Raw genomic sequence first — 72,089 nt, 5'->3', positions numbered from 1 at the left:
TGCTTCAAAAAATTCTAAATGACCCTCTGATGTCTTACTGGTTTGAAACAACATGAGGGTAAGTTATTAATGACATAATTTAGCAAATTGGGCTAACTGACCCTAGTAACCGTTTTTTGTTTACAAGAAGTTACAGTCAAAGGAATTGTGATTGTCCATTAGGTTAATCATTTGAAATAGTAAAAACAATATGTTCAAACTTTTGACTACTTTCTTTAATAGCTACATAACACAATACTTGTACTTTTACTTTCAGTACTTGAGTAGTAAATTTTAAAATAGACTACTTGCAATACTTAAGTACAACAAATGTTGAATACTTCAGTACTTCTACTTAAGTGTGGTGCTTAAAGAGCACTTCAACTTCTACTCAAGTCACTTTTTTGATAGACCACTTGTACTTTTACTCAAGTATGGGTCTCTAGTACTTTATACATCTCTGTTAAATACAGAGCACGAATTCTGAGCATGGGTCATACTTGTTTTTTTAAATGAATCCATATATGATATGTTTTATAAATATTACTAGTCATGATAGTTTTTTGTAAAATTCAGTGAAATGAGCCATTGTACTTATCGGAAGCCAAAAATCATATCTTTGAGGGACATGGAAAAAGTATTGGATTATAGCAAAGTCTTAGAATAACTTTTATGTTCCATAGAAGAAATAAAATCCTGCAGGTTTGGACAGACATGAAAATGAGTAAATGATTACTCAGTGATTACTTGATTATGAAGTTCTTGATTTTGGTAAACTATCCTTTAAGTAAAATACAAATACATCCCTTTAAGTACAATCAAATGCATTACTATATGCATGAAATTATACTTAAGATATTACTTATTTTAACTTATATCACTGGATTATTGAAAAACATGTTCTCTTTCATTTTTTTACTGTTTAATACTTGGTAAAATTACACCTCCGATGATGATGTATTATTTAGAGAGTAAGTGTGATGCAGAGATGTACTTAATTAATTTTTTTTTTTTTTTGGCAGACGTCAGTTGAGGCGACGTGCTTATCATGCGTCAGTTGAGGCGATGTCAGTTGAGGCGGTGTGCTTATCATGCGTCAGTTGAGGCGACGTCAGTTGAGGCGGCTTACCCTTCTCACACGTTAAAGTCCACGACTTTCGACTTCGGCAGGTAATCCTGTCACATTCCACCCGCCATATGCAAACACCCCGAGATCATGGTTTACCAACAGTGACAGTATTTCAATTTAGGAATATTATATATAGGAAAATTTTTATTTGCCAAGTTAAAAAATAATTGTCAAACACTTGTTCCTTACAAAAAATAATAGTAGAAAATGGATTGCTCTCAATACCTCAGTAATGGTTTCCTAGCTTTTTGGTTAGATAACAGTGCTAGCATAGCCCAAGGGCATTGGTTCGATCTCAGGGATTGCACATACTTAAAACAAATGTTATTATAGTGATAAAGTAGCTTTGGATAAAAGCCAAAAGTATATGTGTATGTGTACCTGAAAATGGATGGTTGTTTTTTTTTTCCACAGACTTCATCATGCAGAACATTCTTCCGAAAATGTCGGAGAAGGGATCAGTACGAGAGACTTATGAAACAGCTATAATTAAATTTCTGCAAGACTTTCTCCAAGAAATTGAAAGCTGTGGTATGTATGAACTGACAAAGTTGATTTAGTATAAATATTGTTAAAAAAAACCGGCAGATTACACAAATTAATGTTAAAATGTAATTGATTTAATTCAGACAATACCAACCCTAGAGATAATAAGTTCTTTTGCTTGTAGAGGATAACCCTGACGGAGATATCCTGCCCTTAAAGGGGGGGTGAAATGCTATTTCATGCATACTGAGTTTTTTACACTGTTAAAGAGTTGGATTCCCATGCTAAACATGGACAAAGTTTCAAAAAGTAAGTTGTACGTTTGAAGGAGTATTTTTGTTCCAAAAATACTCCTTCCGGTTTGTCACAAGTTTCGGAACGTTTTTTTCGAGTATGGGTCTGTGTGACGTTAGATGGAGCGGAATTTCCTTATATGGGTCCTGAGGGCACGTCTGCCGGAAGAGCGCGTGCTCCCGTAGAGCAAAACACAGCAGAGACATTCACTGATCAGAGCGAGAGTGAATTGTCACAAAAGAAGTGTATTTTTGGTTGCCAGGGCAAGACAACCCTGCACAGATTACCAAAAGAGAAACAGCATTAAGGGACCAGTGGATGGAGTTTATTTTTACAGAGCATCAACGGAGTTGTGCAAGTGTTTGTGTTTGATCCCTGCATTTCGAAGATGCTTGTTTTGCAAACAAGGTCCAGTTTGACGCCGGATTTGAACATCGTTTATTTCTTAAGGATGATGCAATCCCAACGAAAAAGGGTCACGATCGTGTGTTGGAACCACATGCGGTGAGTAAAACTGCTTCAAATATCTGTGTTGTTAATTTAGCTATCAGTGCGTAAGCACATCAAATAAACAACATGCGATGTTGTCATCAAACTGCACTTTCCACATGTACAGCTTAAAAAAAAAAAAAAAAAAAAGACGACAAAGTGGAACTTTGTCATTTTCCAAAACGGCTAAGCAAATATATACAGTTTCAGTACATACCACATAGAGACATTGTTGCTGATGCTGCTCTTGTTAAATTTCAGCCTCTGGATCTGATTCTGGATCATAAATATACGCTGAATCTGCCCACATGTGACGCCTCCAGGCGCTCGTGTTTTTCCCGGGAAAAATCGGTACAGACTATCTTTCTCTTATAAATATAATAAAACTAAAGACTTTTTGGAGTTATGAAGGATGCAGTACTACTCTATAGGTACTCAAGATTAACAGGATATTGAGTGTAAACGAGCATTTCACCCCCCTTTAAAGAATTCAAAATTTATCTTCATTTTGACCATGAGTGTATGCAGAGGATGCCAGAACATAAAATATGCTTCCCAGTTGTAAGTGCCTGTGCCAGAAAAATTACATTTCCCACAGTACACATGGGTGACTACAGTTCTTTTAATTCAGTCATGTTGCAAGCCATTCAATTTGACAATGGTTTTAACTAAATTGAAAATGCTACTAAATGTATGGAATTGTACATGTTCAGGAAAAAAACTTTTATTCATTGGTAAATGTTCTTATGGTTTTGAAATTTACTGTGTATGTGTAGAGAACACAACGTGTTACATATTGTAAAATTTTATATCTTAATGCATGTGTTAAGAGAACACAAGTTGTTATACAAGCCTTTTTCTGCTTTAAATATAGCCAATACAGAAAATAAAACAAGCATGCAATGTCAATTTAAGTTTGTTTTTTATCGAATTGGATGTTAATTTGCTTGTAAATGGATCATTTGGTCACTAGTCATTTCAATGATTGATTTAGTGTCAATTAAGAATGAAGCAGCACAAAATATAAAACTTCTAAATAATGGTCTCTTCCATAGTTTTGAGAGTGTGAGGCTGGGTTAAAAAAAAGTTTGAATTTGGGCCTTAAGGCATTCGACTGGAGGAACTACAATTCCTGTCCACGGCTGGTCAGAGATACTGTCTGTGTCCCAGTCAGAGTCGCCGTCTTGTGCAATCTGTTAAAAGTTGGTAATAGTTTATGGACATTGGGGCAATATCTTGCATGAAAACTTTACATACATTAAAAGACACAAATTCTTAAAATACCTCAGATAGGACTGGAGGAGTGATAGGGTTTTGCAGAAGTCCAATTTCCCACAACTGGTCTGGGCTTCAATTACTCTCTGGTTATTCCACCCACTATTAAAGGAGTCAAGGCTGGCCTGGAGACGAGGCAGGAACACAAACTGACAACAAAAGAGGTGCAAAAAGCCTCTACAGGCCCATCTCCATCAAAAAATTTGATTATGGTGTTCAGTGAAAGCTCTCCACACATAATAGCCTATGAGTTACTTAAATTCTAAGCTTCCTATAACTGTTTATAAGTCCTGAACATTAGGTTTAAATCCATCCAAGGTTTGTCAAAATATCATTTTAAAATTACCTCAATTCTCAGAGATCCCCAAACGGTTCGCGCAAAGCTGTTCAAAAGATTCAGTTTCCTTAAACCCCACCTTTCGGTAGCATACTGTGTTTCTGATTGGTCAACTAACATAGTCAGGTTTGATTGGTTGTTCTGCACACACCTCCATGGTAAACTATGCGTTAGCATCTGTTTGGGGTGAATTATGTCTTATTCCTCTCATCGCGAAGCAAACAGTAAAATAAAAAACTTGAACAGTCTCGCTGCTTTTTCTTCTGTGTGGATGTATTCAAACCGCGCGCTTCAGTTTGAATCTGAATAGCACGTTCAACGCGAGGGCGTGGTCACGAAGGGAGACGTGAAAAACAGACATCGCGTTGTTTTCATATGGATTACTTTATCGCAGAATATCTGGTTTCGGCAGCACTTGTTTAGTTTCAAAGTAGACATGTCAATCTTTCTATAGATATCTCTCTCATATCTCTTCGTTGAGTATTCACGGAGTTACACTTCATTTTAATGACGTGTTTGTACATGACGATCAGCGCAGAGAAAGGCTGCAGACTGCACACATACTGATAAGACGCTCGGGAGAAAACAGACACATAACTTAATAATCATACTTCGCGTTTATAACCAAACGCTTTGAAAATCCCGCGTTGTACTCACCGAGATTAGAAAATCAGTCATCAGTGAAATGTTGTGAACACAACAAGGATTTGTTGTACTGCTCTTGTATTGGTTCTTCTGATCTTCATTCTTTGGCAGTGAAAATAAAACAAACTTGCCTTTACAATTAAAAACACACTGTCTCCTCGACATGATGCTATCACACCAACCAGAGCGTCTGTGCGTGGGGGGTGGGGCAGCTCAGAGTTCCGTTTCTCCCAAGACGGTAGGCGGAGATTATTATGCAAAGTGCTCCTAGTCATAGTGCGAACTACGGGGGAGCTAGGGGGAGCTCGGCTCCCCTTAATAAGACATGGGCTCCCCTGAAAACGAGAAATCTGAAATTTTGGGGGGTCTCAAAAAATACTGACAATGTGAATATTTTTAAGTGCAATTTCAGTTTTGTAATGTGATTATGATGGCAAAAATATTATTCATTCATGCATGACGGCGATTAAAACCTAATTAACTTCAATAAAGATTACAGAAGGTGTGGGGGCGCTGCGCTGCAAATTCCACATGTTAGTATGTCATAGATTCGTAGAAAAAATAAACGTTGGAGGCCATTTATCGTGCGCAAAGTCCTTCCATTATGCAGTTATAGCATCATAGCTAGGGCAAAAAGAAAACAAGGTAGTTCAATTAATTTTGGTTTTATTAAGAAATTGTGTAGTGATGACGCACGACTGATTCACCTGCTGCAAGCACTGGTAAACCTCAAGCCAAGCCCACTGTGAAAACGCATGAAGCTGAAGAAAAGTAATCTCTGGGATCCTAACCCCTCTTGCTTTCTTGCTTCGAGTCCTCTCTCGCGTTAAACTGGAACAGCCAGCAGTGGAGAGAATGGAAGAGCCATACATGGCTGTGTGTTAAGGATGGAAGCTTGGGGTGCATCACTTTGTAACGCGTTGTGTCAGGAGGGGGAAAAAATATGGGTAGCTCACAAAGTTATTAGGCCAGACAAAACTCACCGTCCCATGTTCCACCGTCCACAGCGTAACCAAAACAAAACAAACAAGATTAAAACAAAATGATTTCCAAACAGAGATTACCCGCATACATGGGGGATTCGAGTCGCGCTTGTATACATTATCATACAGAGTGCATGCCGTTTTTCAGGGAGCGCGCAGCTCTTAAAGGGGCCACATTTTTTTCCACTCGTTACAACTTGTAAGGACGCAAAAAACCTTCTTCTGTCTGAAAAGGTACCTGGCACGCACTTGTCTGAGGAGTGGATTAATGATTAATGCTCAGAATCAGTCGCGAAAAATTATATATAAATACAGGGACAGCATTGCACACAAGATGGCCATTGAAGTGGCATTGACTAAGCAAAAGGCGATTCTGCCAAATAAAGTAATTGAGGTGAATTCTAAATTAATGGAGGAGACCGCAACATCATTCAAGGCTGTCTTCCTGACCTATCAATTTGTGTCGATAAAGTATAATAGTGCATATTGTAGCTGTTATGTATCTTTGTAAGTCATTATAAGTCCTTTTTTGAAGCACTCGTGTCGATAATGTATAATAGTGCATACACTTGTAGCTGTTGTAAGTCCTTATTTGAGGCATGCGCCTGTGCACGACCTCTAACCCCCCCCCCCCCCCCCCCAAAAAAAAAAGTGGGCTCCCCCTAAGGACACGGTATAGTTCGAACACTGCTCCTAGTGACGTACATAGAGATGGGCAAAAGATTTGAAATCTATAACGACTCGTTTCAGCGATTCAGAGTCGACTCCTTACTTTAGAAGCCAGTAACTTTATAAATCGTGTACTTTTTGGTTTAATTACTTTGCACATTGTTTACACTGATGGACAGCTACATCATACACTGTAATACAGATAATTTTTGATTTCCCATCTGTGTGGCTCTTTAAATAATTTTACTTCAAAACCCCGTTATACCACCCTCTGGCCGGTCTGAAGTATCTGTTATTAATAATATAGGAGTATAATAATAAGAAGAACAAAGCGATCAATAATACATACCTGTGATTCATCACCCGCATGTCTCTGCTCCGCCATTTCGATCGATCCACTCGGTCTGGGGCTCGTGCTGATGACGTAATGAGAAGGGTGCGCCTTCGTCCCTTGTACACACCTCAACCTCTTGACCCCTCCCCCACGTCAAATCAGGGACACAAAGCGAGGCGCAAAGAAAAATGAAGCACAAAGGAAAGCTTGCGCCGCAGAGGCACGAATGACTGAAACGCGGATTTAGAGGAGCAGCGCAAAGGGAAATGTGTTGCAAAGTCAATGCTGCTGAAGTTTTACTTTGCTAAACTTTCTCTCAGTGGTAAACTTTTCTTTTGTAATTTTTTTTTACTTGCAAAAAAGCGTATTTTTTTCTCAATACTCTTTTTATTTGCAAAACATATTTTTTGTTGCAAAAAATATTTTTTGTTTGCAAAACATTGTTTTATTTTGCAGATATATATGGCCTATTTTGACTCCATACTAGTGCGCTGCTGCTGAAAACTTTGTGTTGCAATAAACAAATCGAGGAGAATTGAAACAATTAAACTGCGATGTGTGTTCATTTCTATGCTTTCAGATAAGCCATTTTTATACAATTACACTCACCGACCAATAATTTATAGATTTTTTTCTCAGCTGAATATCTGTCTAACATCCAACGTCAAACGTCGAACCAACTTTATATCGGTCGCATATCAGCACTTCAACAGCATTGAGTTTTTTTTTCAGTGCCACAGCGCGAAGCGACCATTGTGTTTAAGGTCTCGCCGCTCTCAAGCCACGCTTCAGGCCTGCACCGTGTCCTCCCTATGACTGTTGGGGTATTTATTTTATTTCATTGAGTGGCCATTTATTCATTTTGCCGTCTTAGCTTTAATTTTGGGGTTATTTAATTGTGTTTCATTTGAATTGCACTGTTGATATTTGAAGTGTATATATATGTACATACTATAATTTTTTTCAGTAAATAGTTCAAACAAATTCTGTTGAAGATTGCATTACACTGGGTTTATGATATTTTTTTTTCATACTTAAGGCAAGATATTGAGTTTAGAGTACACTGGTTTAAAGTGAAAGTATTTATCACTACTGATTAAGATAAGTGACCTGTAAATTTATGTTTATTTAACTTACAGTGCAATTTAAAAAGGGTGGAATATTAATGTAACTATAAATGTTAACTAATAATGTTTATGTAACCCAGCACTTGAGATAGCTCCATACAATTAGTGTTTTACTTTAATTTGGCTATAAAGACACTGTATAACCACTAAAGGCAGGGCTGGACTGGTAATCTGGCATACCGGGCAAATGCCCGGTGGGCCGACGCACTTGGGGGCCGGTCGATATAATATTTTTTTTTTTATTGGACAACGACTGGCCCATAAAGCAGGGACAGCAGCCCATTGTTTAATTTTCCATACTGACACTGGACTGGCCCAATTATCTCTTAACAGGCTCCACCCCTCCCCCTCCATTTCTTGTGTCAGATGCAGTCAGTGGCTCAATGCAGAAACAAAAGCGCAATGGGGGGTGCGGAGAAGTTGCTGGCCAAAAAAATAAAAATTCTAGAGGTTGATGCCTCAACATGTGCAAAAATAACCGACATGTTTAGTGCTGTAGCTTCAGTTTTCAACCCTACAGTACCTGACAACATTTTGCAAGAACAGGTGAACATAGCACATGGAGGTGACTAGCCACGGCCGTGCCGGCGGCACCCAAACAGCGGTGCAGGTGTGTGATAGTGATGTCAGGGAGGGACAGACTGAGCAGGAGAGTGTAATAGAAATGGTAAGCATGGTACTGTAGTTACATGATTAACAGGAAGGGAGTGTTAATCAGGGCGGGTGCAGGAGGATAGTGTGATGATTTAACGTTACATAAATTAATGAATATTATAATAAGATAACATAATCGTTGTCGCTATTATAAAGTCTGTCAGATTTTTACCTACTACACTAGCTACTCAGTCAGCTTAAGTCAAATAACACAGCATAAGCTATTTTGCATTGTTTTTGTAGCTAGGTTAGCAGAGTTAACTTATTCAATTGCAACTTTGACTGACTATTTTAATGTTAACCCTTTAAAACCCATAATGGACATGCAGCCCTTCTCTAGAAAACTTAAATGATGCCATTTGATTATTTTTAATTATTACTCAAAATGGCTGCGTCAAAGCGCCCACGACGAGTTACACGTCGGGAGAGAAGTAGCTAACGCATGATATTTGGGGATTAAAACCCACTTGCATTTTGAAAGCTGTATATTCAACAAAGTAGATATTTTCTCACCTTTCTAAGAATTTCCAATATCATTTATATGCAATATTAAGGGTGAGTGAGTAATTTGAATATCATATATATTATTAGGATTTTTTGTGTGAGTAATTTAGTAGTATAGTTTGTTTTTCTTTTTTATGGGAAGTATCTCAACAATGAGAGCTAAATGTTGTTTGGTGTCATATTAAAAGAGGGGTTTGTGCTCTTTAAAACAAAGTAGCCTATACTTGCAATTGTAAACTAGTTTTTCTGCTGTCTGGTTCATTGAAAAAAAAATCTTCTAAAGGATTACCTAGCTTTTATAACATGGAGCACATTGTCCATCTAGAAATCTTGCTCTTCAAGAATAGAGGACTATATAACCAAAATGGATCCTTACTAAGTGTACTTTTAATAACTCTTCCAAATAATTGTCTCTCTCTTTGTCCTTATGCATAGTCAAGCCAGGTTGAGTTAGCAGTGGAGAAGGGCACCTTTGATCACCAGGGAGTCAGTCAAGAGAGAATGAGTACACTGGTCCACTTGCTCTGGGACGCTGGTCCATGGCACTTAGTTCTCAGCTTTGTAGGGGTTTTTGGGAATGGAACGGTAGATATGAATATATACAGGGACCACAAGGATGGTGTACTGGTTGGTTATGTCGGACCGATTGTGGTGGGCCGGTCTGAGCAAAAATGCCAGAGCCCTTTTTTTGTCCCAGTCCAGCCCTGCTCACAACAGACACGAATAGAAGACAATGATGAATAAAGTCGTAGTTTTTGCTAGTTTTCGATGCTTCAAAAAATTCTAACTCACCCTCTGATGTCACATGGACTACTTTGATGATGTTTTTCTTACCTTTCTGGACATGGACAGTATACCGTACACACAGTTTCAATGGAGGGACTGAGAGCTCTAGGACTAAATCTAAAATATCTTAAACAGTGTTCCGAAGATAAACGGAGGTCTTACAGGTTTGGAACGACATGAGGGTAAGTTATTAATGACATGATTATGATTTTTGGGTGAACTAACCCTTTAAGAAACTTGTGCATTTTTTTACTTACTTGGTTTTGACATGTCCGACCAAACTACAGACTTTCCAGTGATGAAAAGCATGACGTGCGCAAGCTGATAAAGCACAATGAGTGGATTAATGTGCGGCTGGCGGAGATACCCGAGCTTATAGAGTGAATATACTATTACATACCTTTCTATCAAAGTTATCTATCATTATCAAGCTAAATTTGTTCTGTCACAGTTTAACTCTGAGTTCCCTATCTGTCGGTCAATACGAGTTATGTCGACCGACAAATGGGGTCTCACTTGGGAGGCCAATCATCTCTGATTTTAAGAGAAAACGCCAATGAAATTGGCAAGTGGATTAACACACCTGAGCCACTCCCCGTGCCAGCGGGTATAAATAGGGCGACAGGTGCATCCACTCATTAGATTTTTGCTTTGGAGCCGAGTAGTCGATGACAAGAAGTCACTACAAAGCCATCATCTTTGTGTGAAGCTGTTCCTGGTCGGTGTGACGGCGCGTTACAGCGGTTTCCCTGCGAGACGGCGATTCCCCTGGGCGCTTCGGCTAAAAGAGACAGTTTTCTAAAAGAGCAAATCATGGACGATTCGCGTCTTTTTCAAGATGCCGTTTCGTCCGTGTCCTTCTGGATGCGGTCGTTTCCTGTCTTCGGTTGACGGTCACGAGTGTTGTCTGCAGTGTCTGGGCGTCCAACACGCTGAGGCTGCGCTCGTGGATGATTCATGCGTCTACTGTGGGCGTATGAACATGGCAGCGCTGCGATCACGTCTCTCACTCCTCAAGGGGAGTGCAGCAGACCCCTCTGTCGCCACCCGTCCCGGTCTCTCTGGCTCGAGCAGAGGGCCGCCGGCTGGCGCTCTGGGAGATCTGAGGATCACAGTGAGAGCTTCTCCGCCGGGCCACGCCCCACGGACCTCTCACTCCTCACGCAGCGACTGTCCCGTGCAGCTGCCGATTGATTCTGCTGGGCCGTCTCACAGCGGTCCCAGCGTGTCTTTCGGTGCACCGCCCGAAGACCAGATGTCGATTGCTGCATCGGGGGATGGGTTATCGACCTCTGAGGATGAAGGTTCGGCGGGGCTGCCCCCCTCGGGTGTTGTCGCTGCTGCCGAATCGGACTTGGAGTTGTCGGCCATGCTTGCCCGGGCAGCCGTGAGTATCGGGCTGGAGGTGACTACACCGCCCAGTCCCGAGCCCTCGCGGCTGGATGATTGGTTTCTCGGCGCGGGACGTGGCTCTCAACCTCGTTCTGCTCCGGTGCCTTTCTTCCCGGAGGTGCATGAAGAGGTGACGAAGTCGTGGACGGCCCCTTTCACGGCCAGAAGCCGCTCCTCTCCCTCTTCCATCCTCACCACCCTCGACGGCGGGGCAGCCAGGGGGTACGTAGAGGTTCCCCAGGTGGAGAGGGCGGTTGCGGTGCACCTGTGCCCGCAAAACGCCGCCACTTGGAGGAATCGTCCGCGTCTCCCGTCCAAGGCCTGTAAGCTGTCGGCCGCACTCGCTGCCAAGGCTTACAGTGCTGCGGGCCAAGCTGCCTCTGCCCTGCATGCCATGTCCATCCTGCAGGTACACCAAGCCAAGGCACTTAAAGCAATGCACGAGGGTGGTACCGACCCGGGGTTGATGCAGGAGCTGTGCACGGTGACTGACTTCGCCTTACGGGCGACGAAGGTCACGGCGCGGTCCCTCGGGAAGGCGATGTCCACGTTGGTGGTCCAGGAGCGGCATCTCTGGCTGAACCTGGCCGAGATGAGGGACATCGACAAAGCTCGCTTTCTCGACGCTCCCATCTCCCAGGCAGGCCTGTTCGGCGACACTGTCGAGGACTTTGCCCAGCAGTTCTCGGCGGTACAGAAGCAGACTGAGGCCATCCAGCACATCCTGCCCCGACGTGTCTCTCCGGCTGCCACCGTTCCGTCGCGGGTAGCGCCTCAGCCTGCTCGTCGCCGTGGGCGCCCCCCTGCGCCCTCCACACCAGCTCCGCCCTGTGCTAAGAGTTCTTCGAGGCCGGCGCGTCGAGCCCCGCGCAGGAGAGCGGCGCCCCCCGTGTCACTCCCGGCTGCGAAGTCCTCGAAGAAGTCGACCAAGCGGCCCTGACACGGGCAACTCAGAGATGCGGAGAACTGCTCTTCAGGAGATGGCGAAGACAGCGCCACTCCTTCCCCCGGAGGAGGGCCGGGTGGAGAATCTTCAGTTTCTGTTTTTTTCTGTTCCGCCACTGGTCGAACGGCCAGTGGTACCCACATTTTCAATAAAAGACCAAATTCTCCTTCCTCCGAGTTGCAAGGCTCGTGGGTTGACAATGAGCGACGCACAGCTTCCTCACTCTCACCCACGACGCCCCCTTTCGCCAGCGGCCAAGAGGTCGCGGATCGGAGACGCAACGCCTCTCCATGCGTCTCTGGCCAGTTCCTCCGGGACCCCCGGAGATGCCCGGTCAGAGTTGTGCTTTCTTTCCTGCAAGAAAGGCTGGAGCGTGGGCTGTCACCCTCCACCCTGAAGGTGTATGTGGCTGCCATTGCAGCCCATCACGATGCAGTGGACGGCCGGTCCCTGGGGAGGCATGACCTGATCGTTAGGTTCCTGAGGGGTGCCAGAAGGTTACATCCTCCTAGGACACCCCTGATTCCCTCCTGGGACCTCTCTATTGTCCTGACGGGACTTCAGAGGGGTCCCTTTGAGCTGCTGGATTCGGTTGAGCTGAAGTTCCTGTCTCTCAAGACAGCGCTCCTGATCGCGCTCACTTCCATCAAGAGGGTCGGGGACCTCCAAGCATTTTCGGTAAGTGAAGAATGCCTTGTGTTCGGGCCGGCCTACTCTCACGTTGTCCTGAGACCCCGGCCTGGATACGTGCCCAAGGTTCCCACCACTCCCTTCCGAGACCAGGTGGTGAACCTGCAAGCGCTGCCCCTGGAGGAGGCAGATCCAGCCTTGTCGTTGCTGTGTCCCGTAAGAGTGCTTCGCATATACGTGGACCGCACCCAGAGCTTCAGAAGCTCTGAGCAGCTCCTGGTCTGCTTTGGAGGTCAGCAGAAGGGGAAGGCTGTCTCTAAGCAGAGGTTGGCCCACTGGATAGTGGACGCCATCACCATTCCCAAGGCGAGCCGTGCCCCTTGGGGGTGAGGGCCCACTCCACACGGAGTGTGGCCTCTGCCTATGCGTTGGCGCACGGCGCCTCTCTGGCAGACATCTGTCGAGCTGCGGGCTGGGCGACACCTAACACCTTTGCGAGGTTTTACAACCTCCGTGTAGAGCCAGTTTCTTCCCGTGTGTTGGGTAACAGGTAATTGGCGGGAAGGGATTGCTGGGTGTCTCGCTTGCTGCGCCATTCCCCCTAACACGGGGATATGACCGCCTTCTTCTCCCAGTAGAGTTCCCCGGTTGGCGTACCCAGGTCGAGCGTCCTCCAGCACCCTCGGCGTCAGACTTGGCGGAGCAGTCTGTCGCCAGGCCCAGTACTGGCATTAGCATGCCCGGAGCCGGTCAGCCCCTGTACTGGGCTAGGTGTCCATATGGCTGGGTTCCCTACGGGTAATCCCATATGTGTATTCTTCCACGGTAAGGTTTCCCTCTTGGCAAACCCGTGTCTTCCCTTGGCAGATCGTTCTGTCAGTCTCTTCTGGCAGCCGTTCCATCCCTACTCCAAGGTAGGACCTGCCTCAGAGACCCCTTCCATATGTAGTACTGCCCCCTGGGTCAGTCCATATCGGTATATCCACATGTCACCTCCCTACGGGTAGGATGTGGTCTCCGTAGCGGCCTTTTCTAAGGCTCGCTTCCCCATTGTCTTGCCAGCTGAAAGAACAAATAGGGAAGATTTGAAGCAATCTTTCACCGAAGGTTGAAATCCCTTCCATTTACTTATGTGGGCGGAACAGCAGCATGGCCTTCTCCAGCAGCGATGTACTCACCCTTTGGCCCCTTCGGTACCAAGGTCAGTGAATTTGCGCTGGGGCTTTGGGAAGGTTACGACCTTAATAAGCGTAGCTTTTGTGGCACGCCAAGGCTTGTCAACAATTGCAGCGCCTCAGGGTTGTGACGAGGTTCAGGTTATGGCGTTTTCCATAGGACCCCATTTGTCGGTCGACATAACTCGTAGTGACCGACAGATAGGGAACGTCTCGGTTACGTACGTAACCCTCGTTCCCTGATGGAGGGAACGGAGACGTTATGTCCCCATGCCACAACCTTGAACCATTCGCTGTTGCCGGGACACGTTCTCGGCTCCTCAGCGTAAAACCTAATGAGTGGATGCACCTGTTGCCCTATTTATACCCGCTGGCACGGGGAGTGGCTCAGGTGTGTTAATCCACTTGCCAATTTCATTGGCGTTTTCTCTTAAAATCAGAGATGATTGGCCTCCCAAGTGAGACCCCATTTGTCGGTCGACATAACGTCTCCGTTCCCTCCATCAGGGAACGAGGGTTACGTACGTAACCGAGACGTTCTTGTCATATTATATGACCATCTTCTAAACTATAGAGAATAAACTGTGATAATGGGAGAAAGGTGGAAGGTGTCTGAATAAATTAAGGTTTGACTGTATCTATTAAATAAATGAAGTTAACCAGCTAACATGATTATACATACTATACATACTATTTTTGTACCCTATATTTAAACAATTTTCAAATGCAATAAAAGTGTTGGTAACGGTACTCCGTATCAACAAGTACAAAAGTATAGGGCGAGTTCTGGAAAAAGTGGTATTGGTGCATCCCTAGTTTCTAAATATGTCTATGGAATATAAATTATTCTTTGATTAATAGAAAGTTTAAAATAACAGCATTTAATTAAGTATATAATGTAGTCTCTCAGAATATATGCATGCATAATTATAATTAAGCAAATTAGAAAAAGTATGTTTAAAACGTGGCATATTAACATGACAGCATAAATAGCTGCATGTTTTAACTTAAATTTAAAATAGTTATTTGGTGTATATGTGGACTTTGTGTTCATTACCCCTATCAGATCATACTCTGATATCATACGGAGAATGTTGTCCACTTTCAAGTAAAGCTGATGCACACTGACCAGTGTCTGATATATGTCATGCTGTCAACTCTGTTCTGTTTATGGGAGACAAGAAGGACATATGAGCAATGTGATGATTCAGATTTTTTTTTGTGGTTCAAGAACCTGTAAACAAATACAGTAGGCATCTTTAAACAAAATCATATATATTTTACAAATTTTAACAGTAGTGGAACATTAGTGAACAACTGTACAATCAAAGAGATTCAAATTTACATCCACATGATCATACACTCCCTTTTTACATTTTTTTACACAGAAATCCATTCACACTTTTTTTCAGCAGCACCGAACTGTTTCCTTTGTGCTGTACATTTGTCAAAACAAACACATACACACACTATACACAAGGAGCACATCTCTCTCTCTTTCACTTCACCCAGCAATTGTAATCACATTTACGCTAACACCTACTGCACAATACTCGTATATTACAGTGTGACTTTATGCTACATTGTTTCAGGGGTGAAATAGTCCTTTACAGGAACACTCCTGCTTTGAGAAAGGACTTGGTGGTGAGAAACTGGTTCACAGGTAAGCAGTGAACTACTATGGCCGCAGTGTACAACTGATATTTGCAAAATGCAAAAACTTTACCATTAGTGTGACTGAATAACTTACTGTAAGTATTGCATGATTCATCAATACTTTATACATCATAAAGCATACAATGCAAAATATTTTTTGCTTTGTTAATTATTTGTCTTTATTTTATTTATTTCCACTAAAAATAACATCCATAAAACAAAATACATTTACTCAAAAAGCACATTATGATTTCTTTTTTTTAAATTATTATTATTGGCCGTGTCTTGGGAAATTTTTACTTTCATACTACTTGCACCAATACCAAATAATTTAGGGTCAATAAGACTCTGGGCATGAGGCACGCCTATGAATTATTAAATTGTAAAGTGAAACTAAACAAGAGATACTGAGAGACTATCACTGTAAAAAAAACTGCTGTACAATTTACAGTAGCTTACTGGCAATTTTGGTTGCCAGTAAGCCTGTAAATTTACAAAGGTACTGTAAATCAATTAGCACAATTTTACTGTAAAAACTGAAGATATCACTGTAAAACTAAATGTTTATAAATATGGGTGAAATTGCAAGAGCTACTGTGAACTTGTAATGGTATACATACATTTTACTGTAAATTAGAACATTTGTTGTGAAATTCAATTCACTGAATTAACTACAATTAAGATTTTTCACTGCTGTGATAGTATGCAAACATTTGGTTAACTTCTTTCATTTGATTCCACTGAGGAATATTTCTTAGTATAAAACTGCAAACAATTAACGTTTAATAGTAAATAACTAAAAACATTACTTTAACTCATATCGCTGCAAAGAGATTGAAAAAATAGGGCAGCAGAGCATTAGTGTTTGTGGCTCATCATTGACTGAAGCACAGACTCTACACTCCAGCTCCATGGTGACACACAAAACTACATTTACATATCTCTCTAGAGCAAATGCACATTAATACAGTTTAGCTAAATATTTACTCTCCTTATAGGTAATTACAGTATGTTAATTATTAGGTGATGATTGTGCTTTAGAGATAAACAGCTGATGTTTATTGAAAGTGTTTTGTTTGACCCAGGGACGGACTGCTAGTAATGCAGTAATTTATTTTTCCCTCTGGAAAAAAAGAAAAAAACTAATTACTTTGCATCTAGTAAATGCATCTTGATTCAAGAATTTTTCAATATTTTGACTAAAAACAAGACAAAAATACTAAGTAAGATATGCCTCATTTGCAGTGTGACCTGCTGAATATTCAGCTTTTATTCTGAATTGTGATCATATTTTACAATATTACTGTTTTACTGTATTTCTGATCTTGGTGAGCAAAAGAGTCTTCTTTCAAAAACATTTCAATCTCACTGACCCCAAAACTTTGTTCAGTAGTGTGCATTTTCTGAAAACAATATATATATAAAAAAAAGCTTGAAAAGCTCTCAGCAAATTGTATATATTTTTACTGAAAAGCAAGACAAAATACTTATAAACATGATTTTTAGAAGTGTACTTGTGGTGTTTGTATGGGGGTTCAGTTTATTAATCAATATGTGTATCATTTGTTTGTATAGTTAAAATGAAACATCTAGTGCCCTTGACCACGCCAACAAAGATACAACAGTCAGCTATACCGTCCGTTTAAAGTGTCTGATTGTCCTTGCAGCTGATTGTGAAGGAGCTTCTTTTTGTGTTCTTAAGGCTCAAGTTCATACTGAATGCCAGTAAATAATGAACTGATAAGAAAGTGAGAGGTAGTGCAACACCGAAGGAGGGAGTAAGTGAAAGAATATGGAAGACAACAGTTCACCAAGAAAGGGTGGGACTGATGGGCAAATAATTCATAATAAAAAGTTTATTTTTCACTCAAGGCTCATCTCTATTCCAGTGTTCTTGTGGCCTGAAGCAGGCTGTGGACTAGATCTCCCAGCATGCACTGCTGTCAACACAATTTGGGAAGCATCAGACCTCCACATGTCCCTGAGTGAGGTGTGTCCTGAGCTGCTTAGCAGCATTTACGATTTTCCGCTGATGACCGAGCAGATTCACTCCTAAAGCCTGAACATCCCTGACAGAAAAGTGATGCATTATATTCACAGCACTCAAACAGAAATATGAAACTGTAAATTAATGCTTCTTCAACTGAAATAGATTTATTTTTAATGGATAGATATTATTGGTTAACTTTATGTATAACCAACAGGTAACCCAGACGTTTAGTCTTAAAATACAAATAAATTTTTTTATGATAAAAAAAAAGACTGCATACATTTTAAAACAAATCTAAACAAATAATAATTCTATATTTATTTTATATCACTACATAGATCTATACACTACTGTTTAAAAGTTTGGGATCATTCATTTTATTTATAAAAATGACTTATTTAGCAAGGATGCATTAAACTGATCAAAAGTAACAGTTATGACATTCATAACATTACAGAAGATCTATTTCAAATAATTGCTCTGTGATCAAACAAATGCAGCCTCGTGAGCATAAGAGTCTTGAGCTTTTGAAAAAGTTGATGTACTTGTTTACCAAAGAGACAGCAGTGTCAGAAATGAAATATGATCAAAATAAAGTGTGAAAATATGATTAAACTAAGTGTGCTTATAATTTATAATATGCTAGCTGTGAAATTAGCCACGGCAAGAAAAAGCTGTTTTGTTCCAAAAATATTACAGTTCCCTATTAGGGAATGATATTAAACAGATGTGGCACAAATGACAATGTGGTGAAGAATTTTTAGTTCTTTTTTTATATATTCTAACAAAAAAATAAATTCTTCTGTGATGTTTGAATTTGTTGGACAAACTAATGTGAAAAGTGTGTTTTAACTTACTCCATTGTGAGCATGCTCACTCTTTCCAGACTGTGGAACTGTGCTCTCTCAAACGCATCCTTATACCGGTCCATCTTTAGAGCTGTCAGCCAATCACCGACTGTTGTCACTGTTGAGAGGTCAGTAGGGGTGGGACTTAAGAGTGGCTGAGTGGGACTAAGAAAGAAGAGAATGTTAGAAAAGATGAAGCAAAGAATAACCTGGTAAAATAAGGTGGCAACTTGAGTAACTCACCGGCTGTGTTCAGCCTTCAGGGAGGCAGGGTGGCGTATGAGACGGTCAAGAGACGACAGGAGAGAATCGAAGCCTGGACGGTCCTGTCTGTCGGCCTGCCAGCACTGCAGCATCAGAGAGTGAAGAGCTGGAGGACAGCCGTTTGGAGCAGGTAAACGGTACTGATCAACCACTGCCTTCATCACCTAGAGAAACAGAGATGACACATCTCTCTACACACTGCAGCTAAGCGACAAACACTTTCTACAACATGGCTTAGTTACAGTTGCAGAACATATCATGGAATGATCATTTAGAGGACTCACTCCCATATTTAAATACGATTTTCACTGCTGACATTTCATGATGTGTATGTGGCCTTAGTGAAGAGTTTAATTGTATAAGACGAGAAATACAAAAGAAAGAAGTAGACAAGTGATTTGGAGGAAAAAGGAACTGAAAACCGGAAAGTTAGAAAAGAGGAATAAGATGGGAAAAAACATTTAGTAAGATAATTGCACAATGCACATGTTTTATATCACAACATTGTTTCTTGTGGTGTTGTTTATTACTGGATTGCGTCATTCACTTCACAGGGTTTATGTTAATAAAAAAACTAGGCTTGTAATGTTGTACTATTTAGTCAACATGTGAATATACACTCACTGATGTCAGTACATTTCTAGCTGTTAGCTAGACACTAAAAACGTTTCCAAAAAATACAGTAAAATCTGTTGAATGTCACAATCTCACAGTACTGCTACAAACTTTAAATCTCAAGCAGTGGTTTAAAGATGCTCAAACAAACACACACACACGTTTTTTCTTTTCTTTTTTTCTAGGGACATTCCTTAGGTGTAATGGTATTTATACTGTACAAACTATATGATATCATCGGTTTTTGTAATGGGGAACAAAAAAAATGCACTGTTATTACTACACTTCTGAGGACATTTGGTCCTCATAATGTAGGGAAAAACAGGTAAACACACACACACACACACACACACACACACACACACACACACACACACACTTTACTATTCTTTGTTTTTTATATGCAGCTGCTCATGAAACATTCTAATAGCTCCCTCTAGTGTAGATTTGGTTCATTTAACTGCTTTGTCACTGCATGGACTGTAAAACACATGTGGCTGAAATTTCTAATGCTCACTTCTTGGTTGCTCATGTCCCAGTATGGACGTTCACCATATGACATGACCTCCCACATGAGTATCCCAAAACTCCAGACGTCACTCGCTGAACTGAATTTACGATGCTGGAAAGCTTCAGGAGCTGTCCACCGCACTGGGATCTTACTGCCCTGAAAGACAGAGGGAATAATTCAATCAATGACAACACAAATTAACAAAAAAACTAAAAATGAAATGAATTTACATCCATCCATTTAAATAGTGTTCTGTACATTTGCACCATAACGCACCAGTGAAGCAGTGTAGGTGGGCATGTTGTGGTCCAGACCCCTCATTAAACGGGACAGGCCGAAATCAGACACCTTACAAACCAGGTTTGAATTCACCAGAATGTTCCGGGCCGCGAGGTCACGATGGACAAAATTCCTCTCTGACAGATAACGCATTCCAGCTCCAACACCTCTCACCATGCCTACCAGCTGCAACACGCTGAACTGATCCTCGTTTTCCTGAAAAAAGAACGAAAGAAGAAAAATTTATGAATATGCCTTTCTAATTGAATGTATTTTTCATACTTGTTTAAAGTAAAACATCTTGTAATTTTAAATAATGTAATATTATAAAGATATAATATATTTTTTATATGAACACAAATCATTTCATTTCATTTCATTTCATTTTATTTTATATATATATATATATATATATATATATATATATATATATATATATATATATATATATATATATATATATATAACAACACAGTTGATTTTACAGCCTTTTTTGAGAAAAGCATCTTGTGGACAATCTCTTAATAGAATGAAATTTCATATCTTTCCTTTTTTTTACTCTGAGATCCAAGACCATGCTGCATAAACTCTGTGATATTTTACCTTAAATTGAATTTTGTTCTTTTTAAAATAACATATAATAGTGTATAATAATTTATTTCTCTTATATAAATAAATAATTTCCTGGACTGTAACATCATGTAATTTGTTCTCACTCTGAGAAAGGCATCCAGTGGTCCATTCTCCATAAACTCTGTGATGATGCGTTCAGGAGGGGTGCGAGTGATCACACCTTCCAGTTTCAGTACATTAGGGTGGTCAAACTGACCAAGGACTCCGGCCTCACTGAGAAACACATTCTTCTCACGGTCTGTCACTCCCCAGCGCAAAGTCTTAACCGCAACCAGCCCCTCTCTACGACCTAGTGGCCTGTACCGGCCACGGGACACCTCCCCGAATTGAGCTAGAGAGAGAAATCAATTCATAAGAGTGTTCTGAGGTTTAAAAGAAAAACCCATAATGCTTGTTTTATCCGATTTATTCACTTCCTGTCAAGCTGGTGTTATCCTGTCTCTGGAAAATCAACAAACCTTCAGCAGATGTACTAACCAGCACCAATGACTTCTTCGATCTTTAGGTGAGCAGGGTCGATTTCTCGTGCAAATTCTTTAACCGCCTCACTGGGGTCTTCGTAAGTAGAGGGGTCCACGTAATATTTCACCCCACCTGAATAAATAACAACATGCATATTATGTTTAATTCAAACAGACCATCTAATGACTGGTTCTGTCACAGACATGCTTCCAGGCGGCTTGAAATGTCAGGCTGAATAAAGTAATACCACAGATATGTGCATAGTTTTACAAACAAAAAACTACTGACACGGCACATTCATCATCCTTTGACAAAATAGCAAAATTCTCACATACCCCTCTTAATTGTGGTGTAGACATAGTACTTTGCTGAATCATAGCTATTACGTAATAGCAATAATTACAAAGTAGTCTGAATGCAACCCACTTTTAGAAGATGAAGATCATGTAGATGTAGTGACTGTTGGAGAAATGTGCACTGCAATTCACAAACAAAGCTCTCACCTCTGTTACTGATGTATCTCTGAAGTCTGTCGCTATAAGGGCTTTCTCTTCTTTTACTAGCAGGAAAAAAGGCAGAATAACAAAGACACGATGTCACTGATATTATTTTAATCTTTGCAATAAACAAGCCTCTGTTTGTACTTTTTTTGTAACATCTACATATATTGCACAAAAACTGAGATGAAGAGTTTGATTTACATACCTTCGAAACACAAACACAATGATGATCGCAGTCACCACCAATAGAAACGCTGCTCCCCCCATTATCGATCCAATCATGAGAGGCAGGCGATTCTGGATCTGCTTTGACTGTTCCTCTACAAAGTGGAAAAAATGGCAATACAAAATGAAGTTGAACAAAAAGAATGTAATGAAAATATGTAAATAAAATTTCAAATAAAATTGTTTTCTATTTGAATATATTTTAAAAGGTAATTTATTCCTGTGATGAATTTAATTTCAAATTTCAAATGAATTGAATTTGAATTTTCACAGGTCACATGATCCTTCAGAAATCATTCTGATGTGCTGATTTGCTGTTCAAGAAACATTACCTATAATTATCAATGTTGAAAACATTTGTGCTGCTTAATAGTTTTTTTATTTGTCAGGATTCTTTGATAATAGAAAGTTCAATAGAAAAAGTTTAAGTTATAATGGTTTTTGTTACAATATAAGTATTTACTTTCACTTTTGACCAATTCAATGCATATACTTGAATACAATAAATGTATTAAAAAAAAATACCTTAAATTATTTTTAAAATAATGAGTTGGTAATTGTTAATTGCAATTGTTAACATTACGATGTTGTGAAAATTGTTACTTTTTTAAAATTTATTTACATAATATATCTGTGCACTGTGTAAATGTATAATGAAAATATAAATACACACACATACAGTATATATTTAGAAAATATTTATATTCATATAATTTATAAATATATTTAATAAATAAACCTAACATATTTTCCTTAAATATATACATGCATGGTTGTGTATTTATATATACATAATAAATAAACACAGTATGCTATGTAAACAAAATTAATCTTTTGACAGCACTAATATTTACATAAGCATTGGTCCTTTGCCTACTGAACAAGAAGCATTTGGTACTGAAGCATTATGATATTCTTTTATATGTGTTGGCTACAATGCTATATTCTGTGTGTCATGCTGTATTCCTGGCGTACCCATTGCTAGAGTGCTGAAGTAAATGGTGTGGCTGTAGGGTCCGAAGCCTCTCTCATTCCGGGCACGGATCTGGAAGGCGTAGATGGAGCCTGGTATCAGACCTCCAACTGTCACTGTGTTGGTTTCACTGAACACGCTCATAGCACTGTCCTCATCAGACCCCTGCCAGAGAGACAAAGCACCAGCTATTGACACAAGCATTACACAACCGTTGATACTGATGTACAGGGACAGTTCTCCTAAAAACAAAAATGATGTCCTCATTTACTCACCCTCATATCATTTCAGTGCTATTTCAGTATCATTTATAGATTATTAGAATTTTTTCTTTGCTTTTGTAATTTTGTCATTTTTATTTACATTTTATTACTATTGTTTTATATCTTTATTTAGAAGATTATTATATGACTTGTTTTCATTTTAATTTTAGTTACAATTTTAGTAATTTTATTAAGTGGTTTTGTCATTGTTGTTGTTATTATTATTATTTCTCTATTTAGCTTTTTTTTTAATTCAGTTTAATTTTAGTTTTAGTAATTTTATTACTTAAACTTGTTTTAGTTTAGTTGGAAGTGTAAGTTCTTCATCAAATATTTATATTTTATTTCAGCTTTATTTCAATAAAAATAATAACAATAAAAGTAATACCGTTTTAATAGTTAATTAGTTTGGGCTAACAATAACAGCATTAGTCATTTCAAACCCATATAACACAAAAGGATTGGACTGTTCACACTTTTCCTTGCAATCCTAAATGGAAACTCACCCAAATATGACATTTTTATCATTTACTAACCAGAATATTGGTTACGGTGTTAGTTGAGTATTGTTTATACAGTAGGCTATTATAGCATTTTTTAAGGTGTTACATTTTTTTTTCATTTTCAGTTTTCATTTTAATTTTGTACTTTTGTCATTTTTATGCGTTTAAATGTATTTTAGTTTATTTCAGTTTTATTAATTGTAGCACCTAAACTTGTTTCACTTACTTTTAAAATTTCATCTAATAATTATATTTTATTTTAATTAAGCTTAATAGTTTTAGCTTTAGTTAGCAATAACATCACTGGTGGATTTTTAGGTATGTACTGATCACAAATCCAGTCCCCCTTGTTAAAAATCAATATATTTCAAACACATTTATTTCACACTAATTAGTTAAAATCTATTAAAATATTTGCTGATATATCACTCCTTAATGATATAAAAAACATTCAACTTTATTCTCAGTGCTTCTTGTGCACACTGCACATTTTTTAATATCAAGCCTAAAATTGTCATGATTCTGCCCTCGTGTCCTTGATTTTTCCTAGTCTTGAGGCAGGATCATGACAGACCCATGTTTTGTGTACAAGCGCATGGCCTTGTCTTTGGGCCATGTGCTTGTGTTGTCTCGTTCCCTTGCCCCGCCCCCCTTGTTATCCTAGTCGTGTCGTGATTGTCCTATCTGTAACACCTGTCGTGTCTTGATTAGTCCCCCTATTTAGATCTCCTAGTGTGCTCTGTCTTGCGTCGGTTCATTGTTGTACTACTTATGTGTTCTACACTTGTACCTGTACCTCTGTGATTTGTGTGTTCCTCACCTGTGTTTGAGATATTGTATCCTGTATAACCGTGAGTGTTATTTGTAGTTAGTGTTCCCTAGTTTTGAGTCTTTGTTTATCTTGTCTGATCAGTCCTGTTTAGTATTTGTTGTATCTGCCCTAGTCCTGTTTTCCCCCTCGTGGGTTTTTGTTTTCCCCTTTTTGTAATAAACCCTTTGTTTGAGAATCCCTGTCTGCACCTGAGTTCCTCCCTTACCAAGATCCTGACAAAAATGTGATATATGTCACTATTGTTAAATGTAAAATGTCACTATTGATGAGGACTGTATGGTTTTTGAATAATATTGTTCTTTTCAATAAGTGTATCTGAAGTATCCTTCCAATAGTTCCACTTCAGCAGCGTATTTGTATAAAGTACATAAATATGTAAATATATTTGTAGTAGGCCTATACTTAGCATGAAATAAATGTTTTAGTATATTTATTTTTTCTCGTTCGTGGAGGGCCATAGCCCATAGAGTTTAGCTCCATCTCTAATTAAACAACTAAACCAGCTAATCAAGGTCTTCAGTTCTGTTTTAGATCTAAAGGTATGGTGACGTGTTGGAGCAGGACTGTGGCCCTCCATAAGCGTGGAGTTTGACAAGCCTGCTTTCGATATATTGTATAAACAACAGTACTGACCTTGTCGTAGTACCGGAGCTGGTATTCTAGGATGTCCCCGTTGGGCCGGTCAGGCTGAGGCCAGGACAGTGTGATGGAGTCGTGAACTCTGTTCAACTGGTGCAGCATGGGCACCTCAGAAGGCACTGGAATTGCACATGTAATTATAAGAGTGACCACACGGGGGCTCATCACTTCATAACAAACAGCTACTTTTCTACTGCTCTGAATGCTTTAAAATAGATGTTCTCCTCCATCCTCATTATAAATGCTTTTTATCTGTTAATAGCGATAATACACACATGGATTCACATGTAATAAGTAATTTGCATCATGCTTTGCTGCGTGTTTGATGGTTAGATAGACATGTCTGAAACCTCATCTGTGTTAATGAGGTCATGAGTTAACCATTCTCCTCTCCCTCCCTCTTGTGAAGCCCCCTGACCCCCTTCGTCTCAGCCGCTTTCTCTGTCTGTTAATCAGTCATGTGGAAGCACACGGATAGGTGACTCAATCCTGTTCGATCAGCAGCCCTCACGTCTCAAATAATGGTCAAGTTATGTATACTAGTCATATTAAAGGTCTGTAGAATCCATCTGAGCTTGAGTTACTACTAAAGATAGAAAAGAGAGAGAGCAAGAGAGGGGGAGGTCTGAATTGCGCCTTTTGTTTCCAAAGTTTCTGTGGGCTGCCACATTGATTATCCTCCCTCCATTCTTCATATCTTTCCGTCTCTCTTGTTGCTTTCTTGACCATTATATGAAATGACAGCATATCGTGACCCAAAGCCACCTGGGTCCAAAGAGCAGATGAAGAAAAATGATGAACAGAAGAGAGAGATGGATGGAAAGACTGACCGTGGGGAGAGGAAGCGGAAAGACAGGGGAGGAGGACGACTAGTCATAGTGACAGACGCAGAAAGACCTTAATACACCGAGCAGAGAGTTTGGTGCACACACATATTGTGGATAGTCCCAGCATACATTTGCTTTTCTCGTACCTGATTGGCTGGTGGTGAAGTTGATGCTGGCAAACTGAGGTGGAAAAGGGCTCAGCGCTGACACTTCATTTATTGCTTGAACCTGTAAAACCATACAAAACTCATTTTGCAGCTACGCTCTTCCATGGACATAAGCTGCATTAAGGCATAATGATGCGTATTGTGTGGTGAATATTTATCAGGTTAAGTTTATTTTTGTAGCTTAATTTCTGTGTAGGAACTTGCACTGCTGTTTAAAATTTGGGGTTGGTAGGATATTTCTGAAAATTGTCTTTAAAGCTCACCAAGATTCCAAAATACAGTAAAAATGGTAATATCAAAGAAAATAATAACAATTCAAAATAATGGTTTTCTATTTTAATATATGTTAAGATGTAATTAAAGTGAGTGCCAAGCTGAATTTTCAGCAGTCATTACACCAGTCTTCATTGCAACATGATCTTTCGAAAAAAAAATTGTTGCCGTTAATTAATGTGTTAACACGATAAAAAAACGCAATTTATAATAACGTTCCAAATCGAATGGTTATTTATGCTGTAATATTTATTGATTTATAACACAATCCTGTTATTCAATAATGTTAATCTACTATGAGGCTCTGGGTCTATATGAACCAAGTGCCTGTAGGTAATTACCTGTATGAGGTATGTGACTCTAGTAAGCAGGTTTTTGAGGGTGACCCTTGTCTGCTTTAAGCCAGTTTGAGAAGGGGAAAAAGTGACAGTATCTCCACACCAGGAACACATGCTTGGTGGTGTGCTAGTAGCAGAGGGGCAGATTCGACACACCACACCGTACCAAACTTCACTCCGTCCCCCCATGTTCACAGGCGGTCTCCAGCGTAGTGACACCCCACCCTCTGAACTCTCATACTCCCACGACAGAGACGCCGGCGCTGATGGAGGGCCTGAGAAAGAAAACAAACACCGTCATGAAATTAAACTTTGTAGGGATTTGGTTAATATTTGGGTCAATGACAAATGAGTGCCCATGGTTAAGAAAATTAAGCCTTTTAAATTATTTAATTTTTTTTCAGAAATGTTATTTGTATTCATGTCATGTCATTAAAAAACAAAAAAATTATTTTGAATATTTTTTTTTTCATTGAATGACTTATCATAAAGTAAAATTATCAAAATAGCCTTTTTTATATCTTAATCATAATCACTTCATAATCAAAATCTTCATAAAATATTTTTCATGTCTTTTTCAAGGTACAATTTTTTGTTGTTAATGTTTTATCAGTCATATTCATATTATTATTATTGTTTTACAAATGAAACAAATCAGTGAGTTTGAGGTTCTGCGGGGGTCCTTTCTATGAAATCATTTTCTGTTTTCTGTCATTAAGTCATTTTCTATTTTTTCTTCTGCATGTTGGTCACACCAAGTGTCTTGTTTTGGCAGACAATACATTTTTCAAAATTAATAAGCTGTGAAGAGGTTTTGCAGAGATATTATTTTTCCAAGAAAAATAAAAAAACTATTTTTCCATCATTATGATATCATCCTGCAATTTTTATATATATATATATATATATATATATATATATATATATATATATATATATATATATATATATATATATATATATATATATATATATTGTTCCATCACATCAAGGCAAAAAGATGCTTTCCAAAACCTACCCCTCTCTGTTCCTCTCTGATGGAACAAGCTGCCAAGCTCAATCCTAAGTGCTGAGACCATCATAACTTTAAAGCAGCTGAAGACACACCACTTTTGAAACTTTATCCCCACACAGCCTTAAACCAATGCATTTACAAAAAATAAATAAAATAAAAATCTTCTCTGCATGCCTCCTCTTCTCCAGCTTGCTACATAATTTAGATGTAAAATAATCTTGTCATTGTATACATATTGTTAAGCCACTGACAAATTGCTTTTGTTCCACTTTTGTGAGTTGCATAATAAGGTCTTCTAACTGCATAAAATTAAAAGCAAAATTGTTATTGTATTTTTGCATAAATTAATATATCAGAAAAAAAGTGTTTGATGTCATTGACCAGGGCTTTCACATCAGAGGAATGTTTTCATAGTTCCTTTAACTATTGGCAGAAGTACCTGCTTTTTCTACCTGCTATAACCCTTTTTTCATACTCAACATGATGTTTCGCATTAATTCATTTCCAACACACTGTAAAAAAAAAACATCAAAAGGTTCACTCTATGAATGCAATCATAAGCTTTTCCAGCATCTGGCCACAATGAAGTGATATTATTATTTTACGCATCCTTCAACAATCAATCATTAAAAGGAAATTTAAAAGTGTAAAAGCATTGACTAATTACTTTCAACATACCACAAATAACACCAAAAGCTTGATTATTTCCCCAACAATGTCATGCATAAATATCACTGTAGTGATATTATGTAACACACTGTAGATTGCCTTAATCGAACATGTTCATTGATATTAACATTGAGTGACAATTTTTCAAAAAGGTATTTTTTAATTATTATTTTAACAGATAACAAATATTGTATTATCTGCTTTAGAAACATTTCAGTAAATACTGCTAACAGGGATTAGAACAGAATTGCATTTTATAGCATCCACATGAAAACAAACCTGGAAAGAGACATGAGGATTTGGGCAGAAAAGTGAGAGACTCTTAGTGCATTCCAGTTAATTATTCATGGGATGCATGGTAATGAAATCGGGGGTAATTGGGAGTAAATTGAAAATAGAACATGAAGTGAAATGAAATTAAATGATTTGTTTTAGTCTTTTTGAGTGGAACATCTCCAAACCGGAAGGGCCTCCCATTTTAAAACGCAGTCACCTTGCTAGAAAAAAGGTGTATAATTACTGTACCACAACAAAATCCTCTGGGTTCTACCTTAAGGGGTACAAATGCTTGTCACTGCTTAAAAATAAAGGTTCTTTATTAGCATCGATAGTTCCATGAAGAACATCCATGGAACCTTTCAAATGTAGAAATGTTTCTTTATAGTAGAAAAAGTCTCTTTAGATTTTTAAGATGCTCTTCAAAATGGTTAATTGAAGAACTGTTCACTGTAAGGTTCTTTGGGGAACAAAAAACACCCTTTTGGGGTTTTTATTTTTAAAAGCGTTGGGCAGTACCATGAAACAAGAAATATTTGTACCTTTATTTTTTTACCCATAAACTCACAGTAGTTCTTTAAGGGTACACATTACTACATTAAGGTACCAATACCCACCTTTTAGGGGAGATAAGGTAAAAAGTTGCCCCTATAAAAAGCCAGAGACACACTGTACAATTTCCGGCTGTCCCAGACAAAAGATTGGCATCATAAAAAAAAAATGTGGTGATTACTCTGATCATGGCTTTTAATCGGTGGTCCTGTGTCGTACAGTAAGAGAGGTTCAAAGATGGCTGTTGTTATGGTCTTGCGACCAAAGACAGCCTACGATAATTTTCTGACAGTAGGTGAGTTTCCATTCTAAATTTGTGCAAAACTTTGGCGATATTTTATAAATGTTGATACAAAAAAGTATTGTGAAATGATGGTGTTTTCATTAACCAATGTTATGCGACTAAAACGTTACCTTTTGCCTCTCGTGATAAGTCATGGCAATGGGTTTTGGTGGGATTTTGATGGATTTTGGCTATATTCAAAGGAGGCTTATGCATGTATCTACAGAAGCAGCAAAGAGAGCCACTTCAGAAACATGCCTTGCATGACTGGAATAAATCATAGACTGTATAAAAACATAAAAAAGCTATCAGCTTCAGTGGCTGTATCAGAGCCACACTGCAGCGCAAACCTGTGCAGTGTAAATTGTCTAAGCAATGATGGTAGGGAAACCCCCTTTATACGGCAGCGAAGCCACTTAGGCCTATCACTGAATCACTGAAGAATGATCATCTGAGTTTTTACATAGGCCATGTGACCTGTAAATGTGAGAAAAAAAAACAAAACATTTCCATTGCAGTTTTGCGAATTATTCCTTTTTCACATTAACTGAAAACCACCTTAAGTGTAAGAACATTTTAGTAATATATGGGCGTTTTTGCGGAATTGATGCGTTTCCATTAGGGATATTTTCAATTCGCAATGAAAATTTGTGCAATTTGAAGGGAAATGGAAATGCGCGAAATTCATCACCACCCCAAGTGCCCTATTTTAACGATCTAAATGCAAAGTAAGCGCACGGCGCAGTTACACTCAGGCCGTTTCCAAATCCACTTTTGCTATTTTAACGACAGAAAAACGGTTGGTGTGCCCGGGCACATGGTCTAAACGGGTTGTCCTTATTTTTAATGAGTAATGGGTGTTTTTTGGGCATAAAGTGCAATAAACCAATCAGAGTCTCATCTTCCATTCCCTTTAAGAGCCAGTTGTGCTCGTGCCCTGATGGATTTGCTATTTACGCGGCAGAATTTGGCAAGTGCAAAGATATTAGCATCTCCAAGATGAAATGGAGATGCTCGTGTGCAAGCAAATAGATAGCCTAATTCTGAGACATGTGATAACTATCCATTATGACACGTAGGCATTAAATTCTTATGCATTGCAATCCTTTAATTTTTAATATTTGGCATGTTTGTGTGCTGCTGTGCATCCCTGCGTTTAATAAGCAGCGTGAGCGCTCTTTAAATAACAAAGAAAAAACATTGCGGCAGACTTTAGACCAGGTTTGAGTTGGTCTATGGCGCAGTCTATTTTCAGCTCCTAAAAATAGCAATGCACCTGAACACACCTCTTTTTTAGACCAGCACGCCCATGGGCGCACAAATGAGTGCAAATGCATTTGCTAATTAAACGACCTGGCGCTGGATGGGAAAATGTAGGTGAAAACGCGAGGTGTATGATAGGGCCCTAAGTGTGTTTGCAGCTACAACCCACGTTTAATGACCAGCCAATACAAATGCCATATGAAATCAACACGACATGGCGCTAAAACATAAATCTAATTACCTTAAGCTCTTATCCCTTCCTCTTTCACCACTTTTTTTTGTCACACATACAAACTACAACAGGTAAAGTGTGATTCAACTTGCTCTTATGTTTACCACTAGCGCATAATGATGACATTTTATGCTTCTAAAGTACCATGCGTCATAGCATACGAGTCAATATTTATCATCGTACAGTCTACATACATGTTTTACCCAAGTTTATTAGATCCATGTCACATGTTGTGATTTTATAAGATTGATAAATCATGCAATGTTTCTTGGGCTTAAGGGTACTGCCCCAGCCACTATGCCTAATGCAAGTTTTTTACATTTTGTATGCTAGTTTATTTACAATGCTTGTTTATCCTTTGTCTTATCTTCTTACATACATTATAGCTAGTTGCGCTCTTACTTGTGCAGGCAGTGGTGTTAGCATCGGTGGGTGCGCGGTAGTAGCCACTCCGACATTCACAAAGTTTAGACCCTTCTGAACTGGTTCTGCTGTTAGCTGGACACTCTGTGCACGAAACTGAGCCGGCCACAGGTTTATAGGACCCGACTGAGCATGCTATTGAAAAGACACAAAAGAAAAACATTATAATTATGGCACAAAATGCACTCAAGCTGTTTGGAAAGTGTCAGATTCCGGCTTGGGAATTCTATCAATTACACCAAGAACTGGATGGCGAGTACAGAAGGGCCATATAATGATCCAACTGGATGCCACGACTGGCAAGTGAAATATAAACTGTCACAAAAAGAATTGGAAAACAATTAGTTTCAGACACACTCAATTAGTGGGTGGAAATTTAATAATCAAGGTCTATTGTTCTCTAAGGCACTTGTTTTGTTTAGTCAGATGTATAATTATCAAGAAAACAAGAAGCAAAGGCATAGTCGCTCAGCTTGATTGTTGTTATTCTGACAGGGTGTAATTCAATGAGAAATCGCTTCTGGTTTTGTAACATGTCACATCTTCAGAATCACTCGCCACCCAGTGATGTAATTGCTATGACCCTGAGATCTCTGATTGGCTGTTAATGTTAAGAAAAACGCTGCTTCATTGGACTGTTTGCAATTGGATATACTCTGCAGCTGTGAAACACGTCAACCTTTTACTGGAGATCGACTGTGACCCAGCTTGAACCTCAGCAATGATCTCCATCCTTTCAATTGTGTGGCTACAGAACAAACCACAACAAACACAATATTAGGTACACTGGGGAATCAATATGTTTGCATAACCCGCACTGAAATGTCCAAGTGAATCAGGCTTATCAAACAATATAACCACTGAGTCAGAGAAGAGCATGTTTTATGACACTTGTGACAGGAATGCTGTGATATGTTCAAGTGCTTTGACACTGTAATGCTTTAACATAATTACAGTTGATAGAGTTAAGAGTTTCTGTTTCATTCTTGTCAGCCTTGAAGTTCTCACACGTCCTCTGCCCTCCAGTGAATAGACAGGTCAGGCACGTATAACACATTTAAAGCACTTCAAAGAGAGACAGAGAGAGAAGGGACGAAAGAGATTTCAGCTTGCAGGAAGCTAAAAGGATTTTTATGTTCTCACTTGTCTGTCAGGTTTGATATTCACTCCTAAACAATACTGAGAGAAGTGAGAAAGAACGAATGAAAGATGGGCATCGTGAGAGAAAAGAAAGAGAGCGTTGTCCATCTATCTTTCATGTGGTTGGATTATATTATCCTGTGACAAAAGACACGTTCTAGCTACAAAACTTCCTCACTCCTCAGACATCTCCAACACCTTTCAACATTTCTCTTTTTCTTATTCACACTCTCCGTTCGCCCACTTATCAGCCAATCGCTTTCTCATTTCCTTCTCTAGCGGCCACTATTTAGCCACAGGGCATCTAGTTTCCTCATAAAAATTATTTAACACATTTATGGCTGTTATTAATTGGCCCAGATTTCTTATCAATTAATGAGATCAATTTGATTCAAATTCAATTTGATCCGTAGAAGGCAGTCACAAAAGGTGTTTTCATGACATGCATTTCTGGCATTAGAGTATATATATATATATATATATATATATATATATATATATATATATATATATATATATATATATATATATATATATATATATATATATATATATTAATTTGTATGTGTTAAATTGAAAAAAATGATGCTATTTTTAAGGAAATCCAGTGTTGAGAATGAAGGGGTTAAATGTTTTCAAGAGGCACAGAAATCACTGGCAGTAAACATTTGAAATATTTAATCATAATGTTGTTTACAGCCTTTCTTTCTCCAACACATGACAAAGTGTGTGGCTTGGCTTATACTGCCAGATAACCCATGCTGGTTCTAGAAAGCTGATTCTATTATGAATTTATAAAATTCTATCAAATGTTCTATTTAATGAGATCATAATCTCATATTATTTCACACACACACGCACACACACACACACACACACACACACACACACACGTAACATTTGTACACACACACACACACACACACACACATATGTGATTCTTGGATGAACAGAAAGCTCAATTAAGCAGAATTAATTTAAAATAGAAATTGTTTCTAACATAATAAATGTCTTGAATTATAAATTATATATATATTATATATATAATATCATATAATATAATATCATATAATATCTAATATATATATATATATATATATATATATATATATATATATATATATATATATATATATATATATATATATATATATATATATGTCAGACACCATATAAAATTAAAAACTGATTGAAACTATTATATAACTATATCATTAATTATATTTGTTGTACAATCAAATATAACTTTATATTATATTATATTATATTATATTATATTATATTATATTATATTATATTATATTATATTATATTATATTATATTATCATTTTAGTGAAAGTGCATGTTGGTTTAAACAGGTTTATGTGTGTGTTTGACAAATCGAGAGTGAATTGAGCTAAAGGCATTGCTGGAGGAGGGGCTGTTCATGTTTAAATAGAGCTCGCCTCAAACAAAAACAAAAGTGATGAAAAATTAAATTAGGGAATGTGTTGTATTCAGAGAGGAACTGAAAGAGACATTGAAAAAGGTGCAGATGAAGGGAAACTATAAAAGCAAACGGACAGAGAGAACGAGAGACCTTAGTGGAGTGTATAATTTGCCGTTGACATCGTACTTGGTATTTAGATCGCTGACCCAATTTCTCTCTCTCTCTCTCTTTTTCTCTCTCTGTCTCTCTTCCTCTCGTGGTTGCTCTCATTCTCTTTATTTGGCTTGCAGCGTTACAACTAAAGCACACAGATGCACAAGCACACATAAACACATGAACACTCAAACAACAAACAGTGACTGACACACAACTTCAAAAACGGGACATAAAAAGGTATGCACTTGTTTAGTGCTCTCTCTCTCTCTCTCTCTCTCTCTCTCTCTCTCTCTCTTCCACTTTCTCTCTTTGGGCTGTGCATCTCAAACCGCTATGTAGAAACCACCCTAGGAAATACATTTTACTCTAATTAATCTCCATAATTATCCCATTTAATGTGAAATGATTTGCTTGTAATGCTCTGCTGACTCTTGGCATTACACAATGCATTTGTTTTCTGTTAATTAGATTGTTCAGCAGTGGCTAAAGTGGAGACTGAAAGCTCCTGGACGTCCCATCTGTAGTGGACAGCCGTTTGATAGCAGATGATTTGAGTATGATACAACTAAATCTTGCTTGCACAAAAAAAAAAAAAAAAAGAAAAGAAAAAAAAACATCAAACACAAATGGCCAACTCTTTTGGCAGGCCTTTCCTCTCACAAAACATTAAAAATAAAACATATTCACAGTTTGTTGCTCTGGAGCAGCCTGTGGAAATAAGCAAATACAGGCAATCTACTATCAACAAGCTTTGTGGATAATATGATAGTATTTATAGCAACAGTGCCAATATAATGGTTTTAATACATTCAGGAAACTCTCTGCAAATTATAAACAACCTCATGGTCACCAGAGGTTACATTATGGTTTCATTCTTTTAAGAGAATCCTGTAAAACTGCATTGTCACTGAATACCCCAGTCACTGAATGACAGGAGTCAAGAGTTGCTTTTTTGCTATTTGAATGGCATTAGCAACATAGAGGATATCAATTTTCCATCAAATTATCATCACCCCTACATTCAAAGCTGAGATTTAGTTAATTAGTAAGTCAGAAGTAGGAATGAGTCATTCCACCTAAAAAAACACTAATCTAACAAAAAACATTATCTGGAAGATTCTGTAAATGACATTTGATATTAGGCACAAGCGGATGAAAAGATGGATGCTAAGCTGTCCACTATGCAGTAAAAAGTATTCATCTGTGGATGAGCAGGTGTAATTGTTTCATCCGCTTGGTCATGCTTTAAAGACTATCGAATCTAAGGTCAAAGCAAAAGAACATTCAATATCTTTGAGGGCTATGAGACTTGATCTTTAGCAAACAACTCACTCAGACTCAATCTGTTGTCTGATATCTACACATATGTCTAGAAAATATTATACAATGTGTATCTGTATCGGTAGATGTTCACTGAACGCTCATTTAATATATATATATATATATATATATATATATATATATATATATATATATATATATATTACATTTAGATTAGATTTGCCATTGTCTAACACTCACTTAGAAAAACACAATTTTAATAACGCTATTAAATCTTTAGCAGATCTTATCCATTTTCAGAAGAGAAGGAAATCTCAACAAGTCAAGACAGAGCAGGTTACTTTAGTTATGAAACACAGTCTCAGGTTTAAAATTTTGATCAATTTAGGTCAATTCACATTCTTGTCACTTGAGTTACTAAGCTCTGATAGCAATACAGGGCAGATGGAAGTTCAAATCGGTTTGCTGCTAAATGAGACATCATCAAATTTGAATGTAAATGAAATATGGAACAGCTGCACTCAAGAATATACATCACGTATAACATGCCATAGCACTCAAAATAAAACTTGCTCCACACACGACTCCATCTGTCAATCTAGCATGTTCTGTGTGATTTCTGCTATCTCAGTGCTCTAGTCTTCAACTCATGTCCACTACTATGTCCTTCCCCCTCCTCTTCCCTGTGGTTTCTGTCACTTGTTCAGCTGAATGGCCATTACTTCACCATGACCTAAATGTGTCACATCCCTCTCTTATCCCACTCTCTCTCCATCTCCCCACCACTCTACTTTCGTCTTCAAGATATCCCAAAACTTCTTGTCTGATTTACTCGCATCGCCCCCAGAATTTAACCCCTTTCAGCTCTCCTTCACTTCGGTTGCATGTCTATCTCTCTTCCTCTCTGACCTCATATCCTCCATTTGATAGACAGAAAAAAATTGACTTGATGAAAAAGATGAGTGCGTCTTTAACATTCCAGAAATTCTCACTCTTTTTGTTTCTTCTCTGTCAGCCAACAGACAATACAAAATAAAAAAAAAGAAGAAGAGGAAGGAGAAAGACAATATAAAAAAAAAGAAAATACAAAACTTGTGTAATTCCACGTAGGCTATGTGTAATCAGATGCACATTTAAAACTGGAATATAATCTAATATCAATTACATGCATTGCATAAACATATAATCCTTTCTGCATTACAATCCGCCATCAAAATGAAAAATGTAATTATTCCAGCTGCTGTGAGAAAAGGCTATAAACGATCCGCTCCCTGCAGGAACTTCACATGCAATAGCCTAGTAGCTGGGACAACTTCTTTATGTTTACAGACGCGACGTAATGACACAGTACCACGCTCAAATTTCCAACGAAAACCTACCTTTACAACTCAAATTAAGAAAACATTATTATAAGCTTAACATTGTGAATCAGGCTAAAGTAAGAAGATGGTTGGAACACTGGCTGGTGTTGGACTGCAGCTTTAAAAATATTATTTTGTATCAATAAAGAAGTCTTTACTGTTTATCTGTTATTATTTAGACTAACATGAATTTGTACTACCCTAACATAATCCTAACAGATAACATTTAGCTTACCCTTTAAGAAATATTATTTAACTAATATTTTTCCAAATGGGGACTGTCGTTAGTTAACTCGTGGAGACAAATTTGTAACTTGCAATCACAAAAAAGTGCATGCAATACAGCACATCTTTTGTGTCTTTAATTAGATCTGTGTTTATGGGCCTTTTCCCGCTTGTCTGAATACACAGTGTGCCATTTTCTGTCCATCAAATTCCGTTGGTAATTAGCATTCTGAGTTCTGATTCAAAGATAAGTGACACAACAATGACGCATACACAATGAAATGATAAGGTGAGTGAAAGGGGGTTGCTGGTTAGAAGTATTTGTCAAACGTTAGCGAATCATCCTCAGTGTAAATGTGATGAGCTCAGGTCCAGCCCATGGGTTTGTTGGGCCCCAGACAAAATCATGTAAATGGGCCCCACCAATAGTGAGATAACATGAAATCTAAACAAAGTGTACTGAGATAAAAAAAAATCTCTTCAAATAAGCACACTGACTGTACATAGGTTGTCGACAAATAGCATTTTTAACATTAAGCTTAGGTGAATGTATAAAGAATGTATAAATTTTAGGTGCTATGTCTAATCGCTCTTAATTGTTACCTTTCAACTTTTATCAGTTCACCTGAATAGTAATGTGATAGAACAAATAAATGAAATAAAAAATAAATTGTTTGAAAAAAGTTTGAAAATATGTATATATTCTTTTTTCATTTGTTGAGTAGACACTTTTAATGCTTAAAAACTCTTTTTAGAGTATCTTTACGAATATTTTAGGAAAATAGTAATAAAGACTTCGCTTCGGTTGTGACTTTTGTTTTAACAAGTTATAAATGATTCAATGACTCACTCATAAAAAAGATTTGCTGACACCTACTGACCTTACGATGTGACCTGCAGAATAAATCACTGAATCTGAACAAATCTATTTGGTGATTTTTTTTTTTTCAAAGTTTTGAGTCGCTGAGATGAATCAAATTCCACATCATTGGACTACAAGTTTGTAAACTCACCTAAACATGCCAAGCTACTATATATAACTGGGATTTATCAAAATCCTGATCATAATACAACATGTTTTGTTTACTCAACTAAACAGTCCAAGCTATTAGGATTAGGCTCATATCCTGTCACTGAATTAACCAGTGAACAAATATTTTTTGTGATTGGATTAAAAGAATTTGAGTCACTGAGATGAATCAAAATTCCCGCCATTAGACTGCATGTTTTACTGACTCACCTAAACAGGCCGAGCCGTTATGATTGGGCTCATATCCTGCATCACACGTGCATCCTCCAACAGGCACCAGCCATTCACCTTCTGTGTTACAGTGCATTCTCGGTGCTGTCCCACCCTGTGATTGGCTGTGAGGTACACAAGTTCCAGTCACTGGAACTAGAGACGTTGGCTCCGCCCCTGAGGGCGTGGCTGGGTAGAAAGCCAGGAAGCGACTGGTTGCTGGACAGCGACGATAAAATACGGAAACACCCATGAGTGACACACATGCTCCGCTGTCTACTATAGCTAAAACAAACCTGAAAAAGACAAAAATAAGCATGATGAAAAAAGACAGATGATAACCTTAGCAGCCATCAAAACATCCGTTGAGACCATACAGACTAATAACAGTTGTTTGTTTTCATATTCAGACCATATCAAGGTAAATATTAACACTGTGGCTGATATTTACTCAGCTGAATTGCCTGATCCTGAGTGACCATATCCTCATTTCATCTGCACACAATGACTTTCATTCATCAAAAGGTTTAGTGGAGACAGAGGAAAGGTAAAAGGTCATCATCGTACCCTTTTCGTGTGAGAGGAGCAAAGCTGCGGGTTTTGATGTTAATGCGTCGGGCGTTCTCAGGTTTGTACTGGTGAGGTAGACTTGGCTCCACGCGACTGAAACTCTTGTCTGCTGCAATGGTGTCGATCTTCACCCAGCCCTCTCTTGTCTCTCCATTGGAAGGCTTGAGGAGAGAGAGAGAGAGAACCTCAGAGAGCAGTACTACTACTACTCAATATATGTCTGTCACGTTTAAAAGGAAATTTTGGCAAAATGTTGAATTCTGTTATCTAATCCACCTTATGTCGTTTCAAACCCATATGCTGTGATTTCATGCATGTCAGATCTGCGTCATGTTCAGCAGTGACAGCTCTTAGAGTAATAGCAGTTAAATTACATAAAAACCTATGAGAAATGTTTCTTGAGAACTAATTCAGCCCTGTAAAATTATTTTAATTTCAAATGTAAAAGGCTATAAAAATACTACAGTAAAAAGTGTCCTTACTGTATAAGAAAAAATATCATAGATCCAAATTTACATTTCATGTAAGCTTACAGTAAATAGTACTGTTTAAAATATGTTTGCAATAAAGTGCTGCCATATTATTAAAGCAAAATCTGTAATCTGACAATCCCAGCATTCCTTAGTTGACACTTTACATTTGATTTAATTGACAAAATTGTGGTTTCTAATTGGTTTTGTTATCAGTTATGTATATTTGGGTTTTATGTGACAACTTATGTGGTTAAATTTATGTTTATTTTAGTGTTGAGTGTTACCATGATGCTGTTATGTAGATATATGACATGACATAGATATATTAGTATTTACTTCAGTTTGTGGAGAGGCTATGGTGCTTTGTAAATTGACAGATATGTAAATTGAATTGTAATTCGGCACTGTGATTAGTTTTTATTTATTTATTTTTTTTACTGTTTGAGTGTTTACTGCAGCAGTTAACAGTGGTGAACGCCAACAGTGCAATATTCTCGTGGACACAAGCTCCAGTGTAGCCTGCTATTCATTCAAGTCAAATCTCCAAGCAAAATGCCATCAGATGTGTCCCTGGAATTTGGTCTTTCACTGAATAAATAGCAGCATATGGGTTTGGAGCAACATGAGGGTGATTAAATAATATAACAGAACCTCAGTTTTGGGACGAACTATTCCTTCTAGGAGCTATTTTTAGTGCGGCAGCATTTAACCTGTTAACTGTCACTCACGTTTTTGAAGATAGACTTGAATATGCATGATACAAACCCAAATTTTTTTAATTCATGACTGAAAACATTTTGTAACATGATTTTGATGTACCATTTACATGGTAATACAATGTCTGATTTTAAAATGGGTTTTAAAGGATGAATTTTGAGATTTTATGTTTTCAAGTGATATATAGCTTCTGATGATTTCTAAAATGATGATGGACCACATAACATTTCCAGAGATATAACAACAGCTTATATTTCTTGTTTTTAGCATGATCTTCTCCCCTGACGAATAATACGCCACACAAACCACTGAGACTCCACAGAACAGTGTCATAAAACCACTCTGTGTATCTTCCTCTAACAAACACAACCAGGAAATTGCACTCGTAGAAGTTATACATCCCTTGAGGCCATCCTTCCCAGAAAAGTCTAAAGATATATTCAGCAGTGTTGATTCACATTGTTAATTGAACAACAGGATAATAATAATTCAATTAGTATTTGATTTGATTGAAGCTATGAAAGATACATGATATTTAACATTAATATATTATTCATTGGAAGCCTGCAGGCATATGTCAGAGGTTTCAGGTTTCATCTTTTCTTCTTAGTGTGCATCTGAGGAAATGTAGTTCATACAATAAACAGACACTCAAAGAGCATGCAGGTCTTATTTTCTTTAAAAAAACGATTCCCATTGGATCCTCAGGCTGCATCATAACAAATCTTCTAAGTATGTCTTAGTTAGTCAAACAAAACGGAATGCTACAAGACTGAATGCTGCCAAAATCCTTCATATGATGTCTGTGTGTGGGTGTAGGACAAGGTATCCAACAACCCAGCATTTGGTAACAGGCTAAACACACTCATGTTAGTTTTATGATGCTAATACTGTCCTGCAGAATAACTGAGGAAGGGATCATTGGAAAGAAAGACTTGAGTTGTGAACACTTAAGTTTTTAGACATGACCTCGAGATGTCTCCTTGCCTTATAGTTACATTTGTGGGGCATAGCAGTCATAATACCGGCTACGGATCTATAATTTTGGAGATTATACTTAATGACAAGTATAATCACAAGTCCTTCCATCATGTATTATTATACATTAATATTAATTTTCTGAGCCATACAGAGTGTTGGTTTCATAGGGTTTTGATTTTTATATACCATTTAAATAAATATTTAAATATAATAAAATGCAGCCATAAAGTAAAAAAAATTACATCGTTAAATATCTATTTCAAATAAATGCTTTTTTAGCTTCCCATTCATCATAAAATTCTGAAATAATAATAATAATAATTCTAGCACGGTTTCTAATTTGACCAAATCCGTGTATTAGAATGATTTTTGAATGATGGCTGCTGAAAATTCAGCATTACCATCAGAGGAATAAATTGTATTTTAAAGTATACTGAAATAGAAAACAGTTATTTTAAATTGTAGTAATATTTCACAATATTACTGATTTAGCTGTATTTTTTTTTAGCAAAATAAATGCAGCCTTGGTGAGAGTAAATAAGATTTTATAAGAAACACTGATCCCGAACTTTTAAATGTTAGTGTAATTCATTAAAATCATTTTGTTTTTGTGTGTGTGTATGTGTTGGTAGGACTATGTGTCTTTTTGGTCAAATGACTTTTTAAATATTCATATTTTAACATTTATTTTTAATTCAGAAATAGAAAAAAAACATCCCCGTCATGGAAGATGCTTAAATCATTGTGTGTGAGTTGGATTATTCCTGTATTTTGTAATGAATGAATAGCCAAAGATAAAATTGAATATCATATCATTGACCCATGTACCATTGTGCTTAGTACAAATTTCTCAATCCTCCTTCAATCTCATTAAAGTCTCTGGCTTGGGCCTTAAATATGAGCTAATCCCTCATCGCTCACCTCAGCTACCCAGGTTCTCTCCAGCTCTCTCTGAGAGTCAGCCTGTTTGTAGTACAGTGTCAGGGTCTCCCTGCATGTCGGGGAGGGTGAGCGTAGACTGGCACAGTCTCGAACCGAGAAACGAAGTGTCACAAAGATCCGTGGAGCTGACTGCCGGTACAGGAAGGGCGTGGCCAACCAGTTGTCTTGGAGACGAGGGTTTTGATTGACATTGCAGACTTCAAAGGTACGCATGAGTCTCCCCTTGTCATCTAACACGCTCACCTCATCCCACTGAGAGGAGGAACATGAGAATGAAAATGAACCTGAGGCATGAATACGGCACAGCTACAAAATGTTTACAAAGATGTTGAAAATATAGAATGAAGTTCAGATCCCTTTTGAATTTTTCTAGTTTAGTTACATTTTTATATATTTGATAAAAAAATAAAAAATAAAAATAAATATATATATATATATATATATATATATATATATATATATATATATATATATATATATATAGTTAAAAAACATATCTTTCTCTCTCTCTCTCTCTCTCTCTCTCTCTCTCTCTCTCTCTCTCTCTATGTAATTTATTTATATTTACATATTTATAATCATTTGTGTGTGTGGTATTTTAATCCTTAGTTTATTTCCAGATTAACTTAAGATTTGAAACAAATTGTACTTTAACAAATATTTTAATACCAACGAATATATATATATATATATATATATAAAATTAAGAAAGCTATTGTCTGCATTTGGGACCCGGAGATAATAATCCACAGCTCTGTGAAAAAACAAAAGATTCTTTTTTTGTGTGTGAAATGACAGATTGGATCAAAGAAATGCCCTGCCCTTTTCCGTTTCTTCAGGTGATTTAAGCTGAAAATCCCAGACAAACCCCAAATCTCTCAAACACACAAAAGACATCACAGACACACACCCTCACTGACTCACAAAGAGGCGGAGAACAACTGCCACGCTGAGAAATGGAGAGAAACCGAGGATGAAGAAATACAATACATAAATACAAACAGACAGAATGACTTAAAGGAGATGGAGAGAAATACATCAAAAACTTAACATGAAAAGACTGCTGGAGGAATTAAAACATTCGTTTGGAGAACTAAAAGGAAACGAAACGAAGAAATGGGACTGAGCGGGAAAAAAACAAGATGGGGAGGACAGCTTGAGAGAATGAGAAGATGAGTGAAGGAGAGGGGGAGAAATTCAGAAAAGCACAGATGGATAGATTAACAAAGATATGTATGCAGACCAAGTGACAGACAGAAAAAGAGAGACAGAAACTGAGATCTGGCAAGAGAAGCTGGGACAGGAAGTATAGGACTACTAGTTCTTCTCAGTAGGTCAGAGACTCTGTGCTGCCCAGGGCCACAGAGACAGCAGATATCACGGTTGAGCAGACAGAAAATACACACACAAGAGGATGAAGGAATTGAGGGAGGGTTTAATATGCTCCATTTCCTATCCTTTTGGAAAGGTGGGATTAAAACAGGAAGTACACACCCACACATAAAAGAAGAAGACATCAATAAGCTTTCCACACACACACACACCCAATCAATCACATCAGGATATTCTAAATCTGTCGGATTCATAAAAGCACCAGGGAATGTGTGCTGTTTTTAAAATCAAGTCTGAATCTTACCCCTGTGTCAGGATACGCTGTCCAGCCTAGTTCAGCGGTGGACTCCGTAGTGTCCAGCAGCATTACTGAGGAAGACAGGAAAGGACAGAGAAGTAGAGAAAGAAAGACGGAGACAGTAATTATTTCCATAATTTCTTTATTTAGATTAAAGCGGGTCATAATCGACAGACAATAAAAGACAGGTCCCACCCCTTTAGTAATTAAAAAAGGACGAATTGTCCCCAACAATATTTGATATTAGAGCTCTGTTTGTTGTTTGGATGACAAATGGTTTAAATCTTAGCGGTCTAACAGTATTTGTCAATGTCAATGATTGAGACCAATTGAATCAAAGAAGGCAGAATTTACTGCTCACAAATAATGAACATAAATTCCAGGTTGACGCTCTTTTTATTCAATGGTAAATGAGTGCGAGGTACTGCTACTGTAGGTCTCTCATGTTTATGTGTTCGTGTCTCTTGTTTTGTAATTTAGTCATAGTCATGATCCTTGTCCCTGTGATATGACTCTGTCATGTGGGTCCTTTAGTTCTTGTATCTAAGTCTCTTTAAGGCAAGTCATGTCACTCTGCGGCCATCTTTGAAACGCCTCTTGGGCAGCTCCTATCTCTTTGAATGGGGAAACATCCAATTCTCCAAAACTGTTCACTAAGCTTACAATTAAATTTCATCTTTTGAAATCGTCAATGAAATCTACCTCACATATAACAATAAACCTCACAATAAACATCACACAAACACACACACACAACTGGCACATATACTGAGAATGAGAGTGTTTTCAATTCAGCCTCCCCCTTAATGTTGAATGTACATTAATATTTGACAACTGTTTTTAAGACAGAAATGTTACATGAGCAGCAGTAATATACAGTGACCAGTGTTGGGGGTTATGCATTACAAGTCATGCAAGTTACATAATCAGCTTACTTTTTTCAAGTAACTAGTAAAGTAACGCATTACTTTTTAATTTACAAAATAATATCTGAGTAACTTTTTCAAATAAGTAACGTAAAGTTTATTGATTAACATTAATTTATTGATTGACAGCTCTCCTGTCCCCATGTTGAGAGAAATCTGTAACTGTAGTTCTAAAATAAATATTAATATGCATTAATTAATCTCACTCAAATAGAAAAAGAAAGAAAAAACACAGATTCAGTATTCCTCAAAATGAATAAAAATTATGCACCTCAGAATATGACGCATACCTCCAATAATTAAATGTTAAACAACACAAATATTTTATGCATTTAATCCCATTCTAAACCAATGTCTTTGCTTCTGATCCAGTTCAACAATACTAATAAGCAAAAATTAGTCTAGACAAACATTTGTGTGTCTTTTTTTTTTATAACTGAAATGTGCATTCTACTGTACGGACGTAAATTTACCTGAGGCGTATTCATTTCACTTTTGGTGTGAAAAGGTTTTTATATTTGCCAAAACTTTTTTATTTTAAAAACAAACAAGCAAGCCCTGTCCATTTAAAAAAAAAGTAACCCAAAAGTAACATAACACATTACTCTCCATAAAATATACCTAAGTAACATAATTAGTTACTTTTTTTATGGAGTAACGAAATATTGTAATGCATTACTTTTAAAAGTAACTTTCCCCAACACTGACAGTGACACAAACTATTCAATTTCTTAATTTAAATGTAATAATTTTGAATTGAAAATATAGGTGAGATTATATGCTATTTTTGTGTTATCTGAGTGAAGTGGCTTTTGTGAGGCAGGACTTGATTTTATAGATCAGGAACTGATTGGGTCATTGTCATACTAAAATCTCATGCGAGGGACAGGTTGCTGAAGGGAAGACACACATAATCAGAGATGTTGTTGTAAAGGCAAGGCAAAGTTCATGTTTTTGATTAGAGATTAAGAAATGTTAGGACATAAAATAAATCAGGTAGGATCTTTGTCATTTAAGTGCTTCACGTCACAAAAAGGCCATAATCCTGGGTCATCATAACACGTTTTTATTTTTTTTATTTTTTTGTATGTTTCACAAAGTTATAAAGTTATAAAAAATAATTCCGGATATTCAGGTTTTGAAGTTTCACAATGTACATATTTATTTCCAGTTCAGTTTAATCGGTTAGGAGTTCATACACTCCTAATCTAGTTTGTCCAATTAATGCATTTTCTGTCACTATTTATGCAACAAAATGCTCAAACTAAATATAATGTCTTTGTTCAATTTATGATTGTTTGTGATTAAGTGGTACAAACTAAATAAAATTGTTGATAACATGAACATCAGGTTTTATTATCATCATATCGAAAATCACTCGATTCCTGATGCCATTAAAACAGCAACATACCAAAGTTGATGCTTAAAATATAATTTGATATAATCAGTAAAATATCTTCTTTTTTTATGAAAAAGAGAAGCATTTCACTTTTGTCTCAGACTTTGCTACTCTACTGTGTGTCAGCAAGGAAATTCAAGAGTGTCACCAGGAATGCACTGCTAAAATGTGCACAACACTGGATTGCGCCTGTCAACATCCCATATGAAAAATGTGCCACAGGCAGAACTTAAATGCTCTTCATAATAGAGGTTGTTATGACCAGAATTGGGCAGCTAAGCTGTCCTACCTCATCAAATCATGTTTTCCCTGACATTCATCTAATGAACTGTTTATCACCGAAAGAGGATGAGAAAGTAAAAAGAAGCCAGTGAATTATTATCTGAAATCCATCGTACTGTTTACAACTGAATTATTTCTGAAAAGTTTCATGTTTTTTTAATACCACATATTTTTCCAGATGAGGGGAGGTTGAGCTCTGGCTCCTCTGGGGCAGAGTGAAATAGGCCAAGCCCTCATGTAAAGTCTCTTAAATTGATCAAACTAAACTGAGCAAACAAAAAACAAATGCAGTCATATAAAGCACATTCACAGAACGCTTAAACCTCACACAAACACACACACAGCTGGCATATATACTGAGGACAAGAGTGTTTTTAATTCAGCTTCCCCCTCCCTCCTCTATTTGCCCTTAAAACCACGCAACTGATATAATTCTGTGGCTTACATTAAATCCCCCCTTCCATCTCTCTCTTGCTAGCAAATAAACAGATTTTTTTAGATTATGTTCACAGATGGGGACCCTGCAAATCTCTCCGCCAATCTATCATTTCCCTGTCTGTCTCTCTCCATTTGGTTCTTATCCATCACTTCTCTTCCTCCAGAAGACAGTGATGCCTTGGAGCGTGCAGGGGTGGGATTTTGGAAAGCTTTAGTGTCTTTTCCTTCTGTAAACAGCGAACATGAAAAGAGGGCACTTCTATAACAGTGTGTTTGGCGATGTTGTGCTTTTAAGGGATTATGTATTCCTTAATATTAAGCATTAGTACCGGGACAGTGAGACTGTCGAGCATATAATTAGAATAAATCCAGACTGGAAACAAATGTAATTGCTATTCAAACTGTGCCTATGAACTGGCATATTAATGTCTTGAGCATTAATGTCAAAAAAAGTTTCATGATAATTATGTCAATTATCTTGAAATCTTTCTCTAAAATAAATTTAATTTTGTTTAGGAGATTAGAAATGATAGAATGTCCTAAATGCTATTTTCCTAAAAGCAATACTATAAAATGTATGATAAGGAATGTTTATAGTTTTAGTGATTCTTGATTGATAAACAGTTGCTCTTTGCGCGTTTCTTACATCCTTTCAAACACATTTAATTACTGTTGAAGATTTTTTTTTTTTTTTAAACTGATTAAGTTTGTGTTTGTAACTGGTCAGTCGAATAGTGTTAAGTCACATACCCACAAGGAAAAGAGTATGAACGCGTCTCCAATTAATGTAATGACTGTCATGGCATTCTTGTAATGTTCTTTTATCACAGCAAGGGGAAAAACAACAATTAAAGAAAATAATGAAATGCATTCATCTATAGTTGGGATAGCAACAAAAATGGCCAACCTTTAAAAGGGAGGAGAATATTATTTAAAAGTTTTAATCCAGTAAGTTTTATGTATCAGTTTTCACAAAAATATTGAACAGCACAGCTGTTTTCATCATTGATAATAATAAATATTAGTTCAATCATGACAACTCTCGGAAGGATTGACATGGTAATGTACATGACAGTGTTAAAGTGTTTGGTCTTGGCAGAATAGATCTGATACGCTGTTGCAACATTCAACTGCTGCTATGAGCATGTAAGAAATACAGCTGCTGCACATATAACATATATATGAAATAACCCCTATATATTGCATACCTGATCACCCCGTAGCAGATTTTTACAGGTGGAGCCATGTGCGCCATGTGATGATCCCATGTGATGATGCCATTATGTTATATTGAGTTTGACCTATTGGACTGCAGCATCTAAAGTTTCATGACAGAACTTTGGAATGTTGCTTGTCAGACTGGATGAACATGAAGATCATGTCACACTGTAGAGGCAGGAGGTAGAGCTTTTTCACATTTGGCTCCCAAACTCTGGAATAGCCTTCCTGATAATGTCCGGGGTTCAGACACACTCTCTCTGTTTAAATCTAGATTAAAAAAGCATCTCTTTCGCCAAGCATTTGAATAATGTATCTTAAATTGTGAGTGTAGTTTCATCTGATCAAATGCACATTTCTATTCTTTAGCTTGGGTTAAACTAATTAATTTTACTTTGTTAGATCAGCAGCTATGCTAATGATGTCTCTATTTGTTTTTATGTTTTGCCACGACTAGGATTTACACAAGCTCCAGTCTGGATCCAGAACACCTGAGAAGAGATGATGCTGACCATCAGAGGACCTCAGATGATGCTAACCCTGAATCAGTGATACAGTTTGATTTTTGGCATAAGTCACACTGTAGGACTGTGCACCACTGCCAGAATTTCGTTGGAGGAATTTATTATAGGAATCTTTTAGGATTTTAAAAATGTATTCCAGACGACAAAATCTTGGTCAAAATCGCAAAGAATGAGCTAGACTAGAATGATTTCTGAAGGATCATGTTACTGGAATAAGGGCCACTCCACAGGAATAATGTAATACAATATATTAAAATAGTTTTACTTCATTTTTGACCAGATAAATGCAGCCTTAGTGAGCATGAGATATTACTTTTAAAATCAACAACAAATCTTAGTAGCTTATCTTCTATTGCTGCCATCACTGGCCAAGTATCCAATCATGTTTATTTATTTATTTGTATTAATATTTACGATATTTGTCCCAGTGTTTGTTCCGTACAGCATGTTTGGTAAGCTTCTTCTGCTCTTTGAGTGTTTACAAGACTGTCAAATGTTCTACTCAGTCATGTTAATAATGTCAAGGATACTTTTGGCCAAATGCTTTACATGAATATATTTTAATATTTGTTTGGACTGTTTTGGATCACCATTTGATGTCCAATGTCAATGTGTACTAAAGATCTTACATAAAAATGCATGCACAAGTCTTTCTCACAAAGTCCTGAACACAGACTTATAAATACATTATTAATCTTTGACCCTAAACAGTCACTTCTAATTATCATACTGTATTTTTTTTTTATTTGACACACATTCAAGCACATACTCACACACACACTTGCATTTGTGGTTTATGGGGACTCTCCATTTTTTTGTATGTTTTTTAAGCCGTTTGTTTTATGGGGACACAGGAAGTTTATTTGGTAGTTACTATGTCATTATACACATTTGTGTCCCCATAAACTGTATGTAACAGTGTACACACACACACACACACACACACACAGTATTTAACAGTCTCTGCAGGGAGTTCATCCTTTTGACCCCATTATACACAGGATGATTTATAATAATTCACATTCTCTTATATGTGCCTTTGCAAGCCAAGTACGTATTGAATGTTTTTTTTCTTCTTTTTTTTTTATTTATTAAAATATGCATGCTGTGAATCATTATACACAATCTACCTTGAAATATCTTAGAAGCATCTCGGTTTGTTATTTATTTATGCAAGCGAATGTGATTTTTTTTTCTGGGCAGTCCAACATGATCAAACCAGTTATAAATGCGTCACATATTGACATCAGGGTCCAATATAACTTTGGCTTCTAAAGGTATTAAACCTTTATTTATATTATTAGCAGATGTAAAGTGGAAAATAAGGATCTAAAATTGTCTCCAAAAACTCAAAATTGTCATTTACAGATGGCCTATTCATCTGTTAGTGTGGAATGAACAGAGGGATGATTCTGGGTCAGGGCTGTTGCAGAAATTCACAGCGCCTAATACAACATTTTTATATGCCCAAGAGAAGGCTTTACCACAAACCTACAATGCTCCCCCTTCACCAGCTCTGACAAAGACTCTGCTCTGGGGCAAGAAGAGTGACAGCAAATCTTGTCACTTCACTGACAACATTTATCCTCAGATGGGTAGTTGACAAATTCACATAAACATGAGCTTTAGTTCATCAAGAATTTAGGTTAAAATTAACATATGGATACAGGAAAAGGTATGATATAACTGTATTGAATTCACACATCAGACTGCACACTGCAGGACAGTTTGAGTAGCATGTTAAAAATTATACAGCAAACAGTTATCATCGACATTCCATTTGATGAATAAATACAATAAAAAGCAGATTTTTTTTACCCCCAGTATTATGAGCGGCACATCATTTTTCTTTACAGGATTGTCCTGGACATCTTGGCTTATGTCCTAGGTCAAATTCAGTAAGTGTGTCAAAAATATTGCCCATCTAAAAAAAGCTTTTTAGACATTCTGTTTAATACACTTTGGGGAGAACTGATGAACGAACTACCATATTTCTTCTAATCATATTCAGACAAGTGCAATTATTATTTACCTTACATTTTTATTATTATTATTATTATTATTATTATTTTACAGAAAGGGTTTCTATATAACTGATTATAAATGGTTTAAACTATGTTCTTTCTGCAAGTTTTTTTTATTTATTTTATTAGTTTTTTTTAGATATCTTAGGGCAAGTTGTCACATTGTTTCATATAAATGGATATTATGCAACTTCTTTATTCCAAATTATATTTGCCAAAGAACATTTACAGTCCTCAAATTTGCAAAAAAATATGAGGATTATGAGCAAGTGACACTTGAGTGAGTCTTCATCCGATTCATTCAAAGATTCATTAAAAAAGTCTTTACGAGTGAGTCAATGAATCATTCACTCGACTGATTTGTTTGTACACTGATTCATTCAGGAATTAAACAAGTCACTGTCTTTACAATCGTTGTGAAGTGATTCACAATCATTGACTCAGTCTTGACATGGTTTGGAACTATTTTCATTGGCAGAACAAAATAAAGTAATTGGCGGTATGGCATCTCAAATTTAAACTGTTCAATATTAACTTTGTTAATTTAGATTGTTTATTTTATGGTAACAGATATTTCGCAATATGACATGATGAAATATATTGAAAAAGACATATAGGTGATTTTTTTTAATGCTGGACTCAACAAGATTAGCTTTGCTCTGTTTTAGTCTGTATTTACTAATCTGTGTTAAGGTCAGTTTAACATGGATTTATCCAGGGTTTCCCCTAAATGACTAGTTTTAAGTTCCTAACTTTACCCTACCCTAACCGTAATTAAAAGTGTATGACCCAAACCCTAAATAGATTCTCAGGTAGGCCGTAACCCTGAGCGTGGACATGTATGAAGTGCCGGACTGCACTCAGTGGGTCCATTGTGATGCAGAGAGATGGGGCTGTTTGCACACTGATGGAAGGAAAAACTGCTGTGTGGGCCAAACCAAGTAAGTGCATGCTAGAGTAATGCACTCCACTGGCATATCATTCTCATTCCTGTGTTACACAAACACGCTGTCCCCTTCACTCTGTCTCTCTGTCCCCCTCTTTTTGTGTTTATTATTAAACAGGAAAGTGACAGAAGGGCCCTGTCAAGGCCTAAACACAGAGATAGATTTAGTTACATTATTGATGTGAGAGAGAGAGGGAGAGAGACAATGTTTGTTTAAAAAACTGTGACACAGGAGCACTGAGATAAAAAAGACACACAGAAAGAGACGGAAACAGAGTGACAGACAGTGTGAGAGGGTAAAGAGATAAGATGAAGCAGTGATTTTTGACCTATAGAGGAGAGCTGGCAGACTGTCATACGGAGAAGTTGTCACAGTGCTTTTGTCTGGTTTTGAGGCCAATTAAACAAATAGCAGTGGTTTGGGATGTTGGATTCAAAGTAAAAATCCCTAAAATAATTTTTTGTTAATTCTATCTTCCAAGCTAAGTTGGCAAATTGTGTCACATTTTTTATTTTATATTTTTTTAACAAATTTGATATTGGGGCAAGTTTTCACATGTGTTTCATATGAATGGATATTATGCCATGTCTTAATTAAAATGTATATTTGCCTAGGAAAATGAAATTTTTGCCATTGGTGATTGGGGATTTTCACTTTCTCTGTTATTCCAGTAGGTGGCAGCAAAGTGACTCTAGTGTGAATCTTCATTTGATTCATTCAAAGATCCATTCAAGAAAAAGTGACTGTGGCCCTGTCCCAAACGGTGCAATTCATGTGGACTTTCGGTCTTGTGCACTTAAATTGTGCGTGCTCGCCGAGTCCGTAGGCCATCCCATTCTTCCGCGAAGCACGCATAGATGCAGGCTCCGCTCACTTTAACTACCCATCCTTGCGAAATGCCAATCAGACAATGGATGGGAGGAGATTTCGCTCAAGAGCAATTGATGACATGGCTGACCTACATTTTACCAGTTGTTACCTTTTATACAAACATTATGGTCATCGACCAGTGGTTGATATCTCAACCATAATAATAGCACGTTGAATAATATGTTTGCATTATGATTCATTAAATAAATAGAACTGAATATCAGGGCTTTACTGCATCACATGTAAACCTAGTATTTTTATTTAAAACCTGTAAATTCATCTGTAACTCACGCACATGTTTATTAACATGTTACAAATCTACCTCTCAATGCGCTCTCGTGGACTCGTGCAAAGGGCCCTATAGGTCTGCACTACATGACATCACCAAAGTGTGGACTTCCAAGGAGTGCCCCATTTTGGACAGGGCTTCTCTTTATTGAGGGAGTCCTTGAAGCGTTCACTCAACTGATTTGTTTAAACACACTGATTCATTTAGGAATGAAACAAATGACTGCCTTTATGAGTGAGTAAATGAATCATTCACTCAATAGATTTGTTTAAAAACACTGTTTCGTTCAGGAATGAAGCACAACTACTGTGTTTTGCTTCGAGGTGCACAATGTTTGACTCTGCTTTGACATAGTTTGGAATTATTTTCATTTGCAGAACAAAAGTAGACAAAGTAACTGCCAGTTATTGCATCAAAATTGCAAGTTGTTCAATATGACCTGTATTACCCGTTACATTGTTGCTTGTCTTATTTCCTATTACATAGACCTATGTTTTAATTTAGCCGGGTTGATAAAAGGATGTTGTTTGTGTTTAAACATAAACTGACATAAAGAATAAAGCCACCATAAGTAATATTTTTTGTTGCAAAAACTGTGACAAAGCCAGCTTGAGTCTATCCATGGTGTTCAGCAGGCAGGCATATCATATATAATCTGTAGTTTGTCCTTTATTGTCATTGCCTTTCTCGGCTGTGCATTAATATGATGTGTGGGTGTCCTGCATTAGCAGTGGTGTGCCTCTTTGAGTTGTTCACTTGAGTGCTCTCACTCTGGTATATGCGCATGCTTATGAAAGGGTAATGCTTTCTGTCCTTAATAGAGAGAGAGTATGTGTGTGTTTGGCTTCCTTGGTTCTCAGATGTGTTAACGCGCTGTGCCAGTTCACGCTTGATTAGTCAGTCTCACTCAAGACAACTCTCTACCATGTTAATCCTCCTGTAGAAGTGAAGTGTGAGTGTTTTATTGCAACACTTTTCTAGGATAGCCTCTCACACGCATACGCACACATACGGCTAAACTTGAACTCACATGGTGTTATCAAATGCAAGCAAAATACATGGGTTGTTTAAATATACACAGCAATACACATGTTTCTTCAACTACAGGTGATTTTATGGCTGATTTTGATTTGACCCTTGTATGGTGTTTGGGTCAGAGGGACCCATTTTCACTTTATATTAATAGAAAAATTATAATATTAATTGTTTTTTCAAACTCAGACTCATTGGCCTTGGCTCATTTTCTCTGAAGAACATATATCAGAGTATCCTATAGGATCTGGGCCTGCTATCAGTATGTGTGTTTGTGTGTGTGTGTGTGTGTGTGTGTGTGTGTGTGTGTGTGTGTGTGTGTGTGTGTGTGTGTGTGTGAGAGAGAGAGAGAGAGAGAGTCTGTAAGAGTGTGAGTGTAAATGTGAGTTTTGTGTTTCCGCAAGGTTGTAGCACTTTATTTCATAAATGTGATGAAGGTAAAGGGCAAATTTTGACCATGTATGCTGTTTATATTGCTTGTAATTAGGATGAAGTCAACATCTGTTGAAGTATTTTAACATAACAATTTTGACTGTGTTGAATTAAAAACCCAAAACTGCAGCAGATCCACCAGACCCGAACACTGGCTGAGTAACAAAAATATGAACACCACACAAGGGTTAAATAAACAGATTTCACCTTAGTTTTGTTATTTGAAGGTCACATGAAGGTTGTGGTGTAATTTCCACCATGACAAACAAGAAGACAACAGTGTCAGAGAAGGTCAGGTTTGAGATGAAAAATCAGACCATAAGTGTAAAGAAAACAAAGAAGGATCTCTAGGTAAATATCACTTCAACTTGTGAACAATATTTTTTTATGGTGTGCTTTTTCCAATCAGATTGTAAATTAAATGTGTATAAATTAATTATTTATATTTCATATTTTATTGATTTATTAATAATAAAAAAAATGAATTTTGAGACATAAAAAGCTGGCTATGAAATCAGCCTTAAGCAAGACAGAGGAGGTGGACTTTTTATTCTAAAATGTTTAAAAATGTCATTACCATCATCAAAATTGGGTGGAGGGGGGAGATCATGTGTATTTGTATAAAGTTAACTGCCATTCAAAAGTTCAGAATCAATAAGATTTGTGACATTTTTTAAAAGATGTTCTTTCTGCTCATCAAGGATGCATGACCAAAAATACAGACCAAAAAAAAAAAATTACAAAATATAAATATTTTCTAACAATACAAGTCTATTATTATAATTTTTTAAATCGAACAACAAAAATATATTCTAAAAAAATATATATAATTTAAAAAAGAAAATAATGTACCGACCCCAAACATTTGAATGGTATAGTGTATATCATTACAAAATAAAATTTTTTAGTATTAGTATCACAGGTTCCCCCCCAAAAAATGTCCAATATTGATAATGAATTAGCGTATTAGAATGATTTCTGAAGGATCATGTGACACTGAAGACTGGAGTAATGATGCTGAAAATTCAGCTTTGATCATAGGTATAAATTATGTTTTAAAGTATTATAAATTAATATTATTTTAAATTGCAATAAAATGTCATTATATTACAGGGTTTTTTTTCCCCCAGCATTGTTGTTAAAATAAATGCAACTTTGATGAGCATTAAAAACAAAAATCTTTCTTAGCCCAAACATTTGAATGGTAGTGTATATTTATATTTCTATGTTTAGCTATTTATTTTCTCTTTGCATCAATCTGATTATTGTAAAGTCCTACACTTTGGAAATTTACCATATAAATGTTTATTATATATTTTTTTATTATTATAAAATTCTTCTGCGATGCATGTATGTATAATATACTATATTTGCTTCATATATGTCATTTCCACCACTATTATTTCCTCTGTTTGAATTTTGTTGTTTAGGGGTGACATTTTTATTTATAGGCTTTAAGTATTTATTTGTTTACTCATTAATATGATTGATCATTAAAGCTTGGATGTACATTCAAGCTTGGAAAATTTGCCATATAAAATATTACTATTATTATACAATGACAAAATCCTCCTGTGATGCATGTATGCTTCATATAAGATTTCCAACACCATTAATTTCTATACAAATTGAACAACACATTTTGATAAGGAGGAAAGTGCACTGGATTGTTCGGGGACAAAGTTAATTAATCTGTCTGCTCTCTGTATTAATCTGATTAAATGTAAAGGGCCCTTGAGTTTTGGAAATTTGCAATATAAAGGATTCTAAATGGTCATATTCCTCCTGTGATGTGTCTATGTCTGCTCTGCTGCTGAGAAATGTAGACAAATTAAATCTATTTTCTGAGAGTCATTGCTAAGTGCTAATAGTTGAAGAACACTTTGCTACACACTTGCTAGATAACACAAAAAATACATAACTTCAGCACACTCCATGAACCCAGATGGGTGTGACTGCATCAATGCGACAATGCACCAAAGTTTTTCATTTGGTTGCAGTGTGTGTTTACATGCCGAGTGTAACTTTGGCAGCTTGTCTTTAATTTGCTCCAGATGTCTCTATACAGACAGTCACCCCAGGACACAAACACAGTCCACAAACCACAGAGAGCGATGGCAAGAGCAAGACAGGGATTAGCACAATTCCAGATTTAAGCTAACGCACGTCAGTGAATGTTATCAGAACTCCTCATTTTGGGTTTAGCTTGAATTGAAGCTTTTCTATGGTCTGTCTCTCTCCACAAAACACTGCTTATGACTCACCAGCGCTGGCAGCACCCTTCTCCTCCTGTAGCCTGCAGTTTTGGACCTGGACGGCTCTCATTTGGCCCTGGAGGCGCGTTGTATTTTTCTGCTTGATCTCATCAATGGCTTGACCTGTGCACACACCAGCTCACCAGGGAAGCGTGAAGTGTTTTTTCTTTTCACTTTTGTATCCTGCCTTTATTTAGCCACGTTAGTCGAGTTGAGCACAACACGAATTTCATGCAGCGCCCTAAAAATCTCCCCTTGCAGCGATGGAGGCCGAACGGTGGAACATACAGTAATAAGCAGCTCGGGATGTACTGCCGTCTTTGCTCTTAGCGGGCTGACTTCTCCCCTCTTTTCTCTGAAGTACAAAAGGCTTCTTACGTGATCCTTGTGCATTCATGGAACAGCCATTGGGCAAATGTTTTAGACTGCGATATTGCTGCATGGATTAGACATTTGTGTGCCAGGTACTAAGATAATGTGCATTATATGCAAACATTAGAAATTAACTGGTTTTAGAATTAGATCAGGTCGAAAAATCTTGTTGAAGTAGCAACTATTATTATTATTATTATTATTATTATTATTATTATCACTATTGGCTTTATAGACAAGCATAGTAAAACAGAAACAGGAAGTGATTCGGGATTAGAGAGAGGAACATGATTGGAAGGTACTCAGGACAACTGAAATTCTGCTACTTAGATTATCCCACAAACAAATTTAGACTTTATAACTTTATATTACATTCTTCCATATGAGAGTTCACTGAAAAAAAACATCTTTAGAAACTAATTATTAGGTAAATTACTTCTGACATTAGGAAAAGGTGTTTTGCAGTGTAACACAAGCAACTATAGCTATAGCTAGCGGAAGGCTTGGTAGTGTTGGTGGGAGGGGAGCAGCTGAAGATGGAGCAGCGCAGGGTGATGCAGTTTGGCCTGGGGCAACAGTTTGAGCTCGGATGGGCACAGATCTGAGAGCTGAGCTGCAGGACTCAATATACAGACAGTGGGAGACCTCACGAGGAGACACACATACTGTTTATACAACCTGAGAAGAAGTGGACTTTCAGCGAAACAGTCCAAGCTGTGCCGCCTGAGGGACCTTTTCGTGGCCCTGTGTGAGCCATGACTTGAAACTGTGCTCTTCTCCTCTCTCATTGCACCTCTCCATCCTCCTCACCTCCTTCACAGCTCCCTCTTTTACATGGGCGTGGGTGTAAAAGCTGCTTTTACCAGAATGTGAGGCTTTTAAACCATTCTGTTTCTCTCAGCGAGGAACACCCTGCTGTGTGCATTCTGCACTCAGCACTGTCTGCTCATACACACTCCTTTTCAACACTACACCCCTGAAGAGTCAAGTGGAGGCTAATTACCACTGAAGGAGAGCACAGTCATTTTATAATCCGACCTCAGGGACTGACCTTCTGGTGTTGTCTTCTGTCTGACAAGATTGCAGCAGGGACAAGCTCTCTGTCTCTGAGCTAGGTTGTTTTGAGAAGTTTTGACTGCTTTATTTGGAAACCAGCATCATATATTGCCATGGGTATGTGAGCCAATGCACGCCACTGGAAATTTTTAAATCTCAGTTTTCAACTAAATATATATAATTAATTGAGAAGTATTCTTAACATAGAGACAGAGATCATATACTTATAGAAGCATATACTAAAAGATATTAAACTTAAAGCCTTGTATAATGTATAATGCATTATAAAAGTAGTTTTAATTGCATTAATTATTCATTGTAATGCACATTATAATGCATTGTACAATCACATGAATAATTGTAACCACAGTTAATACATTATAACACTCATCGATTCATTGTTACACTATGCATTTTACATTTGGTTATAATTATTTAGGACATGATATAATGCATCACAACGCACATTATGGATAATTATAAAGCATTGTACCCTTTAATAACATTCATAATACATTATACATAAAGTCGTTAAGCAATGTGTTACCAAAAAAAATCGTATGTTTTTTTTTTTACTTAAATCAAATATAGTACATTTTCTGCTTGTTAAAACAGATATGTAAGCATAAATCTTAAAATATGCTTAAATGCCTGGTTTTGAGAATACTTTACTTGAAAACACAATTTACCGCTCAAGAGTTTAGGATTGGTAGGATTTTTTTATGTTTCTTTTCTGCTTACAAAGCATGCATTTATTTGGCCAAAAATACTGTAAACCCAGCAATACTATGAAATATTATTACAACTTAAAATAAATTATTTTCTAAAAATATATTAAAATGTCATTTATTCCTGTGATGATTTTAAGCAGTCATTACACCAGCCTCAAATGATTCAATCTGCTGATTTGCTGCTCAATAAATTTTCTAATCATTATAATCAAAGTTGAAAACATCTGTACTGCTTAATATTTTTGCGATAACTGTGATACTGTTTTTAGGATTTTTTAATGAATAAAGAATTTAAAAAAAAGTTGTTTAAAATAAGTAACTTTTGCATCAGTTTCATGCATTTTTGCTGGATAAAGGTTTTTTTATTTATTTTTTTATTCCCATTTGTTTTGGGAAAATATATTTAAAATCACGTACACTTACATGAGATGAAGACTTTAGTCGTATCAATAGCCTTATAAAAGCTGTTTTTATTTCACATGGAGCAGGTCACCTTATGTTGGCCACCATCTGAGATCACATGACCAGCAACATAATATACTCTAAATATGGTTAGAGTGTCTGATGTGGTTAAAGAAGGCACTTTCGCTAGCAGTCCTACAAACGCCTTCCAGAGATCTTGAAGGTACGGGACGCTATGCGAAAAGACAGGCAGCATCTATGAGAATGGGTGCTGATCTAATTAAATGTAATGAAGGCAGGGTACAGCCATTTGCTCCAGGAGGGCAGGTACAACTGCATTAGTTTAGAGTTATAGGCCTGAGGGAAAGGCTGTGGACTAGTTAAATTTGATGAAAGGTATGGTTTTTAGCTGTATGAGAGCAGGTAAAGTGGTTTGCTGTATTAGTTTAGAGTTATGGCCTTGAGGGAGCGACCTAGAATCATTAGAGATGTGAGTCTGTGTTATGGGACAGATGTGTCACAATATGGGCACAAAACACTTGGATTGGTCCTTGTTTTTTTATATCAATTTCTATGTCTTAAAAGAACCAGCTGTTCTGTTTATAGTCAACACATTTTTTTTTTTTTGGGGGGGGAAATTAAACATTTTGTTTATCACATACACCCATGGTATAGCAGTGAAACTGTATTGTGTTGTGCTCTCTAAGCTATGCAAGACATTGATTACCCCCCCCCCCACCCCCAAAGAAGATACATAAAAATAATAATAATAGAAACACTGACACAAAAAAATGACACACACTCTAAAAGTGTCATTTTTGTTAAATACCTACTGATTGAAGTAGCCTTGAAATAAAGGGACTCATCCATAAAAACGGTCATTGTAAAAATTAGCAGTGGCCCTTATTTTTAGATCAGATTAGATCCACTTTTTTACATTGCAAATGGTTAAATACACTTTACCATTCATGAGCATAAACACGTGCTTTTGTGTGAAAAATACGAAGCACGATAACTGATTCAGATAAGTTAAAAAAAAAAAAAAAAAAAAACGTAGCACATACCAGCGTCTTTGAGACAACATGTTTTTAACAGTCTCTGGCATTCAGATACCTCACACACACACACACACACACACACACACACACACAAATGAGTCACTGAGAGCTTTTTCAGAAGAGCTCACTATGAGATGCCAACTTCATCAATCCATCTATTTAAACTGCTCATGTCTGCAATGCACTGATTAAAAACACCATTTAGCCAAAAGAGAAATGAGACCAAGAAAAAGAAAAAGTGCAGATGAAAGGACACAGAGATGTACAGTGAAGTGAGTGGGGTGTCTGTATTGTCAGAGGGCTGAATGGTCTGTGGGAAGGCCATTATAACAGTTATAATATCAGAAAAAAAGGGGCCAGAGAGTTTGGAGGTGGGGGGGGGGGGGGGGCTGCATGGGTCAGAGAGAGACAAAGGTTACACAACAAATTATTCACCCCTCCGCTGGCTCTATTCTGCACCCTTTTGTTAAGTATAAACACAGCTTGGCAGGGTCCACAGAGAGCTCTTCAATCCACAGTATCAACTCATTATACAGTACAAGACCTGCTCAGATCATCAGCCTCAGACTGACACAAACACATGCAGATGTAAATGAAAGTGAACTCTTATAACCGCAAACAGACCTACAAACTCATTCAGAGACTCCTACACATGTTGACATGCACTTTAAACCGGACAAGACAGCAAGAGACCCCGATAACCCCTCAGAACGGGACAGCTGAGAGCACCGGGGGGGCAAAGGAAGTTTCATACCTTCTTCAGCTGAACTGTGCTGGACCACCAGAGAGACAGACAGAAAGATCCTCCACATTTCCATCAGAGCAACACACAGGAGAAGTCCAGAGAGGAAGAACACGGGAGAGGGACACAGGAGGAGAGAGAGAAAGAGAGAGCGAGAGGCAGAGAGAAGGGAGGAGGAGTCTGTCTGCTCGTTTTTATCTCAGATTAAAGAGAGGAGAGAAAGAGAGGGGGTGGGGGAGCAGGGAGGAGTATTTATGTATGATGATGATTATGACTGAGAAGTCACTGAGCAAAGAATGAGGAGAGAGAGAGAGAGAGAGAGAGAGAGAGAGAGAGAGAGAGAGAGAGGGACAGAGATGAAGGGACCTGTGAACTGACTTTAGCTACTCACCGTGATGGAAAGCCTAAAACGAGTTCAGCTTGTTCGCAGAAAAAGTGTCTAGACACGCAGGAGACAGACGCTCTAACAGTCACATTTGGTGAAGGCTCTGGTTTGGCATGCTGATAGGGCACAGAGAGCCAGATTGGAGATATGCATCACTCAGTCAAAGAAGCTTGGAAAACTGCCTGTGTGTTTTCTTTTCCTCTCTTCTTTCATTTGCTTCTTTTTTCCTAAAAAAAAAAAAACAACAAAAAAAAACATATTTTGAATATTTCCTTCTGGGCTTAGTCATCTTTCATTTTCCACACCCACGGAGAAAAACTGAAAGGTTATTCCATATAGACATTCATTTAGAGGCTGTTGCACTCCTGAAGACTACAGTTTTGTGGAGTTATCTCTTTGAAAACAGCGCCTCCTGGTGGAAAGACTTGAAAACAGCAGTAGAGAGACTTGATATCCTGTTGTGTTTCTTTCAGAATTTTTATAGATTTGTTTGTGAGGAGCCTTATCACTGTGACCTGTCAATCATCAAACAACATCTACGTCTATTTCTACTATTTCTATTTCTACTTCTTTGACAATTCTTTCACTGACACATCTCCTCCTTTACTAAAATTTACTTGTTTTACCTAGGCTATATTTTACCAAATTGTGTAGTCCTAATGTTGGTCAAGCCGAATCTCGGGGCGAATCTCCTTCAAGGACAGGGAGCTAAATTAATTTACCAGACTGGATGATCAGGTGAAGTAGTGAAATGGATTTAGTGAATTTGTACCACAGTAAAATAATCTTGTCATACCGGAAATATACAAGATATCATCAGAGGAGAAAAAAAAAAAAAAAAAGTTTAATTCAAGTGTATAAGTAGATCACAATGGAACATAAGACAAACGCTATTATTAGATTACAGTAAACTATATCCCAACTATATTATTGTGGCTCACAAGTAAAGCAATATATTTGGGTATACGACTTTTATGATATGATGCAACATGTCATGAACAGACCTGTCACCACACATGAGAGTTATCTCATTAAAAAAACATGTACAAAGTTCTTGTGATGTGAACAGTCACAAACACGTGTCAGATCAAATCATGTGCAATGCGAATGTTTTAATCTTTTCAGTCTCACAAAATAAATAGGCGTTCATGTGCTTATGGTATTACATACGCTCATATATTTAGTACATTGTGTTTAAAGAAAAAAAAACAATAACAATTTAAAAAGTACAAACACAAGAAATTGGAAATAAAATGCTAAAAGCTATAAATATAACAAAATGTATAAATATATATAAAGGAAAACATCAATGTATGTAAACCTCAATTAGACTAGTGCAGCGAAATAGAGAAATAAATGTAAACAAATGAAAATGTAAACAGTAGAGCAAAACTTTTACAGTGTACAGTCCAAACTATCCCCGAAACCAAAAGCCTATTAAAAACATCAAATAGGGCTATTAAACTGTGCGCTTGTGATGAGAAAAAAAAAAAAAAAAAAAAACGTGATAAGGACAGACTGCTTTACAAAAGCAATAAATGCACTTGTATAACTACCCATTTCAATTACCATAGCGAATTTCACTCATTTAACTGCAGGGGGCTCTAAAGTCGGAAAAATACACAAAACTTCATACAAGTCTTTGAGCAATATGGGAAATCTCCTAACCAACTATTTAAATATATTTGAATAATATTCCACATGATGTACAAGTGCGTAGTGCTCAGTGGAAATCTCACACTTCAGTTATTAAAAAAATACTCACTGTTAGACTTTTTATCGTATTTTTGCGGTAGCTTACTGGCAGCACTATTGCCAGTAAGTAACTGTAAGTTCCCCTTTACAGTAGCTTACCTGTAAATGTGTTTTACGGTAAGATGCCCTTACCGCAATTTAATTTTACAGTAAGATGCTCTTACCACAATTTAATTTTACAGTAAGATGCCCTTACCGCAATCTCATTTTACAGTAAGATGCCCTTACCGTGATTTAATTTTACAGTATGATTCAGTATTTATATTTTACATTAATGCTATTGAATTTAACAAATTCCAAAAAAAGTGACTTGAGTCCATGTACATCAACATATTGTTTATTGTGCTTCTTTGTCAAACAAATATTTTAAACAAATCATCTAATATTAAAACAAAACTAAGTTAATAAAAAAAAATAAAAAAAAATAAAAATCACAATAAAAATGCACTTCAAAACACTTCCACTCCACCAATCATGGCAAATCACTGGTGTCAGGTGGCATCAATTCCTTTCTGCAAAATATAATCTTTTATGTTCAACAGAATAAATAAATTCATTCAGGTTTGGAACAACATAAGAGTGAGTAAATTACAGAATTTTTATTTCTTTAAAGCTTTCTCTTCTTTTTGGCAAAGGAATTACATGATTCTCGTAAAAATTTGGAAAGATTGTCAAGTTTGTTAAATGCACATAATAGACAATAAGTAAGTGTACATGCAATATTTATATATCGCTTTACATTTTCCTATATTAAAGGTCCCCTTCTACGTGATTCCAAGTTTTAAACTTTAGTTAGTGTGTAATGTTGTTGTTAGAGTATAATTAATATCTGTAAAATTCTAAAGCTCAAAGGTCAATGCCAAGCAAGATATTTTATTTAACAGAATTCGCCTACAAAAAACGACCCATTTGGACTACAGCCCTCTAGTTCCTGCAGTAATGACGTCACTAAAACAGTTTTTTGACAAACCTCAGCCCACATGAATTCACAAAAAGGGGGCATGGCCTTGTTGCGCTCCGACGGAGAAGAAGGAAGAGCTGAGTTTGTGTTTGTCGCCATGTCGTTTGAAACGCTGTTATTTTCATCTCTGAGTCCAATCATCTTTGTTTGGGCTTCCCAGGGACGCTGTACTTGGAGATTAATGGTTACAATTTATGTTTAACTCGGTTCCGGAAAATTATAATCCACATGTAAAACTATGTGCAGCAAATTTTGCTGAGGACAGCTTGCGGCGGACTTTCTCAATCAGTTTTATCCCGGATTCGCACAAAGATTATTCTTGAAAGATGGAGCAGTTCCCTCTTTGTCTCGAGAAGGTGTTGTTACCACAACCGGTAAGTGTATTTTATTATTTAAGTTGGTGCGTTTAACAGTTTCTGTAACTTATTACACAAAGGGCAACACTGTTTAGCTTTGTTAACTAGATGTTAGGACTGTGCAAAAAAACTAATGTGTTTTTCATTAGCATCTCGTCAGTAAAAACGATCCTGTGACTATAAATACATCTCCAGCAGACGCCCACTTCTCAAAACTACTCCAAAACTAGCGTTTACAGGAGGGCTGCATTGCTCCAAGCTGCTGTTGAATCACAACACAGGAACCGCTGGCCCAATCAGAACTCGTTACGTTTTTCTGAAGGAGGGACTTTATAGAACAAGGAAGACATCAGCCCGTTTTTATGACAGTGAAAACAACGGTATACAGATAGGTGAATTGTGTGAAAAATACTGTGTTTTTTTACACGCGAAACATGAACACATGTTATATTGCACACTGTGAACACAATCAAAGCTTCAAAAAAGCGTGTAAAACGGGACCTTTAAAAATAGCAGAACTGTGATCCTTTCACCTAATTATCATTCTCATCTTTCTCAATCTGTCTCCACCTTTCACTTTAAAAGGTTATATTATTTGCTTTTCTATTGGTGTGTAGTTCACAGTTATCTTTTCACCTTGATTTAATTTCTTAACAGAGCTTTTTCTTTAAATATTACTTGTACTTCTACTTATGGAGATTTAGTAGTCCACTGCCACCTATTATCCCAAGAGTGCCAGTCGAATCAACAAGTCCACTTGTCCAGAGCACTTACTACTCAGCTTTGTAGAGGTTTAAGGGGATAGTAAAGCTATCGGGTCAAGAGCAGTGAGTGATTCTCTGTCTTTTGTTGTTTGACTGCAATGGTATAGTAACTTTAAGCAGTCATAACATGCAATGCATTGACATGGATTTAACATTTCAGAAAGCAGCAAGTGCAAATAAAATGTTAATCTTCTCTGTGGTTGCATTTTAAGACCTTTGACACTTGGATTTAAGACATTTTAACGCTGATTAAGGCCTTATCTTTTCATTAACAAATTTAAGACATTAAGACTTTTAAAGGATCCACGGACACCCTGAGTACAGTAGGGACAAATATTTAATGGAACTGCAAAGATTGTGTACTGGTGTTTGGTGTTTGACTGATTGTGGTGGCCTGTCTGGGCCAAATTTTTGTCCCAGTCCAGCCCTGCATTAGAAACGTACCTATTTTGCAGTCTTCCATTCAAATTCCGTAAGCCTCTGCAGGAATGTTGCTACTCGGGAGTTGATGGCTGCAACTTTTCTTTGTACAGTTCCACCTGTCTTTCGGCTTGTACCGAATTTTGCAGTGCACTTTGTGCCCTCTTCAGGATTGATCCTGACAAAAAATCTAAAAACAAACACAGGTCTTAAATGTTCATATTAACACATACAGTAGTCATCTTTAAGAGATGCGGCCCTGTGCATTTATCGATTTAAATGACATGGAGGCAAAGAAACACCCAAAACGAAATAACCCTAAATCATTTAATGCACAGCTAGCCATGGATAATCCCGCTTATACCATGGTCATTTGCCAGCACTGACAACTTAAAACTGTTGTTGCTGTTTGCAGAAAGTTCGCAATATTTGACCGGAAGGGACAAATTGACGGTTACTTTCGACAGTTACGTTAGATCCAGCATTCTGCCCACTTTAAATCATACACAGAGATAAAGTAGTGCGTAACATTTTATTTAGGTAATAAATTAATGGAATAGTTATTGTTGTTGATAACAAAAAAATTTGTATTGTAATTAACAAGGTTATGACACCAACATTTTAGATAACAGTGAAATTCTCAATTACAATTTCGATACCACAACTAAAACTACTAACTAATATAAATTAAAAACTTAAATTAAATTAAAATTAAAAAAAAAGTTAGCAGTCATTAAAGGACAAGTTCCGTATTTTACACTTAAAGCCCTGTTTTCAGATCATGTCTGATGAAATAGAATGGTTAAGATTGAAATTTGTACACATGCTGCTGGCCCGAGAACTTTCGGAAATTTGAAAAAAATTCTCGGGCCAGCAGCATGTGTTCAAATTTCAATCTTAACCGCATTTTAAGATAAATTTCTGTGAATTTGTCTGTTTAAGTGCAGGGAGTCATGAAAGAGAATTACTTTTATTATTTGTATATATATATATATATATATATATATATATATATATATATATATTTTTTTTTTTTATTTTATTTTTTTTTTTATTTTTTTTCCGGACTATAAGTCGCACGGTATAAGTCGCATCAGTCCAAAAATACGTCATGACGAGGAAAAAAACATATAGAAGTCGCACTGGACTATAAGTTGCATTTATTTAGAACCAAGAACAAAGAGAAAACATTACCGTCTACAGCCGCGAGAGGGCGCTCTATGTCTTCAGTGGAAGACTACAGGAGCACTGAGCAGCAGCACCCTCTCGCGGCTGGAGACGGTAATGTCTTCTCTTGGTTCATCTCTCTCGGTTCATGTCAAATTAATTTTGATAAATAAGTTGCAGGACCAGCCAAACTATGAAAAAAAGTGCGACTTATAGTCTGGAAAATACGATATTTAATATATATGAAGAGTTTCGTTGCAAAACGAGATATATCCATTTTGAGAAATGTTGGTTATTTGACATTATTATTTAAGACATCAACAGTCAAGTTCATTCACAATTTTTGTACATTAAACTATTACCTGAGCTCAGTGAAGGCCAGGGACACAATATTCTTCAAATCCAGGATATTTTTTATTAAATTTTATGTCCATAAATAGTTCATAAATAAGTCAAAAACCATGCCAAAATGCAACATATTTATCTTAACATTGTCAAACATCTTAAATTGGTTAAAAAAAACAATACATCATAAATATATGGAATAGTATATACAAAGATTGATTAATAATAATAAGATTCTGAGTTAGTTTGGCCAGAACATACACAACATAAATGTATTTATTTTATTTTTTTTGCAAAACCCAATGCAAAGGCGCGTTTATGCGCGTCTGGAGGTCTCGCGGCGCGATGGCGTTTAGCGCGGTGCGGAAGACGCAAATTCGCCTCCCCTTACGAAAATTAACCATGGTTTTACTACAAATAAAACCAAAAAACCATGGTTACTATAGTTAAACCATGGTAACCACAAAATAACCACGGTTTTGCTATATTAACCATAGTTTAACCATGGTATTTGTAGTAAATCTGTGGTTGTACAAATGGTGGTCAACACACCAAAAAACCATGGGTTACTACAGTTTTACTATAATAAAACCATGGTTATTTTTCATAAGGGTCATTCACGCGTCTAGAGACACCTTTGACTTTCACGATAGGGCAGAGGTTTTAATAAAGATTTTCTAGAAATCATTTGCGCCAGACGCTCTATTCGTGTTTGGTGTGAACACAGCAACCTCCCTGGCTTTCTTCTTGACATCAGCGGAGACTCGTTCCCTGCTGCATTTGTTTATTGTTGACAGACGTAGGAGTATTTTATCCTGGTCCACTTTTCGTTAAATCACTGAGCAAACTCGGAGCACTTCACCGGCGGTGACTCTCTCCTCCCATGACATCCTGAACTCGCGCAGCTGGCGGATATCGCGTTTTGTGAAAAAATACATTTTGTAGTAGGCTTAAAATGTACATTTTTAAATCTTATTCATGACAGCAATTCACACATAGATTAATGTACATCTGAACAGTGATTTACAATAATAAAATCCAAATGTCAAAAAAAAGTTTGCAACCAAACTCTTCATTTTATATATATATATATATATATATATATATATATATATATATATATATATATATATATAAACATTCTTCAAATTATCTTCTTTTTGTATTACACAAAAGAAAGTCATACAGGTTTGGAATGACATGGGGTGTGAATACATGATATACATGAATTTTAATTTTGGGTTAACTAATCCATAAGTAACACATTTTGTGATGAATTACTCACCTCTGTACCATCTCCAGCATAGTGGATATTGACTCCTGATACTCCAGATTGAACACATAAAAGGAGCCGAAAAAGACAGCGAAAGCACTGGCAAAGTTATGAAGTTGGTTAGCTTCATAGAAGACCTTCCCCTCAATGCTGACCATCCAGTGGGCTGCAAACAGCAGACTACTAGGGATGATGCGATGACGGATTTTTTCCACCGGTTAATCGACGTGTTAAAAAAACGGTAATCCCGGTGTCTCCGGGGTTGCATGTAGGGGATTTCGGGTGGCCGAAAATGCGGTCGTGCAGACGTGCACACTTCTCAATTTACGTTCACTTTAATTAGCGGCAATTCAGTAGCATTTGTTTGAATTAATCATGGGTTAATTTATTTTATTCTTAATAAAAATACACAAAACAATAAGACACTCACTTGTATTACACACATCTTTATTGCAAAATGAATAATAACACAAAAACTAAACAAAAGCACTTATGAAACACCTTTAAAGTGCATTTATTAACAAAACGAACCACTGCACACATCGTGCAAGTATCAAACAAGAAATTATATATAAAAAAATTCACTATTCGTTAAATAAAGTGCCTGCCTTTTTCAGCAAAGAAAAGAAAAAAGAACACACCGCACAACCATCGAATATGAAACGAACGAACATCAAATACTTTGTTAAATAAGGTAGCCTACCCGAATAATCACTGGACACTTAAGTGCAAAAAAAATAAAATAAAAAAAACACTGCACCACTTATCGAAGGCTGTGTTTGTGTGTCAGGCTTTTGTGGTCGATTTTTTTGCCGCTGGACCCATCTTGGCCGCTTCATTTTTGTTGTGTGTTGAAGATGTGCGTGTAAATTCGAAGTGTTACCTCCGGATGCTGCCACTTTCATCAGGCAAAGTTTACAGGTTGCCTCGTTAATGTTGATGTCACGGAGTGACTTTGAGGGCGGAACCAAAAGTAAGAGGAGAAGTTCCGCCCAGACCGAAATGTGTAAGCCCTTGTCACTCCCGGAAACTCCGGACGCCCCAAATCAAGGGGAAATCTTCATCAGGTGTGTTCAATGACGTGGCGATTGCAGACAGGGCAGTTTGGGAGTATAAAGAGAGCATTGAGGATACAGGAAGGAGTGTTGTTTTGCTTCCCAAGGAACGCCACGAGTGAGTAGAGCAAAGCAGATGACAGCAATTATGGAGTTTGTGGGAAAAAAAGTCATACTCTCTCGTGTCTGTTGTATGAAGGTCCCGCAGGGAAATGGTGCCATTGTGGAACAACGATAACACCAATATCTGGATGAGAAAGGGAGCGGGAGAAGATCAGTATCACGAAGACTGAGTACATTGGATTGTTTACATCATTGTTCATACTTGGATATGGATAACTAATATCTGCTGGAGCGATTAACAGCTTGTTGAGCGGCCCCATCGTGGAGGACGAGACGAGTGGGTGAGCAGAAGTAGAGTGGGGGTGAATGGATGTTATTTGGCTGTGGCCACATCATAAAGTTTGGAGCACTTACCGTGCCAGCGACCGTAAACTCCTCCAGGACGAAATCCGACCGGGCGTGGAGTACCGACCTTAAAAATCACTGAAGTGTGTGTAGTGCAGTGGGTGAGTCTGTCTTTGAAGTGTGTACACCGAACTTTTGCTGTGCCGTGTCCTTGTTGTCTGTACTCGCCCTCCAGGCCGGGAAAAGTTCCTGTTGGAGAGAACGTAGGCTGTCGTGGCGGTGCCCACCTATCCCACCTACGCCCGCCTATAACTCCGTTCCCCGTATCTAGCCTGAAGGAGGTGAAGCGTGAATGCAAAACAAGGTATTGTGCGGATATTGTGGGGAAAGCTAAAAGCTATTGACCTTGAATACGCTCTGTAAGCCCAGCGTGAAGATACAGTCACTTTGAATACTTACCCGTCTGCACGAGCTAAAAGCTATTGACCTTGAATACACCCTGTAAAGCCCAGCGTGAAGATAGTTACTTGTTGAATACTTATCCGTCTGCACGAGTTAAAAGCCATTGACCTTGAATACGGTCTGTAAGCCCAGTGTGAAGAGTCTGTCACCTTGCTCAATACCTACCTGTGCTACGAGTAAAAAGTTACTCTCTTCGAATACACCGGTGTACACCCAGGGGAATGACCTAGTTACCTTGCTACATCCTTACCTCTGTTACTTACCTGTGCCCTCAGGGACTTGTGTGTTACCTTGTACTTACCTAGGAGGTCTATGGGAGTGGAGGAGCTGCCCAGACGCTGGTGAAGTACAACCCAAAGAGCAACGAATATAGGAACAATTCTTCTCCGTTTTACCCATTACTCATCGTGTGTTTCTGTTGCCTTCAGGAGAAGAGAAGGGCGCCACGGGAAATCAAGCCGCTAAGGAAGGACTTAGGATCAGTCAGGAGATTGGTGGGAGTTCTGTGAAAGGACGAAAGAGCCCTTTGCCCCCCCTCCCCTTGTGATTACTTCCCAACGACCTCCAGATTTCTCAGGCCCAGTCCCCTCCTGTCAAGAGACGAAAAATCCAAATTTTAGATTCCCCTTTCTCCTTTCCTAAATTATCTTTTTAAATAAAATTGTTTTAAATTATCCTTAACTCATCTCGTGTGTCTGGTCATTGAGGTGTTCTTGGGACCTCCTCAAGGTGGAAGCTAGGAAGGGGCGTGACTCGCAACACCTGTGGTCCGCTCCGACCTGTGACATTTTCAGGTTCCCTGTTGGCATTTGGTTTGAATCCAAAATATTTCCAAATAGGTGCTTTTGCATTTTGCTTTGAAACCAGATCTTCCGCCATCCTTTGCCAGTTAGCTCGCCTCAATCTCCTCAAATGATAAATGAAATCGGACACCTGCTGCTTTACTGTGGCGCTCGTTATGCTTACACTAAATTACGAAGGCACGTAGTCACTAACTGAATTAAGTGCTTTATTGCTATTGAGAAAGAGGAGTTGTCGTCATAGCACAAAGCCCCTCCCTCTATCACAGTCTCTGCCATGTTGGCAGGATACCGGTGGCGAAACAGGATTGTTTACATGTGGTGTTAACTCGGTAGTAGAGGAGGTTTTCGCAATTCTGCACTGTTTTACCATACCTGGAAGTTACTGCTGCGTTTAAAAACTGCTCCAGTACCTCACATGATACATATGGAAAACACAGGAACAATGGAATACAGTTTTTTTTTTTTTTTTTTTTTTTAGTGACACCAACTGCAAAACAGCGGTATATGGAGAAGCTCTCAAGCATCCAAAATATCGACCCATACGAGCTCCCTGCAGCAGCACAGAGACCTGGACCATTTACCTCCATGCACACATATGGACATTGGGAATTATATTGTTTTTGGTTTAAGTTCCTACACAATGCAGGAGTTTAAAAGCCACAAGTCTTTGGAAAGTTACGAGGCTTTCTGCTGTGGATGGGTCCATCTACAGAAGGTGATGAAAACAACGTTGTACTGGCAAAAGTAACATTAAGTTTATTCACATGCGTTTTAGTGTATTGTAATTACATTGCATTTAGAATGCACTTCTTGACCAAAATGACAAAGTAATTAACTGCGACTGTTTCATAAACACTAGATTGTAACAAGATGTTCAATGTATACGAACGTTTCCAACATGTTTTGATGTAGGCTAAAGCTGTGTATGTTTAGTTATGATTTGATTTTAACCCAATGACACATACTGTACCTGTCAGGGAAAGGAACAGGACCCAACTGCGGTAGAATGAATGAGGCGTTTTGAGTTACTCAGAGGACTTAATCCGTTGGAGCACGAGACAGTCAGCGCTCTGCATGTACAGCCAGCTCGAAGATCCCTACGGCGACCGCCGCACAGCAGCGAAGAACAGGTGGCAGATCAGCGCTGGAGAGCCGAAGCGTCCGAAGGCAATGCACAGGTGAGTCGAGACAGCCGCCTGGTTGATGTGGACTACTGAGTACGAGAGGCAAAGCTGTTTTGCTGTTCAAAAAAAGAACAGCAGGTCGACTAGATAGAGAAAAGACACAAAAACCGGAGTCAGGCAAACTATGACAAGCAACAAGAAGCTTACTTTAGCAACGCTTACGGACTGACACAAGATAGCAAACACAAGGGTATGATAAAGGGAAGATAATCAGAGTAAGACAGGGTGCAGGTGAGGGAGAAAACGTTAACAGGGATAACAAG

The 72,089-nt window shown here is 37.5% G+C and overlaps 2 protein-coding genes and 1 long non-coding RNA gene across 5 annotated transcripts in view; 1 reads left to right on the top strand and 2 right to left on the bottom strand.

Annotated features, from left to right (window-relative positions):
• Positions 1–3,312: 3,312 nt before the first annotated feature.
• Positions 3,313–3,892, bottom strand: LOC113116842 (uncharacterized). The gene is made up of 2 exons (XR_003294081.1): positions 3,662–3,892; positions 3,313–3,570 (listed from the first exon to the last, which is right to left on the bottom strand). It is a non-coding gene; the product is annotated as an uncharacterized LOC113116842 (long non-coding RNA).
• Positions 3,893–15,034: 11,142 nt separating this feature from the next.
• ephb6 (eph receptor B6) lies at positions 15,035–60,847 on the bottom strand. 3 transcript variants are annotated; one of them, XM_026284500.1, is made up of 19 exons: positions 60,501–60,846; positions 43,498–43,562; positions 41,841–42,113; positions 38,746–38,909; positions 38,179–38,474; positions 31,325–31,480; positions 26,636–26,907; positions 26,001–26,082; positions 25,022–25,146; positions 22,793–22,955; positions 21,798–21,912; positions 21,596–21,651; positions 21,108–21,224; positions 20,714–20,961; positions 19,977–20,213; positions 19,725–19,874; positions 18,572–18,756; positions 18,338–18,493; positions 15,035–17,559 (listed from the first exon to the last, which is right to left on the bottom strand). In XM_026284500.1, exons 1-19 carry the CDS (start codon positions 60,562–60,564, stop codon positions 17,454–17,456), a joined length of 3,030 nt encoding a protein of 1,009 aa, XP_026140285.1. In that variant the 5' UTR covers positions 60,565–60,846; the 3' UTR covers positions 15,035–17,453. The 3 variants fall into 3 exon arrangements, with proteins under 3 accessions (XP_026140285.1, XP_026140284.1, XP_026140286.1); XM_026284499.1 differs by lacking the exon at positions 60,501–60,846 and having other exon boundaries at positions 19,995–20,213; positions 43,498–44,012; XM_026284501.1 differs by lacking the exons at positions 15,035–17,559; positions 18,338–18,493 and having other exon boundaries at positions 18,568–18,756; positions 19,995–20,213; positions 60,501–60,847.
• A 10,643-nt stretch (positions 60,848–71,490) lies between these two features.
• Positions 71,491–72,089, top strand: part of LOC113116378 (uncharacterized) — a 5,795-nt gene continuing 5,196 nt past the window's right edge. Inside the window, exon 1 of the mRNA XM_026284502.1 lies at positions 71,491–71,820. The gene's annotated coding sequence lies outside the window, so the exon portion shown is untranslated. The remainder of the gene's footprint in view (positions 71,821–72,089) is intronic.

This window comes from Carassius auratus, chromosome 16 (assembly GCF_003368295.1).
Source record: "Carassius auratus strain Wakin chromosome 16, ASM336829v1, whole genome shotgun sequence".
NCBI lineage: Eukaryota > Metazoa > Chordata > Actinopteri > Cypriniformes > Cyprinidae > Carassius > Carassius auratus.
This window is presented reverse-complemented; position numbering and strand designations above follow the sequence as displayed.

What these genes read in the sequence shown, in the direction of transcription:
- ephb6 (XM_026284499.1), bottom strand. Translation starts at nt 43,656, where the DNA reads ATGACCCGCTTTAATCTAAATAAAGAAATTATGGAAATAATTACTGTC. An exon ending in ATTGTGTTTGTGTTTCGAAG is followed by an intron (nt 21,652 to 21,797) that starts GTATGTAAATCA and finishes TTTTCCTGCTAG; the next exon opens with TAAAAGAAGAGAAAGCCCTT. An exon ending in GAGATACATCAGTAACAGAG is followed by an intron (nt 21,225 to 21,595) that starts GTGAGAGCTTTG and finishes TTATTTATTCAG; the next exon opens with GTGGGGTGAAATATTACGTG.